Genomic DNA, 72089 nt, shown 5'->3' on the forward strand with positions numbered 1-72089 from the left:
TGACTTCATCACTACTTGTTTTTGTAAGAAGTGTTGACATGTTGAATGCACCAAGATGTCTGTTTAAACTACTAGCACACAGCTCGGACACCCATGCATACCCCACAAGACATGCCACCAGAGTCTCTTCACAATCCTCCAGTCAAGAACAGACTATGGGAGGCACACAGTACTACATCAAGCCATGGCTACATTGAACTCTATTTCGCATCAGGTAACTGATGCAAGCAGTAGAATCAGATTTTAAAAACAGATAAAAATACACCTTATGGAACAGCGGGGACTGTGAAGAGACACACACACAGGCACAGACACACATACACATGATAAGACACACTCTACACACACATACACATGGATGTTGTAAATATGTGATAGTGGAGTAGTGGCCTGAGGGAACACACTAAATGTATTGGGTAAAGTGTTATGAAATGTAATGTAATGTAATAATTTAAATTGTGTATATAATTGCCTTAATGTTGCTGCACCCCAGGAAGAGTATCTGCTGCCTTGACAGCAGCTAATGGGGATAGTTAATAAATAAAAAAATACAAATACAACATTTAGAGAATGTTCTCAGAATGCTATTTAATTACCTTCAAATAATCTACAGTATAAAAACAATTCTCAGAACGTTTATAAATGGTTTAGGGAACCATAGTAAAACGTTCTCAGAACCTCCCTGCAACCTAAAAATGAACGTTCCCAGAAGAGGCTACATTTTAACTTCCGTTCTCAGAACGTTTAAAAAACATTCTGTGTTATCGATCAGGAAACGTATGGCTCCGTTCCCAGAACCAATGGGAAACCAAAAACGTATGTTCCCACAACTTCCAAGGAACTAAATGTGCTAGCTGGGTTGTGTTTCAAATCAGCAGGTAATAAGAACAATAATAATAATAATAATAATAATAATAATAATAATAATAATAATAATAATATTATATATATTTATAGATTTGGAGATATTAATAATTTATAGATTTGGAGGGATACTTCAGACAAAATATGTCTTATTGAAGCTAGTACCAGTGGGCCTACATTTAATTCATAAATGTATTAGTATGAAAATGTATGCACTCGCTCTGGATAAGAGCGTCTGCTAAATGACTAAAATGTAAATGTAAATAAACTGGGTGGTTTGAGCCCTGAATGCTGATTGGCTGAAAGCCGTGGTATATCAGACCGTATACCACGTGTATGACAAAACATTTATTTTTACTGCTCTAACTACGCAGTTTATAATAGCAATAAGGCACCTCGGGGGTTTGTGGTATATCGCCAATATACTACCGCTAAGGGCTGTATCCAGGCACTCCGTGTTACAATGTGCATTAGAACAGCCCTTAGCCGTGGTCCTCTATAGCTCAATGTGGTCCTCTGTAGCTCAATTGGTAGAGCATGGCGCTTGTAACGCCAGGTTAGTGGGTTCGATTCCCTGGACCACCCATACATAAAAATGTATGCACACATGACTGTAAATCGCTTTGGATAAAAGCGTCTGCTAAATGGCATATTATATTATTATATTATATACCACACCCCCTCGGGCTTTATTGCTTAATTATAGCCTAGGCCTCTATGTTGGTTTGTTTGTTTGATATAAGCATGTGGAAAGTAATTTCCTCCATAAAACAATAATAGACTATTCTATTCTAGATGATTAAAAACGGAATATATTATAATAGAGTAGAATTGAATAGCACAACTACCTCTTTCAGATTTCTTGACCACCGATAGGAGATATTGCCAGATATCATGGATGAAGCTTGTGTCGTGGTTTTACTCGGTACTCGCTTGGCTGGGCCTGCGCTCGAGCGAGCCCAGAGAGAAGTGGGAGAGGGAGGGAGTGAACGAACAGCGGCGGCAGCAAGCCACCAGCCCCGTAATCGAGAAAGAAAAGAGAATTTACGCAATAAATAATTGCTGTAATTTTCTCACCTGCTGGACTACATTTGGTAAATTAAGTCCACCAGAGGTTCAGGTGACAGAGGAGACGGTTTGTGATGGCAACGTGAGACATTTTGGGAACTTCGTAGGAACAAAACAACATCAGCAAAAATACGGGATTTATCACAGGCAGTGACAATAAAAAACACTCCCCGACAAGTGGACTGCTGGCTGCCGAAGGAGCAGGCAGGACAAGGAAAAAAAGGAAATAAATACGTTATCTGCCTCTCCCTTAAGGTATTTAAACGTTATTTTCAAAACATAAATTCTCACTGAACTTTAAACTCATGAAACAATGAAGACTTAGCCAGAATTCATCAAGTGTCTCCGTAGTAGCTAACGTTAGTTAGCTAGCGAGTGTGCGGTGTTCGCTAGCTACTGTAGCGTTTTGCTAGCGACTAACGTTAGCTTAGCTAGCTAACTGGTTAAACGTGTTGTTTTCCAAGAAACTTTTGGTGTTGTTTTTAATAACCCGAACAGTGAGGGAGTGCTTCAAGACTAGAGGGGGAGGGCAGGTTCCCTTCTTGACATATTCCCCTCTACACAATTTCCTTAAAATGATGGCTGCGGAGGTCAGTAGTGAGGACACAGGCTCTGTCTCGACAGGGGTGGCAGGCGGCGGAGGCCTCGAGACCGCCCATTTTCCGTTTTATCCCAAGCCGACCAGAGTACGGGTCACTGATTTGGGCCAAGGAGCAGCACCAAACTTCCGCCATCAGTCGAACACCTCCCCGGACTCCATCCCTGATATGAGTATGATTTACCCCGTGGCTGGAGGAGATATTACCGGACCAGTCTTGTCCGCTACAGGGAATGGTGGTAGCGGACACTCAATTAGTCTAGGAACAAACTCAGGGACCATTGGCGGTGTGTGCTACTCTCCCACCTCAGAGGGAGCCGGCAGCCGGATGTCGCCCACCTCTGCGGGTCCGGACGGGCCCAGTGTCTTCCCCCCACTACCACCACCACCTCCACTGCCCCCAGGCTACGGGGGACTCGGCACTGTGGATGAAAGCGACATGCAGGATGGACCGGAATACGAGGAAGAGGAGGTGGTCTTCCCGCTCTCAGCGCCGCCCACTAACCAGTAAGGACTTTTTTATATTAACTCAAATTATTCTATCGTTCATTGACACGTAGCTAACTATCTAAAAGAGGGTTTTATTAAAACGTCCTGGGTATATTTCCTTCCTGCTGCCTCTATCACCAGTGCTCAAGTATCTATTCAACTTGTTGACTACTGCAGCTCAGTTGGTAGAGCATGGCGTTTGCAACGGCAGGGTTGTGGGTTCGATTCCCACGGGGGGCCAGTATGAAAATGTATGCACTCACTAAAAAACTGTAAGTCGCTCTGGATAAGAGTGTCTGCTAAATGACTAAAATGTAAAATGTATAGCATGTCCCAAATGACAGGCAGGCAGTCAAATTGAAAGGGGGGGGGGGGTGTTGTTGATCATCAATCTAGCCAAGTAATGAATAATGCATGCACCTGTTCTGAAAACAATTTCCATATCTCATAATGTAGAGATATTTGCATACCTACAGGTTAGCATATTTTCCCAACTCAGCCAATTTGTTTGTATACAATGATGAATGCAATTTAAATCTATCTAGCACCTGTCAATAAATGGATTTGCTTCAACATTCTGGCCACAAATGAGGGGTTTCTTCTTTTTAACCACATAATAATTTGGTCATATAAAACATTTCCATTGACTATGGTTTTCTAATTGGTGTACTCATGGAATAATAATAATAATAATAATTCATCTCAAGTCCCTCTCCTGAATAAGGCTAGCCAATGGCTGCTACTGCAGGCTTTTGTGTTAGTGTTGCTGCAGTAGGACTATCCATTGTGGGAGATGAAACATATTGGGTTTCCCTACACAATCATATAGGCCTATGTATCTATCTTTGTAGTGTGTGGCACTCGCGTTTGTCACAATCTCATTAGTGAAGTGCTGAGCTTTATCCTTTCTGGCCTCACGCTGTGAGATATGGAAATAACTGGGGCTGGAGTGTGTGCTACATATCTCCCTGTCAGATTGCAGATTGGGCACCAGGCATAAGCACAGATATAATGAAGGGGACTGATCCCCCCCCCCCCCACAATGGCTAAGTTTCCATCCAGTTGGTGACATAGTTTCATGTACATAATCTAAATTTGGCATTAAGAAAACATGCACTTTCCCACCAGTGGTGTGTTTCCACCAAACTGACTTGTTTGCGGATAAAAAGCAGTGCGCAATGATTTAGTGCACATAAAAGGTACTTTTTCGCTTAAGTTTTCAAGTTAACGTTTTTATCTACCGACTAAATATCTAAAGTTCAATGTTTTTCCATGACATTTTCAACCGATTTTAGTTTTGTCACAAACTGTTGCGTTAAATAGCAAATATGCCCACTCTGGTCTCGGCACATACGTTCTAGCCAACAGCTCTCAAATAGTGCCGGTAGGCTAGCCTACACCAGAGATTATTATGAATAAAATTATTTTTATTTGTCAAATGGCAGCCAAGCATCGATCATCATGTCACCAGAATAAGTTCCTCAATATTTATTGGAAAGGAGCCTCATGCTCATCACCGTGCACTTTCACCACACTGTGAAGTTCCACATAACTTATTTCATCTTTAGTGGGAGGACCTGACAACGCATCATCACGTGACTCCAAGTTCACTTCAATATGATGGTTATTATATCAATATTTGCGCATAAAGGCATTTCCGACGCCATTTCACGCCTAATTAATTAACAAAAAGATCCCACCATGTCGAACGAACACATTCTGTAGACATTTATGAAATTGTACTGACGTTTCCATCAGCCCGGTCTTTACTTTTTTTAATGCGTCATATATAGGGCTCTAAAGTGCGACCAATTTGCAACTAAATATTTTGCTGTGCGACCAGGAGTTTTATTTTGGGAGCACTGTGCGTCTAGGAAGAAAATCTCTCAGATTATAATTGTTGTAATGATAAGGCTTCGTGGTACCATTTGTTTCCGAGTGCACTAGAGAAAAAAGCGAGTGCAGATTCGATAGCGTCAAAAGATCTGACCCATATTACTGGTGCAACATTTTAATCTTCCTATAGCGGATCGCCGGGACCGCATTTTACATTCATAAACCATGTTGTGTGATGTTCTAAAACTACTCGCGCATCGTTAATTGTTTGTTTGTTTACACTTTGTTCAGTCATGTTACCTCATTGGCTAGCTAGCTAACAACCTGGTAACTTTACCATTATATGCAAACATTTGGGGGCACAGAAAGAAAGCAAAAGGGATAGCATCTTCTTCAGGAGATCAATGAATGAATGATGGCATGTCTTCATCACAAACCTGACGTTTTTAAAGAGACTGTGTACAATTTTCAATGTAATGCATCGGAATAGGAAAATAGTGCTTTTATATATAATGTAGAAACCTAATATTCCACAAATGACTTAGTAATTTCCATGACAGGTATTCATATTGACATTTTACCTTTTTATAATAAACTAATGTATTTACAGTTACATATTAGTTTCTAGGGCACAACATGCTTCAAAAGTAACTATAATTCATATAGGCCCAATAAAGGCTTTATCTCAATCAATTAACCTCTACGGGATCAGTGTCCCATATACGGGACGGTTGAGCTAACGAGCGCTAATGTGATTAGCATGACTGTTGTAAGTAACAGCAAACTTTCCAGGACATAGACATCTTATATGGGCTGAAAGCTTAAATTCTTGTTAATATAACTGCACTGTTCAATTTACAGTAGCAATTACAGTGAAAACATACCATGCTATTGTTTGAGGAGAGTGCACAACAACAAAAAACTGATCACGGCAACTGGTTTGATACATTCACCTCTGAAGATAAATAATGTACTTACATTCAGTAATCTTGCTCTGATTTGTCATCCTAAGGGTCCCAGAGATAAAATGTAATAATATAATATGCCATTTAGCAGACGCTTTTATCCAAAGCGACTTACAGTCATGTGTGCATACATTTTTACGTATGGGTGGTCCCGGGGATCGAACTCACTACCCTGGCGTTACAAGCTCTACCAATTGAGCTACAGAGGACCACATGAATGTAGCATAGTTTTGTTTGATAAAATCCATTTTTATATTCGAATGTAGGAACTGGGTTCTACAGTTTGAACTACTGCTGTTTCTGGCTCCACACCCACCCCGCCCGGCCATCTAGATGTGTGAAAGTTAGTGTATAAGCTAATGATCCATCATGTATGACATTCCTGGGAGTGTGTAAACCTACATTTTGTATTACCATATCATTTTTGTATGTTCTCTATAGTTATGTACTTGAAAATGTATCAATTGACCAATTCGGCACATTTGGGCAGACTTGATACAAAATAGTCCAGTATTGCAATGCTTCACTGGATCAATCTGAAACTTTGCACACACACTGCTATCTAAATTGCGCCTAAACTGCAATATTATATTGTGGCCTTTCTCTATAACATGTTTTTTTGTTTTAAATTTTTTACCAGATCTAATGTGTTATTCTCCTACATTAATTTCACCTTTCCACAAACTTCAAAGTGTTTCCTTTCAAATGGTATCAATAATATGCATATCCTTGCTTCAGGTCCTGAGCTACAGGCAGTTAGATTTGTGTATGTAATTTTAGGTGAAAATTGAAAAAAAGGGTTAGATCCTTAACAGGTTAAAAAAAATATTATTTTCTGGTGCTCCTAAATTTCATGTGGTGCTCCTAACTTTTTGAAGTTGGGAGCACCAGTGCTACCAATTAAAAAACAACATTTCTTTGGATCCCTGGTCAGGTTGGATGGAAACCTGGTTAGTGAGAGATTTTTACCAGCCACTCATCGGACCACTAAACTCACTCAATGTGAGACATTTCACACGACTGGAGTCTGCTGCAACAGAAGTTCCTCTTCTTTTCTGGTGTCATGTATTTTTATATGGTGTGTGGGTTGAGTTGCAGTGACCTGGCCACTGCAAACTAGAATGTGAGGTGCTGTGCCAGTGGTTACAAATTACCCTACCTCTTCTTGTCACGTATAACAAAGTGTGTTGCAATTCAATATCAAATCCCAGAGCAAAACAGTTTCGTATCAAGTCCTTTTGCTTCTTGAGTGATTTTATATTTATTATTTCCAATGTAGCCTAACACTACAGATCCACTACAGCGCGACAGATGGCAATGTTTCATCATCACTTATCATTGACACGTTACAGTTGAGGCCCCAATACATTTTAGCTAATGCTTTAATTCGCTAATTGAAATGCACACACCATCTACACACGAAGTCCATAGGTGACTCCTTACAATGTCACTCTCAGAGCTGCACTCCCTGGTAGCCTAATGGACCCCTCTTGAGGACAATGTAGTTGAGAGGACCCCGCCCTTGCCATAAAATGATGACCCAATTTAAGATGCGGGTCTCCTCCGCTTGTGGCACTGATCCACTGTCGACTGGAGCTTTGGCAGGGTGACTGTCTGAAGCAGTGGTGCCGTCCCACGGATGATACATAGTATGATATAAAGGCAGTCAAGTACACGGTGCGTAGCCTGCCCTGTGCAAGGTAGCCCAATAATCAGTAAGTATATGGTGCATAGCAATCAATCAATCAATCAATTTTATTTTATATAGCCCTTCTTACATCAGCTAATATCTCGAAGTGCTGTACAGAAACCCAGCCTAAAACCCCAAACAGCTAGTAATGCAGGTGTAGAAGCACGGTGGCTAGGAAAAACTCCCTAGAAAGGCGAAAACCTAGGAAGAAACCTAGAGAGGAACCAGGCTATGAGGGGTGGCCAGTCCTCTTCTGGCTGTGCCGGGTGGAGATTATAACAGAACCATGCCAAGATGTTCAAAAATGTTCATAAGTGACAAGCATGGTCAAATAATAATCAGGAATAAATCTCAGTTGGCTTTTCATAGCCGATCATTAAAGAGTTGAAAACAGCAGGTCTGGGACAGGTAGGGGTTTCGTAGCCGCAGGCAGAACAGTTGAAACTGGAATAGCAGCAAGGCCAGGCGGACTGGGGACAGCAAGGTGTCATCATGCCCGGTAGTCCTGACGTATGGTCCTAGGGCTCAGGTTCTCAGAGAGAACGAGAGAATTAGAGAGAGCATACTTAAATTCACACAGGACACTGGATAAGACAGGAGAAGTACTCCAGGTATAACCAACTAACCCCAGCCCCCCGACACATAAACTACTGCAGCATAAATACTGGAGGCTGAGACAGGAGCGGTCCGGAGACACTGTGGCCCCATCCGAAGAAACCCCCGGACAGGGCCAAACAGGAAGGATATAACCCCACCCACTCCGCCAAAGCACAGCCCCCGCACCACTAGAGGGATATCCCCAACCACCAACTTACAATCCTGAGACAAGGCCGAGTATAGCCCACAGAGGTCTCCACCACAGCACAAACCAAGGGGGGGGCGCCAACCCAGACAGGAAGATCACGTCAGTAACTCAACCCACTCAAGTGACGCACCCCTCCCAGGGACGGCATGAAAGAGCACCAGCAAGCCAGTGACTCAGCCCCTGCAACAGGGTTAGAGGCAGAGAACCCCAGTGGAGAGGGGAACCGGCCCGGCAGAGATAGCCCAATAATCAGTAAGTATATGGTGCATAACCTGCCCTGTGCAAGATAGCCCAATAATCAGTAAGTATATGGTGCATAGCCTGCCCTGTGCAAGATAGCCCAAGAGTCAGTTAACTAAACACTGTTTTGGTGAGGTTAAGTCAACCCGTTGTGTGATGTGTCTTAATAACCACATTTGCAAACTCATGTAGGCTAGGCCTAATAGCCTAAATTTTTTTACCAGTATTGGTAGTGATAGGTAGATATAAGGCCTGGCGTACTTCATTGGAGAATGTCTTGCTACAAGGTTATCATAGAAGGCCACTTATGAGGTGACCTGGTATTTGCAGCATAGGTTAATCATCCCTCGAGACTGTCAGAAGCTATAGAGTCTCTAATTCTCTCATGTTCATTTAGAGGAGGAAATAATTGGCCTCTGTCACATTCTGGACGTGTAGGCTATTCCTCTGTGTCGTGTTAGCAGTCACCAACGTGCAGGCCGGGAGTGCGGTGGAAAACATTCTCAGAGTTGGACATGGTCCCGTACTCTTTCTTCCGGAGTGTGAGTACGGGCTAAACTTAGCACTTTGTAGAATGCCATGGAGAGGGAGAGCGACGCAGCCAGCAGCAGACTCATTCACGCCTCTGTACAACAGAGGCTCATTCATAAACAATGGCGGCAGCGGTGGGATCAGTGTTTCACACTAATGACTGCTTAACGAAGACTGCAGGGAAGACATCAGGAGGCCTAATGGAGAACGCCAGCCCAGTGCCTGAGCTAAAACAAACAGGGTACTGGGAAACAAGCCATTGATTTTGAGTTTCCACAAAGATTAGAGAGGATTTTGAGTCATTAACCCCCCCCCCCCCCCCAGTGGCTGTGTGAATAAGTTTGCTGGATAAGCAGTTGGTCATGAAACTGTCTCTTGCTGAAGTGCTAATTGAGCGCCCACGCTCCCTAATTGCCTTTTTGAAACTTGGCACTGGTGGAATTCCTAATGGCACGAGGATCAAGTCACACCTGTCCCCTTGCTGAGATGCAGCCGCTTATCTCTAGAGCCAAATACTACAGTCCTTTTAGAACAATACACTTTTTTTATTAAAGTCTCAGTAATTACACAGATTTGCTGACTGGTGAACCCAACAATTAGAATTAGCTTGGGCCTCGGAGAACCTTATTAATGTAGCCTAATTTCCTTGGCCTAAGCTTGTGAAATTGCTGCAATGCGCAAAGCTGAAAAGCCACAAGACGCCACTCTGAAACCAAATGCCGCCATGATGGTTAACAGTCCTCTCGGTTGTGGCTACATTCTTATGTTTTTGTCATCTTACAAACTAAACGCATACATCAGTGCAGTAATGGTCATGTTCATATTTGGTCAAATGCTCTGTACTGTGCATTGATAAGGCATATGGTTTCCATGCATTTTCTGCATGTTATGCAATGTCCTGTCATGCCCCTCCATACCATACCCTTTTTTCTCCTGCATCCTGTTTTCAAGACTCCTGAGCCGCTCATTGTGGCCTCCACAGGATCTTCAGAGGCGTTCTACAATAGTTTGGGATTTTATTTATTTTTGATCACACACTTTCAGAACTTCTACTCTACATTGTCACAGAACAAACACATTTAGCTACTGAATAGTTGACCTAACTATGACTAACCAAAAGTAAGACTACACTGAAACACTTCCTCTGTTTGAGAGAGAGAACAACCCTCAGGGTGTTCTTCCCTCATTATCCCATTATCAATTAAATCAGATGGGACATGATTGTTAGTCATTTTGGAGGAGGAGCAAAGCTGTCAGAACTCTAATGGCCCACTGATTTTAAATGGGTCAAAAGCTCTGGGTAGCTTTGTAGGTTTGAGTTATTCCAGGGAACCTGATTGGCAACCATAAGGTTGTATATTTGTTCCCTGTGTGGGCACTGTGATGGAGCTGGGGCAACATTCAGACTGGGATCTAAAGACTTGGATGAACCCCTTCGCCCTGAATCTTTGTCAATTAATAACAATTATGCCAATGTATGTTGTGTGGATTAATGAGAGAGTAAAAAATAAATGTCCCTTGCTGGAAATTAAAAGTTGATAGTTGACTATGAGCGGTATGTTCGAGAACGGACTATACTGCTTGATATGTTCCGGACGACTGTGTGATCACGCTCTCCGTAGCCAATGTGAGCAAGACCTTTACACAGGTCAACATACACAAGGCCGCGGGGCCAGACGGATTACCAGGACGTGTACTCGGTGCATGCGCGGACCAACTGGCAAGTGTCTTCACTGACGTTTTCAACCTCTCCCTGACTGAGTCTGTAATACCTACATGTTTCAAGCAGACCACCATTGTCCCTGTGCCCAAGAAAGGTAAATTGCCTAAATGACTACCAACCCGTAGCACTCACATCAGTAGCCGTGAAGTGCTTTGAAAGGCTGGTCATGACTCACCTCAACACTATCATCCTGGAAACCCTAGACCCAATCCAATCTGCGTACCACCCCAACAGATCCACAGGTGACAAAATCGCAATCGCACTCCACACTGCCCGTTCCCACCTGGACAAAAGGAACACCTATGTGAGAATGCTGTTCATTGACTACAGCTCAGCGTTCAACACCATAGTGCCCTCAAAGCTCATCACTAAGCTAAGGACCCTGGGACTAAACACCTCCCTCTGCAACTGGATCCTGGACTTCCTGACGGGCCGCCCCCAGGTGGTAAGGGTAGGCAACAACACATCTGCCACACTGATCCTCAACACTAGGGCCCCTCAGCGGTGCGTGCATAGTCCCCTCCTGTACTCCCTGTTCACCAACGACTGCATGGCCAAGCACGACTCCAACACCATCATTACGTTTGCTGACGACACAACAGTGGTAGGCCTGATCACCGACAACGATGAGGCAGCCTATATAGAGGAGGTCAGAGACCTGGCAGTGTGGTGCCTGGACAACAACCTCTCCCTCAATGTGATTAAGACAAAGGTGCTGATCGTGGACTACAGGAAAATGAGGTCCAAACAGGCCCCCATTTAACATTGATGGGGCTGTAGTGGAGCGGGTCGAGAGTTTCAAGTTCCTTGGTGTCTACATGGTCTTCTGTAGCTCAATTGGTAGAGCATGGCGCTTGTAACGCTAGGGTAGTGGGTTCGAACCACGGGACCACCCATACGTAAAAATGTATGCACACATGACTGTAAGTCTCTTTGGATAAAAGCGTCTGCTAAATGGCTTATTATTATATTATTTACATCACCAACAAACTATCATGATCCAAACACACTGACAGTCGTGAAAAGGGCACGACAACACCTTTTCCCCCTCAGGAGACTGAAAAGATTTGGCATGGGTCCCCAGATCCTCAAAGTTATACAGCTGCACCATCGAGAGCATTCTGACCGGTTGCATCACCGCCTGGTGTGGGAACTGCTCGGCATCCGACCGGAAGACTCAACAGAGGGTAGTGCGTACGGCCCAGTACATCACTGGGGCCAAGCTTACTTTTAGTTTATTTAGTAAATATTTAAAACTCTATTTCTTAAACTGCATTGTTGGTTAAGGGCTTGTAAGTAAGCATTTCACGGTAAGGTCTACACCTGTTGTATTCGGCGCATGTGGCAAATACAATTTGATTTGGATTTGATTTCATAGGGAGATGCATTGATATGAAACAGAATTTGTTTTTATGGGCCGATGAGGGATATTTACTGATAGCAGTCTTGCCGGACTATACTGATAGTAGTGGTTGATGTCAGTTAATTGACTGTGAAAGTTTGGAATTTCAGTTGATTACTATAGCACCCCCCTTGGGCCAATCAGTGTACTTGTGTTAATGCCGGATCTCTATGGCAAGACTCATCATTCAACCAAGTTTCGTCAAAATTGGGCCAGTGCTGTTGGAGATATTGCGTGTGACGAACAAACGTATCGACGTATTAACGGACGTCAGACAGATCCTTAGTCCGCTCCCCGATTTTCATCGTGGGGGATGATTATCTATATGACATTGCTACGTAGCCTACAAGGATAGACCATTACATTTGAAACATTTTTCTATAAGTTTTATGACAGTTTTTATGAGTGTGGACTAGGCTCGGGCGGTATTTGGAAAAAGCCACGGGAATGGTTTTTCAATACCGTCAACTATTTCTTTGAAGTTTTTCAATAAATGTGAATATTTGTAGCTACTTTTTAAGTTAATACTTGCAGTCAACTAGTGCAATACGTTAGATGAAGCAGATTCACCTGTCACATTATTTTACATTATTAAGCGCAACATAGTTCTCCAGAACAGTTGAGCCAGTCACGCGTTTGTTTGTGAATAGCACAGTGGGAGAAAGCAGTAGCTGGTGAGTCCATAGTGTTCTATAGCTATCGGCAAGTCTCTGTTGTGCGGCGCACTTGAGGTGACAACGTTACACTTGTATGCAATTCACTACTAAATGTTTGCCATAAGATATCTTATAATGGCTTTCTGCCAGAAGTCAAAGAGCTCTGAGTGAGTTATCTGTACAGTTGCCATTTTTTTCCTGTGCTTCCTACTAGCGTTTTTTTCCCTCCTCCGTGTACACATGCTGCTCTTCCTTTAGAAATCTTGCATCACAACTTTGGTCATTTGCATTATTGCTCTCATTCGCTTGTAAATGTCCACACACACCGAAAATGACATTTGTTAGCAACTAGCTATGCTTGTATAACTTTATGAGCAGGATTTACCTGTCTTTGCAATTACACTGAACAAAAATATAAATGCATTATGCAACAATTTGAAAGACTTTACTGATTTACAGTTCATATAAGGAAATCACTCAATTGAAATAAATTCATTAGGCCCTAATCTATGGATTTCACATGACTGGGAATACAGATATGCATCTGTTGGTCACAGATAATTTGATAATGTAGTGTATATGGACACCTGCTCGTCGAACATCTCATTCCAAAATCATGGGCATTAATATAAACCCAGATTTGTCCGTTGGACTGCCAGATGGTGAAGCATGATTCATCACTCCAGAGAACATGTTTCCACTTCTCCAGAGTCCAATTGCAGCGAGCTTTACACCACTCCAGCCGACGCTTGGCATTGCGCATGGTGATTTTAGACTTGTGTGCTCCGTCATGGAAACACATTTCATGAAGCTCCCAATGAACAGTTCTTGTGCTGACACTACTCGGTAGTGAGTGTTGCAACCGAGGACAGACCATTTTTACGCGCTTCAGCACTCTGCTGTCCCGTTCTGTGAGCTTGTGTGGCCTACCACTTCGCGGTTGAGCCGTTGTTGCTCCTAGACGTTTCCACATCAAAATAACAGCACTTAGTTGCCCGGGGCAGCTCTAGTGGGGCAGAAATTTGACGAACTGACTTGTTGGACAGGTGGCATCCTATGATGGTGCCACATTGAAAGTCACTGAGCTCTTCAGTGCGGGCCATTCTACTGCCAATGTTTGTCTATGGAGATTGCATGGCTGTGTGCTCGATTTTATACACCTTTCAGCAACGGGTGTGGCTGAAATAACCGAATTCACCCCATTGAATGGGGTGTCCACCTTCTTTTGGTGATGTAGTGTACCTTAAAAAAAGGTAGGGGTGTGGATCAGAACCATTCAGTATCTGGTGTGATCACCATTTGCCTCATGCAGCACAACACATATCCTTCGCATAGAGTTGATCAGGCTGTTGATTGTGGCATGTGAAATGTTGTCCCACTCCTTTTCAATGGCTGTGCGAAGTTGCTGGATATTGGCGGAACTGGAACACGCTATCGTACACGTTGATCCAGAGCATCCCAAACATGCTCAATTGGTGACATGTCTGAGTATTGCCATCGATAAAATGCAATTATGTTTGTTGTACGAAGCTTATGCCTGCCCATACCATAAACCCACCGCCATCATGGGGCACTCTGTTCACAACCTTGACATCAGCAAACCGCTCGCCCACATGACACCATACACACTGTCTGCCATCTGCCCGGTACAGTTGAAACTGGGATTCATCCGTGAAGAGCACACTTCTTCAGCGTGCCAGTGGCTATCGAAGGTGAGCATTTGCCCACTGAAGTCCGTTACGATGCCAAACTGCAGTCAGGTCAAGACCCTGGTGAGGACGACGAGCACGCAATTGAGCTTCCCTGAGACGCTTTCTGACAGTTTATGCAGAAATTATTCGGTTGTGCAAACCCACAGTTTCATCAGCTGTCCGGGTGGCTGGCCTCAGACGATCCAGCAGGTGAAGAAGCCGGATGTGGAGGTCCTGGGCTGGCGTGGTTACATGTGGTCTGCGGTTGTGAGGCCGGTTGGACTTGCTGCCAAATTCTCTAAAACAATATTGAAGGTGGCTTATGGTAGAGAAATTAACATTAAATTCTCTGGCAACAGCTCTGATGGACATTCCAGCAGTCAGCATGTTAACTCCTCACTCCCTCAACTTGAGACATCTGTGGCATTGTGTTGTCACAAAACTGCACATTTTAGTGGCCTTTTATTGTCCCCAGGACAGGGTGCACCGGTATAATGATCATGCTGTTTAATCAGCTTCTTGATATGCCTCACCTGTCTTTTATCAATTATCTTGGCAAAAGGTAAATGCTCACTAACAGGGATGTAAACACATTTGTGCACCAAATTTGAGAGAAATAAGCTTTTTGTGCATATGGAAAATTGCCTGTATCTTTTATTTCAGTAAGCTATAAAAACAAAGAGTTGCTCACTCCATATGTATAACCTCCCAGTAATTTATTGGGTAAAACATCTAAATGTATTTTAACCCAATAAATGACTGGGAGGTTAAACATACGACTCTCTTTTATTTTTTATAACTTCCAGTTTATTCACAGTTAGTCAGCACCTCTACACTAAATCTTCTCTGGGTGTGTGCGCCAGCTCATGCTTTTTATTAGACTACCTTTATTTCAGCTCATGAAACATGGGAGCAACACTTTACATGTTGCGTTTATATTTTTGTTAATTGTAGTTCGTTTTCGCTCGTTAGCATTTAGCTAACTACGTCTGTGATTTCGCTATTAGTTTGTGCCAATTTTGTTACCATTCTGGTAATAGAGGCCCAATGGGCTTTTCTTGCGTTTTTAGCGCCCCGTGTGTGCTATGCCGGTAATACCGTAAATCCCGGGATGAGAGGACGGTATGACGTTATGAAAATCTGGATACCGCCCAAGCCTAGTGTGCCCCATTAAAAAATTTAAAATAAAAAAAGACCCATTGGTAGCCTACATACGTTTCACACGTGAGGCTTTGTTATTGTCGGTCAATCAAAGCAGTGCTATAGTCAGAACCTCCATGTGTAGCAAGTGAAGTTGGAGATTTCGAATAAATGCAAAATATAATTAAAATTATGGAATTAAGTTGGCTAAATGAGGAGTAGGCTACAATGATCAACCAACAGGTAGGCTGTTTCATATGAATGGAGTTGTTGTAGACATTGGATGGGGAGTGCAGCAAAATAGCCTTGCTACTTTAGCTAGCTAGCTGGCTAACTTACCTGGCTACTGTAGCTAACTAGCTTCTTTACAATGATTTGATGCAGTCAAGACCGGCACTACCAGATGGTATGATAACCTATGGCAGCAACAAGTTTGTCTAACTAGTGCTAGTCGGTTTGGCTACTTTCTCGCTCTATCGCACTCTAGAGAGAGAGAGCTTTCTACCTGAGTGTTTTGAACCATGCACACAGCTAGCTTCAGGTGTGGTTGTATGTAAGCCGTTCACATAAGCCCCCAGAGGTCATGGCATTATGTGTGTTGCCATGCAAGCTCACTCGTGTGACACCACTCCTTACCCCAACTGTCCCACCTCTCCTAAAGCCTATAGGCTGCGTACTCACGATGTGTGGCTTTATTTTAGGCTCCAGAGAAAGAGGGAAATAGAGAGGGACTCATCGTTTCTGCTTGGCTTGAAGATGCAGATGGACTCAGCCTCCTCATCCTGTAAGAAATACCTCTTCCCTCAAAGTGTCTGGACGATAATAAAACTGGACAACTGATCAGAATATATATTTTTTTAATCACTTAGCAAAGCTTCCAACATATTATTTTAGGTCCAGTCCAGTAGCCCTCTTCCTCCTTTGGTTGCTGCTCACTGACCCTAGAGTGCGGAGATTACTTTATCAGGGCAGCAGATTCATAGCATGGCACAAATGGATTTAGAGTTGTGTTTGCATTGCTTTCCGCACCGGAGCACTCAGACCCTAGTCACTCCAACTCAACGTTCTCCTCGGCAGCAGAACAAGCAGCATCAGTGGAGCGGGAACACCTTGTGAGAGAGCGGGACAGACCAGGAGATGCAGCAGAGAGCGAACTCCGCGTAAGTGTGGCACCTAGCCAGCCAACCCTCCTTACTCTCTTAACAGGCTGGTAGGACAGGAGACAGAGGAGGTGGATGATGCCCAATCTATTTTTCTCTCTCTTTGTTATTCATCTCTACCAGACAAGAGTAGGGTTCTTGGAATTACCCATACCCCTAAATACATTTTTGTAAGGCTTTGTTTTTATTTGGAGCTGTGTTTGGGTGAGTTAATGCAGTGATTCTATATTTCATTGATCAATTGTTGTTGATGGAGTCCACATTAATTGTATCCATTGATATAGATAAAAAAATAACACTCTATATAATGATGTAGAAAATGTTCCCTAGGTTTTCCTCCTGCAGTTACAGCTTGATGCTCCTTTGAGGAGTTTTTATAGTATTCATTAATATTATGGCAAGCTACATTATCCCCATCTTATTGGAATATGGCTCCAAATATCACATCTTTTTAGGAAATTGCACATGGAAACTTATTTTACTTAGGAATAAAGCAAACTCCTAACTCTCAAATTGATGACCACTAAGGAAAACCGTTGATTGATGAAGTTGAATATAAGGTGAAATATGCTAAATTAGAGATGGGACGATAAACCAAAGATTATTGACACTGACCATACTGATCACTTATCACAGGCATTTTGCTGATATGGTTCATTACGATAAGTAGCCTATACTAGAGAAATGTGAAGTCTGAAATTAAATAAGTTTGCTTATATGGGGGATTGTTAATGAGAGAATTAATGGCTACAACCGTTAAACTAGTAGTAGTAGTTTGTAAAGGATAAAAAACAACAACCTGTGGTGCAGATTAATGTGTTAAACTTATCGTTCTATTTACCGTTATCACATCAATTCAGGCAATTTATTGCGATGTTTGTTTATGTCCATATCGCCCAGCTCTAGGCTATATGTTTGCTAGACTTTGTTGGCACCAGTGAAGGAGGACAATCCCGCCATGCGGGGAAAGGGTGATGGGCTCCGTTTCCCCTCATGACCGCTGGCAGCTCATCTAAGGCGCATCGCTAATGTAAAGTGGTGCAGTTTCATTACTTGTTGACGCTGATGAGGAGTGACTTGACGTCTTCTGAGATGTTTTAGCATGGCGGCATCCATCGTGAGAGGAAGGAAGGAGAGGGAGGGTAAAAACAGGAGAGGGAAATGCACAAGAGAAAACTAGAGAGCAAGAGAGAGGAAAAATAGTCATTCCTCAATCGAGCGTCAACAAGCTGAGTCTGCCCTCTCAGCCCTAGAGACGTAGCCCTTGGAAATCGAGAGGTCTCGTCCCTGTCGCTCTCCCTCCTGCCATCCATGCCAGCCGTCCAGGGCTAACCAGAGTTCACGTCCTGAATGTTCAAACACAGATGCATTTCTGATTCATCTCGGGAGGAGCCCGGCGAAAGGGAGAAAACAGTACATGGTATATAGCTAGGCTATTGGCTTGTTTCCCTTGATACAATTTCAGTGTTCAAGCTGCGAAATCCTTTCCCCAAAATAATTTAGAAACCTGTTCCTTCATAGTGGCTATTTTGAACTACAAATGATAACATTGTGTAAGTCCATCTGTAGAGAAATCACACATTGGTCTTGCCAAATAATGTTTTCAGTGAGTAGTCTAGCCTAATGAAATCCGGTAGCTTAAATGCTACAGTGTTTTTACATGGCCACATTTGATGTGAAAATATAGGCTAGGTTGATTTACACCTAAAACATTTAACCAGAGGTGAAAATTGATTTTCCTCACTGAAGCTGCATGCGACTAGACACCATCTCAGCTCCTGATGGAGGTAGTTTTATGAGCTTGCCATCTTTTTATTTCTAAGAAAATGACAATGTTCTCACCCTGTAGTCTCCTGTGGCAGAAACCCTTCCACAGGTTGTCAGTCCAAATGAAGCATTCAATGGTTTGAAAATTGCTATTGTAACTGTGAACGTCAGCACCCTGGGAATCCAATGCAATAGTCTGCATTTGTTCTATATAGTCTTCAGAAATACTTTTGAGAAAATTGCAGGGTTTCAGCTTGTTCATATTGCCCTGAATACTCTTGCACATTGGTTTCATAGGTGAAAACTGTTATATTGTCATATTATTCAAGCACTGCCACCTATCTTTCCCACCACTTACCCACTTAGCTAATTGAGAATTGGTTAATCCTCTCAGGATTCAATGTAGCGTACCGGCTATGTGCAAAACACCTGATACACACTGATGACTCAAACAGAGGTTTTAAATAATATGATAGTTATGCTTCCTTCCGAAACTGTCATGACACATCATTACAGCAGCCACCACCTCTGTCTGCCCACACTATGCTCTGTGTGAAAGTCTGTCAGCATGGAGCCATCTAGTCCTCAACACTACATCTACCAGACTCTTTTTCTCATGAGTGGTGTGAATTTCCGACTTTGCATTAAATTAGTCTTGCTTTTTCACTTCGTGCCAGCGGCATGTGTCACATGCTGGAAATGGAGGCCCTCTTCTATCATGTTGTTGAAGTGAAGGACCCTCTATTGCCTGCTGTCATGTGGTGATGTAACTCACTGTACCTGGGCTTCCTGTGAGAGAGGGGTACCAAGACTCTGAGAGGAGAGTGCCTGCTTCCACTGTGTGGGTGGAAGGGTGCAGGCTGTGTGGGTGGAAGGGTGCAGGCTGTGTGGGTGGAAGGGTGCAGGCTGTGTGGGTGGAAGGGTGCAGGCTGTGTGGGTGGAAGGGTGCAGGCTGTGTGGGTGGAAGGGTGCAGGCTGTGTGGGTGGAAGGGTGCAGGCTGTGTGGGTGGAAGGGTGCAGGCTGTGTGGGTGAAAGGGTGCAGGCTTTGCAGACAGTGCTCTCTCCTACTATGTCAGGGGACAGATCTGCATGTTTTCGCAGAAGTTTGTTTTGCTTTTTACCTAGCCTATTGGGTGAAGGACATTCATGTTTGCATGACCAGTCAGTTTTATTGTTGACAAGTTCAGGTTGTTCTTTTAGTGCACACTGCACAGGATGCAGGAGACAGAGCAGCCTTATTTTAGGCTTTTTTAAGGGTATTGCTGTGGTTTCCAGTAGAAACAGCCAGAGCAGAGAGTCACTGTGCTGCTCTTGATTCATGCACCAACACGACGAGGCATTCCTCAGGCTGATAAAACCAGCGCGTCCTATCGCTGCTGTCGTGGGTTATGTTCATACCCCATTTATTGCAACACCCTGGCTAACCCCGGCCTCTGCCCATCCCCCAAAACGTGCTAACGTACACCTATAAAAAATAAGCTTGTACTATAGTGAGGACCGCATTGTTCATAGCCTGTAACAACTTCTTAATGGTGATAAAACATATTGCTTAGTTTCCATGCTTTTGTTGCTTTGAAAGTTACTGTGTGCAGTAGCTTGAGTAACTTGTGGCTGGTTATTGCACAGGTCGGTGGAATATTTATAGACGTTTGAATTTTAAGTATTGGAAATGGAAAGTTTTTCTACACACTCACCTCTCTGCAATTAATTAACTTGCACACACAAAAGCGTTTTCAGACGTGGCGGGGGTGGAACACTTATGACGGGTGGTGCAATTAAAAATATGACAAGCATCGAAGTCTAACACTAAAAAGGAACACTCAAATTATTCAATAACAATCAAACATCTGCAAGAGTTAAACTTTTAGAATGTATGCAAGAAATTGACCACAGAAAACGTTCACACCTTGGACCCTAGGCTAATCATCAGCCATCTCTTTCTAGACATCCACCATCAGACACCATAATGACTAACCGCTAGACAGACAGACAGTTCTGATCTAAGACAATTCAATTCTCTCCAGTGCAGCTACAGTGTAGTTTAGCAAACCTGGACATCTGTCCAAGCCACGGCTGGCCAGTACAGCTCAGCTCAGGAAGGCAGACAGACACAGCCTGGGGGAGTTTCACTGTAGGAACCGACCTGCCTTAGCATTTCCACTCTACTCACTGTGAATCTGCACAGCAGCACTGAGTTTACTGTGGACCTTTTATAGTGCAGTCCTTTGACCCTAGCCTCACTGGAAGGTTTCATAAGGAAGCCCATCAATGCACAGCTCTCCCTCTGCTTCCTCAGGATGGAACCCCCACTGTCTTCTGGCCTGTAAAGTATGATGATGAGAGGATGCTCTGTGCACACATCTCATGATGCAGGTAATGCGTGTGTTGGCAAGCCGTGTGTTATGTTCCCTGTACAGGCTGAGGGGATAATAGTTGCAGGATAAATAAATAATGAAAGAAACAGCCGTGAGCTAAAATAGTGGAGATGTAGAGAAAAAAAAACAGCAAAAATGAATCCTCTTAACCTGGAGCTGCTGCATCTTTAGTGGAATCACAGCCCCGGTATCTGTGTAGGTTTGTGCTTTAGTGTTTGCAGGAGGGGCCGGTTGTGCTGATGTTCTTTGACCCAAGCTATAAAGCAGACAGTGTGCGTAGGCAAACACCAAATGACTCAGACTCCTTCCTCTGCTGTTATTGTGTTGTCGTTTCAGATGATTGAGACGGGCAGGATAATTGCTCTATGCAAAAGTTGGGTGAATAATATGGTTCCCTATACTCTAGGAAAGATGCATTTGAAATGAGAATGATCATGAATCAATTTCAGCAGTTCTTTCAGAGTTTGAAATTACAGTAGGCTTAGGCCTGCTTAGACACTTGACAAACCCGACTTTTCAATATATAGTGTAAGTTCCAAAACAAACCGAAATATACCTTTTTAGTTTGGGCAGAAGTGTTGGAAAGATGCTAAGTCAGCAAACCTCTGACTGACAGCAGAGTGAGTTCTCTCTCCCTCCGACGGCTGCCTCGTTCTCTCAGCTGTTTGGAGCGTCTTATTAATGAGCCTGAGCTCTAGGAAGACCTGAACGTCCAATTCAACAGCAACACTGTTGGTTCAGGCCAACATTTAGCTTCCGCCGCACCATTTGTATGCGAGACACTCCTCTCTGCTGTACTATAGTCATGTCTCCATGCCCCTATATACATGACGGGGTACCAGTACGAGGTAATTGAGGTAGATACGCAGATATAGGTAGGGGTAAAGTGACTAGGCAACAGGATAGATAATAAACAGTAGCAGCAGCGAATGTGATGAGTCAAAGGAGTTAGTGCAAAAAGGGTCAATGCAGATAGTCTGGGCAGCTATTAGGTTAACTATTTAGCAGTCTCTCAATCACACACTCACTTCTCACGTCTGTCTTCCTCAATAATCTCTCCATCACACAAAACCTTCAGCCTGCCAGTCTCCTAACCCCCTCCCAGGAGCTCCACTGGCCCCTTTCCCCCTCCACAGCACGCCTACCTCCACACCACAGACTTCATCACTCTCATTCTTTTTTTACAGGAGCATACCCCTGCTCCTCTAAGCCAGATGGGAGCCCTTAAAGTTCTGTGTGAAAATAACTACTGTAGCAACTCATTCATCTCACCTCCCCAGGTCCCGTGTTCTGAGGCGCTAGCCCAAAATCTGGGCCAGCGTGTAAATGGCCCAGATACATGACGGGGTACCAGTACGAGGTAATTGAGGTAGATACGCAGATATAGGTAGGGGTAAAGTGACTAGGCAACAGGATAGATAATAAACAGTAGCAGCAGCGAATGTGATGAGTCAAAGGAGTTAGTGCAAAAAGGGTCAATGCAGATAGTCTGGGCAGCTATTAGGTTAACTATTTAGCAGTCTCTCAATCACACACTCACTTCTCACGTCTGTCTTCCTCAATAATCTCTCCATCACACAAAACCTTCAGCCTGCCAGTCTCCTAACCCCCTCCCAGGAGCTCCACTGGCCCCTTTCCCCCTCCACAGCACGCCTACCTCCACACCACAGACTTCATCACTCTCATTCTTTTTTTACAGGAGCATACCCCTGCTCCTCTAAGCCAGATGGGAGCCCTTAAAGTTCTGTGTGAAAATAACTACTGTAGCAACTCATTCATCTCACCTCCCCAGGTCCCGTGTTCTGAGGCGCTAGCCCAAAATCTGGGCCAGCGTGTAAATGTTTCCCCCATCTGGCGGGAGCGTTAAGTCGGTGACCTGCTGAAACTTTTACCAGTGTTATAAAAGCTTCTGTTTAATTCAAAAAGCAGTCTGCTTTTAATGGTGCGGCGGAAGCTTAAAAAGCTTTTATCGTTTACGCTCCGTTCCACTGCTCTCGCCTGTTTTAGTGGCTCCTCTATAGGTAGACTAGAGACTAAAATCTTAGAGTGCAGTTTCTTTCTAGCTTAATATTTCAGAAGATGTCAATGTAATGTTATGCTCACACTCGCTGTTGACTTGAGAATTGACCCTAGAGTCCTAGACACGCTTTCTCAAACTCAGTGTCTTTTTTTAAACACGGAACCTGATTATTGGTGATCCCTACTTGTTTTGGCTAGCATAGTTTGCTGGCATTTTAGTCTGTTATCTAGTTTTGTGTAGACTAGACAAGGGCATTCTATCAAGTCCAACAGCAAGGCCGTAGACTATCTCTGAGGGACCAAGAACCCCAAAACAAAGCCTAGTCCCAAGTCAAGACTAGAACATAACAGACCCAGCCTAATGCAGGGTTCTTTTGAGCAGCAGGCTAGGCCTATTTGTTTGCCATGAATCAGTCACAAAGAATCCCTGTGTTGTTGTTCTTCTTCTTATGATTATGAATGAGTGTTAGTAAAGAAGAAATGGTCTAATATCAAACTCTTGATTCAGACCTTTAGGAGACATGGTGGACAAAATTAATGAGTGTTAACCACTGAATGATAACTAATGAATGGACCAACAAGTTAAATGTTCATTGAATATGTGACTCCATTGAGTCTATGCGTGTGGGAGTGGATGACTGTAACAAACTGAGAATGGTTTGAGATGTAGTGAAAAGTCAGCTACCGAAAGAGTTAATGTGACTGAATGGAATAGCCTAGCCTAAGCTAATGATAGATGGGGTGAACAAGGGAGTGGGTGTTTGGGTGTATGTGGTAAGAAGGCAATTTCTGAATGACACTGCAGCACATTTGATCATAAATTCAGTGATTTTTAATTATTCATATTGTTTACAACGTGAACCCAATTTGAACTTGCGTGGCTATTAGGCTGATTATTTTTGCAGCACAGATAGTGTTGTTCTCGAAATTCCACTTTGAAGTGTGTTTGAATAACATTCTGGCTAATGTCACGCCGTGCAACAAGCCTACATAAAGACTGTTTGTGTGTTACTGTGCGTATGTCCCTCCCCCCTCGAGTTCTCTGAGGTGTTATGCTTCATAGAACACAGCCTTAGTGTTGACAATGTCTCCCAGAGAGAGAAAAAAATGATAAAATTGCAAGCTGAATAGAGAGGCCAAAATAGTGTAAATGCAGGCCTAGGCATCCAAGGTTGACTATGTCCCTCCCTCCCTCCCTCCTTGTGTTTGTGTGTGTTTTAGGTGGTACCATGGGAAGCTGGACCGGACCATTGCTGAGGAGCGGTTGCGGCAGGCCAGGACCCCTGGCAGCTACCTCATCAGGGAGAGTGACCGCCGGCCCGGCTCCTTTGTCCTGTCCTTCCTCAGCATGACCAGCGTGGTCAACCACTTCAGGTCAGTCAAAGCATGCACTCGCGCACACACACACTGAGCACACACACACTGAGCACACACACACTGAGCACACACACACTGAGTTAATTCATTCACAATGCAATAGTCATGATGCAGGCTACTGCAGGTCGATCGCACAGACACAAAAGTAGGTCTTCATGACCTGCATAACGTCGGCTACAATCCTTTTTGTAGACCGATGGTTCTGCTACTTTTTCAGCTCGAAACCCAAATAAGAAATGAGCCGTTATCCCATGACCTAAATCGTCCCCCGTCGGTTACAGATACAGAAGCTATGAATACTGCATAGTCTATAGCCTTAGCCACCATGTCTCCAACAGCCTGCATCACAGAGTAGAACAGAAAGTGAGCTAATGCAGATGTTAAAGACATAACATTCAGGATCCTATTGCTGGCTTTTTTGGGGCATGTGCGTGGTTGGAGGCAAGAGACTTGTCTTTGACAGAGGGGTGCGTGGGTGGACGGCCCGGCAACCATGTCTCAGTTTCCGATTACCAGCAGACAGGACATTACCTCCACCCCCTCACCTTTTGTATTGGATCTCCATCAGACATTAGCCCCTAACGACACTCTACCCACTCCCATCTACTGAAATGTGGAGAAGTAATGACCTTCTTTTCACCGCACTCCTGGTGTGTGAAAAGTTTTCCTGGTTTCTTAAGTGCTTTGGGTGGCTTTCTGAGGCTGTGAGAGTGGATGTTAGTCAGAACCTGCATGCATACATCCATCCACAAATAGCAGTTCTGCCTGCCCTACCTAGGCTCTATGTCCACAAGACTGTGGTCCTTTGTAGCTCAGTTGGTAGAGCATGGCGCTTGCAACGCCAGGGTAGTGGGTTAAATTCCCGGGACCACCCATACGTAAAATGTATGTATGCATGTAAGTCGCTTTGATAAAATGGCATATATTATTTATTAATACCTTTGTGCATTGTGTATTCAACTGTATTCATTCCAATGAGTTCGATAGACCTGTCGATAAGGCCTGCATTCATGACATCAGCCCCTCCTAGACCAGATCAACACTAAGCATTTCAATAGATGATTGATTAACGTACAGGGAAAAGATGACATCATCTCATTCACAGCATTGCTTTACAGAGACATGATAGCATTGATGCTGGAAACCCTTGTGGAATGGTATTAGGAAGGAAAGGTTAAACAATAGTCTAACCATGGGAAGATGTCCTTGAATGCTGTCTAATCTACAGTACAATACAGTCAAGACAGAGATTTGCTCAACAGATGAGCTGAGACTGAAGGATTATTCTGGGCTCCCCACTGTTAGCTGGCTCGCCAAGACTTTAATCATGTCATTGTCATCATTACTGGAGTAATTTCACACCAGACTATAATCAGTTGAGTCATGATAGTGTAATGCATGTCTTCTCCTTTTGTTTCATAGATCCCAGGGCAACTGGGCCTAATTTTAGCACTGTGCTGTTCTGCTCTTGTACTTTTTGATGGTTTGAGTAGTTATGTGGAAAGTGTAGCCTAGTTATGTCTGCTGATTTTGAATTGTTCAATTTAGTTTAGGCCTATTTGTATTTTCATACTTCATATTTTCTGCACGCTGCATGTTTTGCTTAACAAATCATTTTGACAGTGTGCTCTGTGTATCTGTGCATGTTTACAGGATAATCGCCATGTGTGGAGACTATTACATTGGCGGGCGTCGGTTCTCGTCCCTGTCGGACCTGATTGGTTATTACAGCTACGTGTCTTGCCTGCTGAAAGGTGAAAAGCTGCTATCGCCCGTGGCGCCCCCAGAGGTAAGATTCCATTACACTCTAGTAGAAACGGAGGTTAGACTTTTTTCCCCCCACATATTCGATGTACAGTGTATTCACACCCCTTGACCTTTTTCACATTTAGTTGTGTTACAGGCTGGATTTAAAATGGATTACATTGAGATTGTTGGTCACTGGCCTACACATAATACACCATAATGTCAAAGTAGAATTATGTTTTTAGAAATGTTTACCTATTAATAACAAATGAAAAGCTGAAGTGTCTTGAGGCAATAAGTATTCAACCTCTTTGTTATGGCAAGCCTAAATAAGTTCAGGAGTAAAAATCTGCTTAACAACTTACATAAGTTGCATTGACTCACTCTGTGGGCAGTAGTGTTTAACATGATTTTTGAATGACTACCTCATCTCTGTACCCCACACATACAATTATCTGTAAGGTCCCTCAGTCAAGCAGTGAATTTCAAACAGATTCAACCACAAAGACCAGAGAGGTTTTCCAATGCCTCGCAAAGAAGGGCACCTATTGGTAAATGGGTAAACATTTAAAAAGCAGACATTGAATATCCCTTTTGAGCATGGTGAAGTTATTAATTACACTTTGGATGGTGTATCAATACACCCAGTCACTACAAAGATACAGGTGTCCTTCCTAACTCAGTTGCCGGAGAGGAAGGAAACCGCTCAGAGATTTCACCATGAGGCCAATGTTGACTTTAAAATGGGTAGAGTTTAATGGCTGTGATAGGAGAAAACTGAGGATGGACCAACAACATTGTAGTTACTCATTTACATTACATTTACGTCATTTAGCAGACGCTCTTATCCAGAGCCACTTACAGTGCATACATTTTTTATTTATTTTTTTATACTGGCCCCCCGTGGGAATTGAACCCACAACCCTGGCGTTGCAAACGCCATGCTCTAACAACTGAGCTACCTCCCTGCCGGCCATTCCCTCCCCTACCCTAGACGACGCTGGGCCAATTGTGCGCCGCCCCATTGGTCTCCCGGTTGCGGCCGGCTACAACAGAGCCTGGATTCGAACCAGTGGCACAGCTAGCACTGCGCCACTCGGGAGTATTAGTATTTACTCCACAATACTAACCTAATTGACGGAGTGAAAAGAAGGAAGCCTGTCCAAAAAATATTCCAAAACATGCATCCTGTTTGCAACAAGGCACTAAAGTAATACTGAAAAAAAATAAAAAATAAATTTCACTCTGGTAGGCTATATTTATATGTGAAACCGATTTAATACGAAATACCTTTCCATACAAACATTTTCCTACCGAACTGGGCATGAACTACAAACAGTAGCTTACTGCTAACAAAGGAGCTAAATAATAATATAGTAGTGCAGTATAATGCAGCTAGAGAGAAAAGGCTAAATGCATAAGAGAAATAGAACGTGCTATTTTAAAATACAGCCTAATGGCCAGATTAGACAATGTGCATGTTTGTGGCAAGTGGGCAAAAATCCACATCGTCACAGTGAGAATAAAAATAATATTTAATCAATTTTGAATTCGGGCTATAACACAACAAAATGTTGGAAGGAAAGTATGAATACTTTCTGAAGGCACTGTGTCTGGGGAGATATCTGTCCAACTTCCCGTACGCCCCAGGCCATATTTCATAACCACTTTCAGGAGAGAAGCCAGGCAAAATACTAATGAGGGGATGTCCTGGAGGGTGTCTAGTCAAATACTTTAATTTGGAACGCTGAGGGGGGGTTGAAGATATGAAGATTTTAGTGGAAGCATTGGTTAATATTGCAGTTCAGTGTTTAATAGTGTGCTTGTGTCTGTCTGTGCCCGTGTGTGTAGCCTGTAGAGGACAGGAGGAGAGTGAGAGCCATTCTTCCATACACCAAAGTGCCAGAGACCGATGAGATCAGGTAAGCCCTACAAGAAACGTACAAAGACACATTTGTGGAATCTGAGTGCATGTTTGCCCTGTTGAAGGAGAGCACTGGAGAGCACATAATCTGAATAATACAAAAACAGACCTCTCCCTGTGATTTAGTAAGACCCAGCACACTAACAGTTGAGTGTGGCTATTCTTCGTCAGATTTGAGAAACATCTGTCTGAATCCAAGCCTTAACACAGAGACACTGCTAGTTCAGACTTAGCTGGCTGGATAGAACCATGCAATCTTTCTTTACAATGGTGTTGTGTAGTTTACAGGATACACCTTGTGGATCATTGGTGGTACTACACCCAAACATTGCTGCGGGGACTTGCTTCCATTCAGCCACAAGAGCATTAGTGAGGTTGGGCGCTGATGTTGGGTGATTAGGCCTGGCTCGCAGTCTGTGTTCCAATTCATCCCTAAGGCGTTCAATGGGGTTGAGGTCAGGGCTCTGTGCAGGCCAGTCAAGTTCTTCCTCACCGATCTTGACAAACCATTTCTGTATGGACCTCGCTTTGTGCACATTGTCATGCTGAAACAGGAAAGGGCTTTCCCCAAACTGTTGCCACAAAGTTGGAAGCACAGAATCATCTAGAATGCCATTGTATGCTGTAGCGTTAAGATTTCCCTTCACTGGAACTGAGGGGCCTAGCCCGAACCATGAAAAACAGTTTCAGACCATTATTCCTCCACCAAACTCTATAGTTGGCACTATGCAGTCAGGCAAGTAGCGTTGTCCTGGCATCCGCCAAACCCAGATTCCTCTGTCGGACTGCGAGATGGTGGAGCGTGAGTCATCACTCCAGAGAACACGTTTCCACTGCTCCAGAGTCCAATTGCGGCGAGCTGTACACCACTCCAGCCGACGCTTGGCATTACGCATAGTGATCTTAGCCTTGTGTGCAGCTGCTCGGCCATGGAAACCCATTTCATGAAGCTCCCGACAAACAGTTATTGTGCTGACGTTACTTCCAGAGGCAGAGGCTTCAGCACTCGGCGGTCCAGCTCTGTGCGCTTGTGTGGCCTACCATTTCGCGGCTGAGCCGTTGTTGCTCCTAGATGTTTCCACTTCACAATAACAGTACTTACAGTTTACCGGGGCAGCTCTAGCAGGGCAGAAATTTGATGAGCTGACTTGTTGGAAAGGTGGGATCTTATGACGGTGCCACGTTAAAGGTCACTGAGTTCTTCAGTAAGGGTCATTCTACAGCCAGTGTTTGTCAATGGAGATTGCGTGGCTGTGTGCTCAATTTTATACACCTGTCAGCAACGGGTGTGGCTGAAATCGCCAAATACACTAATTTGAAGGGCTGTCCACATACTTTTGGCCATGTAGTGTAGTTCAGTCGCCGATTAGCTGTCAAGCCTCAAGGAACCTCACAGCCGTTAGATCTCTTAACTACATAGACAATCATTATTGAAAAGAACAGTGTTGTTTTTTGTGCACAGTTTTTTTTGTGTAACAGGAGATGCAAGTGTAAGTACATGTGTAGCAAAACATTGAGCTGTTGTTCGTCCTCTCTGTCAGCTTCCTGAAAGGGGACATGTTTATCGTTCACAATGAACTGGATGACGGCTGGATGTGGGTGACCAATGTGAGGACGGAGGAGCAGGGCCTCATCGTAGAGGACCTAGTGAAGGAGGTGGTGAGTCGAAGGACAGCACTCTGCCTGCTCTGCACAGGTTTAGGATCAGCCCTAACCTGACATCATTCACTTGGGTTGTGCCCCAAACGGTACACTATGTAGTGAACTACTATAGGGAATAGGGTACCATTTGGGACACAACTGTGGTTTGCCATTTGAAAACGTCTTCTCTCAACTTTTTATTAAATTTTTTACCCAAGTGGCAATGGTAGCCATTTATAAGTATTTTTAGACTTTGTCTTTTTACATTTGTCATTACTTCTCCACTGATTTGTTGAACTGAACATTGTTCTTGTTTTCAGGGACGGGAGGAGGACCCACATGAGGGCAAAGTGTAAGTTCGGATTCCGTTTTTTCTCCTAGGTGGCCATACTATCCAAACCCCCCGCAGAACATCAACCAATAGGAGAGCTTCATTTGTGAAAATGGCTGTTTAGCTCATATTTTTAGACAGCCTACCATTGGGTTCATTATATCCCTGCCTTCTGGCTGCCTCTATGCACGCAACCAATGGTTACCATATCTTCTATCCAAAGGATGTTTTCCTGTTGTGCAGGAATGGGAAGGGTAGTGTGGTGTATACGGTATACATCCTTAGTGACGTTAACATAATCCATGTTTGCATCCATGCGGCTCAGCGAATCTCTAACAATGACCTAGTTAGGGACTCCGACACAAACACAATCAATCAGGCTGTATATCTAGGTGTGTTTTTTTGTTTGCCAGCCTCCCAAAGACGGACTGTAAAATGTGAAAAATAGATTTCACAAATCAAACATCCATTAAAAAAAAAAAAAAGTTTTTTTCTGTTAATTAATTCACAGACTAAGGTTGCTTTGTGATGTTACCCAGTAATTTAGGATTTGGGATGAGATGTCCATAGAATAACTAACATTGGCCCATGTCTGAGCAGTGACTTGCTGTTCACCTGATGGGAGTTCACAATTGCCAAGTCTAACAGGATCTATCAAGTTGTGATTCATCATTACAGACTGACCTGACCATTCTAAAACCCCTCACTGCCCCTTTAAACCCAGCACATATTGATCTGTCGGTTTTCTTTCCCTCTCTCTTTATATCCAATGGTCCATCCTCATCCTGTCTGTAGCTGGTATCACGGCAAGATCAGCAAACAGGAGGCCTATAACCTTCTGATGACAGGTACCACTATACTCTACATTATCCTCACTATAACCTTCTGATGACAGGTACCACTATACTCTACATATTACATTACCCTCACTATAACCTTCCAACCTGGATCGATATTTGTTTTTAATGCAGACGAAAGCACTGAATCAGCGTACCATGAGTTTTAATGCTCGGATGGAGACGGCACAGTATTCCCTTTTGAGTCAGTAACTCCTCCATAGTGACCCATGAATGCGTTGTCTGCAGCATTCGGTCACGACACAGCTCGATCAGCTGTTTTGATTTCACTTACCGGCATGTTAACTGAGCCAAGATCACAATCAAACGGATTTCGCTGATTCAGTCACTCATCTGTAGAATTGCTTTTTATTTCCCCTGCATGTTTGCGTTCAGTATCCCAAATACAGTGCTATGAAAAAGTAATTGCCCCCTTTCTAATTTTCTCTATTTATGCATATTTTTTATACTGAATGTTATCAGATCTTCAACCAAAACCTAATATTAGATAAAGGGAACCTGAGAACAAATAACACAACAATTACACACTTATTTCATTTATTTTATAAGTAAAGTTATGCAACACCCAATCCCCCTGTGAGAAAAAGTAAATGCCCCCTTACACTCAATAACTGGTTGTGCCACCTTTAGCGGCAATGACTCCAACCAAACGCTTCCTGTAGTTTTGGCCCACTCTTGCATGCAGAACTGCTTTAACTCAGCGACATTTGTGGGTTTTTAACCATGAACTGCTCGTTTCAAGTCCTGCCACAACATCTCAATTGGGATTAGGTCTGGACTTTGACTAGGCCATTCCAAAACTTCAAATGTGTTGCTTTTTAGCCATTTTCATGTACATTTAAATTTTAGGCATTTAGCAGACGCTCTTATCCAGAGCGACTTACAGTTAGTGAGTACATAAATTTTTCATACATTGTCTTGCTGCATGACCCATCTGCGCTCACAGACAGATGGCCTGACATTCTCCTGTAGAACTCTGATACAGAGCAGAATTCATGGTTCCTTCTATTAAGGCAAGTCATCCAGGTCCTGAGACATGGGTCCCATTGTGCCTGGCGAAAACCAAACACTGCATTCCACAGTAAGAACCTCATAGCAACGGTCAAACATGGTGATGGTGGTAGCGTGATGGTTTGGGGATGCTTTGCTGCCTCAGGACCTGGATAACTTGCCTTAATAGAAGGAACCATGAATTCTGCTCTGTATCAGCGAGTTCTACAGGAGAATGTCAGGCCATCCATCTGTGAGCTAAAGCTGAAGCACAGCTGGGTCATGCAGCAAGACAATGATCCAAAACACACAATCAAATCTACATGAAAATGGCTAACAAGCAACACATTTGACATTTTGGAATGGCCAAGTGAAAGTCCAGACCTAATCCCAATTGAGATGTTGTGGCAGGACTTGAAACGAGCAGTTCATGCTGGAAAACCCACAAATGTCGCTGAGTTACAGCAGTTCTGCATGGAAGAGTGGTTCAAAATTCCTCCACAGCGACGTGAGAGACTGATCATCAACTACAGGAAGTGTTTGGTTGGAGTCATTGCCGCTAAAGGTGGCACAACCAGTTATTGAGTGTAAGGGGGCATTTACTTTTTCTCACAGGGGGATTGGGTGTTGCATAACTTTACTTATAAAATAAATGAAATAAGTGTAATTGTTGTGTTATTTGTTCTCAGGTTCCCTTTATCTAATAGTAGGTTTTGGTTGAAGATCTGATAACACTCAGTATCAAAAATATGCAAAATGAGAAAGGGGGCGAATACATTTCTACGGCACTGTATGTCTGTTACACAGGCAAGGAGACAAATGTTATTTTCATTACACAGAAAGTCAACAAAGTCCGTTTTTTACATCCATTACGAATGACAACAGTTCCTCTCTCAATTCAAAACATCTTTCCAACACTCCCACCAAGCCTCGGTGTGAAATAGAACATTGTCATGCTCTGATAGTTTTGCGAACAGGCGTGCGCGATGTAGTTTACATTAGAAGTTACCTGCTGTATATCTGAGTTTTTTTGCCGCCAGTTGCGCTCTGTGTATCCATTATAGCTCAGTGGGTGTATCATACAATGCTTCCATATGGCAGAGGGAGACACATTCATATCTAGAGTGCAGAGACCTGCCTGTCGTCCCGTGATAGATGGAGCCCCATCTTTGAAAAAACCCATGATTCGATCCCATGGAATCTGTTTTTCATCAATATAGGCACATAGCACACTGAACATCCCCTGTGCAGTTTCATGCTCGGGAATCGTGAAACGAAACAATATGTCCTCACATGTAGCTAATAAAAGTAAATGCATGGGTATCTCGGCACTCACAGCTAAAGATCATTTGGAGAGCATAAGGTGGGGAGTTTGTCGTTCAATCAGCGTTTCCTCTTTATTGCTAGCTATAGCATCAATTATTAGTTTCAGTGTTATCTGACAAAGGTATTGATGTGAGTTTCTGTGCCTCTGCCTCCCCACACATTGTTTTCACCATATCAATTGCTGCCGGTTATATCAACGTCTCTGCAATAGTGTGTGGTTTCATAGCATAGTGGGCCTAGCCATTCACCGTGGGAATGATTCAAGTGCAACGGTCAAGTGTGGCCTTTTCCCACGACCTAAGGGTGTTCTCTAGTTGAATTGTAACTTTTAGATTTGAATACTTTTAATTTAGATTAAGGTTAACCACATCACAATGATTTTGAGAGACAAAGACGATATTACATGTTTTTAAAATGTATTTTTACCAGGATTTTGGAAATTCTCCCCGCGACCCCATTTTCATATCAGGCTACCCCACGTGGGGTTGTGACCCCTAGTTTGGGAACTGCTGCACTATACTTTACATATGACATTATCCTCACTATAACCTTCTGATGACGGGTACCACTATACTCTACATATTACATTATCCTCACTATAACCTTCTGATGACGGGTACCTCTATACTCTACATATTACATTGTCCTCATTATAACCTTCTGATGACAGGTACCACTATACTCTACATATTACATTATCCTCATTATAACCTTCTGATGACGGGTACCTCTATACTCTACATATTACATTGTCCTCATTATAACCTTCTGATGAGGGGTACCACTATACTCTACATATTACATTATCCTCATTATAACCTTCTGATGACGGGTACCACTATACTCTACATATTACATTATCCTCACTATAACCTTCTGATGAGGGGTACCACTATACTCTACATATTACATGATCCTCATTATAACCTTCTGATGAGGGGTACCACTATACTCTACATATTACATTATCCTCATTATAACCTTCTGATGACGGGTACCACTACACTCTCGCTGTCTCTACATATTACATTCTACTCACTGAGGAACATAACACAGTGGGATTATGTTCCCATTTCTATGTGATCTTGATAACAACAAATATTTTCTGTTGCTGAAATATATGTTCCAATAATGTATTGGTAGTAAAACGTCAATACTAAACATGTTAATGCCAACAATAACAGTGTTGAATTTCTCTCTCTCAATCAGTTGGTCAAGTGTGCAGCTTCCTGGTGCGGCCGTCAGACAACACACCCGGGGACTACTCCCTGTTTTTTCGCACCAATGAGAACATCCAAAGGTTTAAGATATGCCCCACCCCCAACAATCAGTACATGATGGGGGGGAGGTACTACAACAGGTACGTGTGACGGGGCCTCATAATGTCTCCCAGTGCAATAATCATGAACCATGAGGGAGGCGTTCAATAGAATCAGAAAATAACTTTTCTGGTCAGGGAAACCCTGTGGCCTTACCTGTAATCTTATAAAGATTTTGTGATATCCAGGTTTACAGTCCCACATAGAAATATAGCTTATACAGAAAGTACTAAATACTATAAGTCTGAAGCGTTATGACAGAGTATGATGGTCATTGCTGGTCAGTAGAAATAACTGCTATGCTCTGTCTCTTCTCTCTCTGACAGTGTTGATGACATTATTGACCATTATAAGAAAGAGCAGATCGTGGAGGGCTACAACCTGAAAGATGCTGTGTCAGTGCAGGTAAGCCTGAGTCCAGACACCTCCATAGTGGTGCGACTCCTGTCATATCAGTTTGAGAAGGCTATAGATTTACAGGTATTTCATTAATTGTGTTGTTTTATTGACATTCATGTTCATATATTTCAGCACCAGGAACAAGTGCTCTCAGACTTGGTGGACGGCAAGGAGATATATAACACCATCAGACGGAAAACGAAAGACGCGTTCTACAAAAACATTGTCAAGAAAGGCTACCTCCAATTCAACAAAGGTAAGTAAGCAGCCCGGAACGGCTCATACAGTAGGACAGGAGCCTATATCCTCTTTCTATAGCGTGAGGCAGATTGATATACAAGTACACCCCCTGGACAGGACACTAGTCTATGGCAGGGCCTTACCCCCAGTCTATCTCCTTAATGCTGAGTGCCAAGGAGAGACTCTTCAGGTCCCATTTATTTTTACAGTCTTTGGTGTGACTCGGCTCACAACCTTCCAATCTCAGGGCAGACACTCTAACCACAAGGCCACTGAGTTACCCATATGTTTTTTACGCTTAGATGATTTCTCCGCGGGGAATGTAATCTCAAATGTCTGTAAATGTAATCTAGACCTTAGCCCATTTCATCACTCCTACTTCTCCCTGAAGTGGTCACTGATATACTACCCCTCTAGGATTTAAAAGGAAAGGACTGGTGTATTAAATATGGTGGAAACTCTCCCCTAAACTTGAGAGGGAGTGAACAAGTGCAGGCAGATGAGAGAGAATTGGGGAATTGGCCTGATGTCTTCTCCCCTCTCCTCTCCCCTCCTCCAGGCAAAGGCAAGCGGTGGAAGAACCTCTACTTCATCCTGGAGGGGAACGACGCCCAGCTCATCTACTTTGAGAGTGAGAAGAGAGCCACCAAACCCAAAGGCCTGATTGACCTGAGTGTGTGCTCTGTGTACGGTGTGCACGACAGTCTGTTTGGCAGGTGAGACACTCCACCTACATCTGTGTGGACATGGACTGTGATAAGAACGAATCATTGCAAAATAACATAATAATAACTACTTTATTGAGGGAAAATGTACTTACTACGACTGTGATATGTGGTTGTCTCAGCTAGCTATCTTAAGATGAATGCATTAATTGTAATTCACTCTGGATAAGAGCATCTGTAAAATGACTAAAATGTCAAAACAATTGTAGCCATGTTGGGCAGAGTTTTGTCCTTAGTTCTCCCCAGTCTGAATTTGATACATTCTGAGTTTGATCAGTTGGAGACATTCGATTGGGTACGTACTTGTTCGGTAATACCTGGCTGCTCCTGTTCTTGTTTGCAGGCCAAACTGTTTCCAAGTTGTGGTCCAGCACTTTAGTGAGGAACAGTACATATTCTACTTCGCTGGCGAGACTCCTGAACAGGCACAGGTTTGTACTGATCGCTCTGTCTATCTGTCTGTCTCCCTCGCTCTATGACTGATTGTGGATGTTCTGTCACAGTCACACCATTCTTAAGTCTTAACAGTGTTCTTTCCTCTCTGTAGGACTGGATGAAATGTCTGCAGACGTTCTGCAGTAACCTTAGGAAACCCACCCAGCCCACTCCCAACAAGAGGCTCCGACAGGTACAAACACTGGCAATTCCAGTCAAATGCTGTTTTGTATTGTGCATTTCAGAAAATGCATTTGCCACAAATGTATGTTTAATAAATCAAATTCCTAACAAATGTGTTTTGATATGGCAATACAGTATTGAATCTTGAAATGCAAGTTGGGCCTCAACTCCCCAAAGAATAACACCCAATGCATCACTCATCTCATCTCTTTTAAAAGAAAGATTGTTTACCGATATGGTCATTTGATATTATTCAAACCCACTACTATGGTGTTCCATGCACTTTACTCCAGCCAACTGAGGCATCAGATGCCCTGAGTAATTGTCTGTTGTCCTGATGTGTTTGTGTCCCGTCAGGTGAGCAGCCTGGTCCTGTACGTGGAGGAGGCCCACAAGCTGCCTGTGAAGCACTTCACCAACCCCTACTGCAACATCTACCTGAACAATGTGCAGGTGGCCAAGACCCACCCCAGAGAGGGTCAGAACCCCGTCTTCACAGAGGAGTTCATCTTTGAGTCAGTTCCTTTTACAACTCCATTCATTGGCAATTTAGGGTGAAATTGACATTTGTATTTGGCTTCCGTATACTATAACTTATACCATAACTCCTCACTGCACTTAGTAATAATATGGCCATACTATTGCATTGATACAATGATTAGCTGTCGAATCATGTTTGGGTTCCTTACATTGACAGACAATAATTTTTTTTTCCCCTCAGTGACTTGTCGAGTGAAATCAACAGGTTTGAAATCAGCCTGAGCAACAAGACAAAGAAGAGCAAAGAAAGCGACATCTGTGAGTCTCCGTTCTACTTGGACTAGATCGCAATCTATCTCAAACACTCTCTCCTTTTATAATCCCATTCCATATCGATATGAGAGAAATTATTTGCTGCATTGTGTTAGTGCCTCTGTGTTCCACTCAATCTCCATCTCTGTCTCCCTGTGCATCAGTGTTCATGCGTTGCCAGCTGAGCCGCCTGCAGAAGGGCCAGATGATAGACGAGTGGTTCCCTCTGAGCTCCCACGTGCCTCTGAAGGGCATCGAGCCGGGCTCCCTGAGGGTGCGAGCCCGCTACTCCATGGAGAAGATCATGCCTGAGGAGGAGTACAGCGAGTTCAAAGAGGTCAGACACACCCTATTAATGAAGATGATGAATTAATTCATTAATGAACTATTAACATTAGTCAAATCAAAGTTTATTGGTCGCGCACACAGATTTGCAGATGTTATCGCAGGTGCAGCGAAATGACCAGCACATACTCAGTGAGACACCAAAACAAGGAATAATACACAATATATTGTGACGTGCAGAGTACGTGTCCTGGAAAAAGAGAAGTGTAAATGATCGGCCACTTGTTTTTACAATACATCACTGACATTGACCCCGTCTGTCCTTCCGTCCATCTGTCCGTGTCCCACAGCTGATCCTGCTGAAGGAGTTCCATGTGATCTATGCTCTGGCCCATGTGTGTGGGCAGGACCGCACCCTGCTGGCCAGCATCCTGCTGCGTATCTTCAGACACGAGAAGACAGAGGCCCCGCTACTCAGGACACTCAACGACCGAGAGATCAACATGGAGGGTAAGACAAACATATTGAGATGAATATTTACAGATAATCTATTGTTGTAGTGGCATCATGTTATTTTAGTGACATAGAGCATTTCCCTTTGGGTGGCTCTTTGTCATCCTGAAGTATCTCTATTTGTAGATGCTTGGAGGCAGATTGTGTATAATGTGATTTCAACGTGAAAGCTATGATCGAGACACACACACCGTTGGCTGATGAGAAGTCCCCTCTCTCTCTGTTTCCCAGACGAGGCAACGACCCTGTTCCGAGCGACCACACTGGCCAGCACACTGATGGAGCAGTACATGAAGGCCACGGCCACACCCTTCGTCCACCACGCCCTCAAAGACACCATCCTCAAGATCATGGAGAGCAAGCAGTCCTGCGAGGTAAACGCACACACACACTTGCTATATATGCAGAAAGGCTTTTCATACTTGGAGGTAGCCTTATTTAGTTTTTGTTTAGCCCATCTCTACCTACTGTATCTGTTTTGGCTTGTAAAATAGTTTCAGCAATATCTGTAAAGTTACCTTAGTCACAACTCTTTCAGCAGAGAAGTGTGTCGGCTACAATCCAGCTATTTCTTCACGTTATCTCCTGAGTAGAATGGAGCACTTGGCGTTTGTAACATCATATCAGTACTTTGGCTACCCAGAAGATAAAACAGTAACTCATGACACAGATTCAACTTCGGTGCCTGCTTGGCATTCCCCAGTCTCTGTTGTGATCTCACAGGACTTCTAGTGGGACAGAGGGCATTATACACACTGTGGCATTGAACATTGATCTTGTACAGTTGCTTTCAACATCAAATCCTACTCTAGTGATAGAAGACACGTCTCATGTAGCCAATCATGTTGTTCACTAGCACAAGTACACTGAGTGTACAAAATATTAGGAACACCTTCCTAATATTGAGTTGCACCCCCTTTTGTCCTCAGAACAGCCTCAAACCGTCTGAATGGCACACATACAATCTATGTCTCAATTGTCTCAAATCATTTTTTAACCTCTGTCCTCCCCTTCATCTACACTGATTGAAGTGGATTTAACAAGTGACGTCAGTAAGGGATCATAGCTTTCACCTGGATTCACCTGGTCAGTCTGTCATAGAAAGAGCAGGTGTTCATAATGTTTTGTACACTCAGTGTATGTCTATGATGAAACATCTCTTTCCCCCCCTCCCTCTAGCTGAACCCCTCCAAACTGGAGAAGAACGAGGATGTGCATCTGAACCTGGCCCACCTCCTCCTCATCCTGTCTGAGCTGGTGGAGAAGATCTTCATGGCTGCTGAGATCCTGCCCCCGTAAGAACACACAGCACATCCACACACACCACTCCACGGTGCATATACCAACAAACTAACACGGGAACCATCCACATGTGATATTAGGGTTGGGTGATGTATAAACTTTTGTCATATCGTCGATCGGGACTCGTTGATTTGGACTAACAAAAAGACTACTCAATCCCAGTTGATAATTTGACTATACTGTCTGTACTGTTCTGCTTTGTCAAGTGTAAATAGGCTTTCGTCTGTCATCGACGATGACGTCCTCATCGACGATGGCTGTCAATCATTGTCGACACCCGATGACATCGTTCATCGGCCCAACCCTAATAAGTAAGGAAGTGTATATTCGACCGGCAGAACGCAAACTTAAGTTTAGGCATAGGGGTCGAAATCACTTAAGGTTAGGTTTAGGAACGAGGGTCAGGTTAAGGTTTTGCTATAGTTTGGGAAAAGTAACATTGGGTTAGAGTACCGCCTCCCACCGACATTAATTTTCTGCCGGTAAAATATACACTGCCAATAAGAAACCATCTCCATAGTTTGAACCTCATATCATGACGTTCTTCTGTTGTACAATCAATCTATTATGTCATCATACAAACCAACAAATGAACTGAACACATGAAAGTAGATCCATAGGATAGTTTGACATGTATACAGTATATTTAAGCCATATTCCAGTACATGCACTCACTCACTCGCGCTCTCTCTCTCTCTCTCTCTCTCTCTCTCTCATTGACCCTTCCAGAACTCTAAGATATATCTATGGGTGTCTACAGAAGTCAGTGCAGCAGAAATGGCCCAACACCACCATGAGAACCCGGGTGGTCAGGTAACTAACTATACACACCATAGATCTACTTTATCTGCAAGCCTCATGTATGGGCAAACCGTAGAATTAGAATGGTGCAGCCCTTGGTCAACATTTACATTACATTTTAGTCATTTAGCAGACGCTCTTATCCAGAGCGACTTACACAAGGGGGAGCTATATTGGAAACGTTTGGGAATGTTTAACTGTAAGGTCTACATCTGTTGTATTCGGCACATGTGATGAATACAATTTGATTTGAAGTACTGATTTAACCGATTTCTTGTTTGACTCTTCCAGTGGCTTTGTGTTCCTGAGACTGATCTGTCCTGCCATCCTCAACCCAAGAATGTTCAACATCATCGCTGGTGAGCTTTAACCCTTCTACAGTGAGGGAAAAAGTATTTGATCCCCTGCTGATTTTGTACGTTTGCCCTCTGACAAAGACATGATCAGTCTATAATTTTAATGGTAGGTTTATTTGAACAGTGAGAGACAGAATAACAACAAAAAAATCCAGAAAACGCATGTCAAAAATGTTATAAATTGATTTGCATTTTAATGAGGGAAATAAGTATTTGACCCCTCTGCAAAACATGACTTAGTACTTGGTGGCAAAACCCTTGTTGGCAATCACAGAGGTCAGACGTTTCTTGTAGTTGGCCACCAGGTTTGCACACATCTCAGGAGGGATTTTGTCCCACTCCTCTTTGCAGATCTTCTCCAAGTCATTAAGGTTTCGAGCCTGACGTTTGGCAACTCGAACCTTCAGCTCCCTCCACAGATTTTCTATAGGATTAAGGTCTGGAGACTGGCTAGGCCACTCCAGGACCTTAATGGGCTTCTTCTTGAGCCACTCCTTTGTTGCCTTGGCTGTGTGTTTTGGGTCATTGTCATGCTGGAATACCCATCCACAACCCATTTTCAATGCCTTGGCTGAGGGAAGGAGGTTCTCACCTAAGATTTGACGGTACATGGCCCCGTCCATCGTCCCTTTGATGCGGTGAAGATGTCCTGTCCCCTTAGCAGAAAAACACCCCCAAAGCATAATGTTTCCACCTCCATGTTTGACGGTGGGGATGGTGTTCTTGGGGTCATAGGCAGCATTCCTCCTCCTCCAAACACGGCGAGTTGAGTTGATGCCAAAGAGCTCGATTTTGGTCTTATCTGACCACAACACGTTCACCCAGTTCTCCTCTGAATCATTCAGATGTTCATTGGCAAACTTCAGACGGGCCTGTATATGTGCTTTCTTGAGCAGGGGGATCTTGCGGGTGCTGCAGGATTTCAGTCCTTCACGGCGTAGTGTGTTACCAATTGTTTTCTTGGTGACTATGGTCCCAGCTGCCTTGAGATCATTGACAAGATCCTCCCGTGTAGTTCTGGGCTGATTCCTCACCGTTCTCATGATCATTGCAACTCCACGAGGTGAGATCTTGCATGGAGCCCCAGGCTGAGGGAGATTGACAGGTCTTTTGTGTTTCTTCCATTTGCGAATAATCGTACCAACTGTTGTCACCTTCTCACCAAGCTGCTTGGCGATGGTCTTGTAGCCCATTCCAGCCGTGTGTAGGTCTACAATCTTGTCCCTGACATCCTTGGAGAGCTCTTTGGTCTTGGCCATGGTGGAGAGTTTGGAATCTGATTGATTGATTGCTTCTGTGGACAGGTGTCTTTTATACAGGTAACAAGCTGAGATTAGGAGCACTCCCTTTAAGAGTGTCCTCCTAATCTCAGCTCGTTACCTGTATAAAAGACACCTGGGAGACAGAAATCTTTCTGATTGAGAGGGGGTCAAATACTTATTTCCCTCATTAAAATGCAAATCAATTTATAACATTTTTGACATGCGTTTTTTCTGGATTTTTTTGATGTTATTCTGTCTCTCACTGTTCAGATAAACCTACCATTAAAATTATAGACTGATCATTTCTTTGTCAGTGGGCAAACGTACAAAATCAGCAGGGGATCAAATACTTTTTTCCCTCACGGTATGTACAGTTGAAGTCAGAAGTTTACATACACTTAGGTTGGAGTCATTAAAACTTGTTTTTCAACCACTCCACACATTTCTTGTTAACAAACTAGTTTTGGCAAGTCAGTTAGGACATCTACTTTGTGCATGACACAAGTCATTTTTCCAACAATTGTTTATAGACAGATTATTTCACTTATAATTCACTGTATCACAATTCCAGTGGGTCAGAAGTTTATATACACTAAGTTGACTGTGCCTTTAAACAGCTTGGAAAATTCCCGAAAATGATGTAATGGCTTTTGAAGCTTCTGATAGACTAATTGACATAATTTGAGTCAATTGGAGGTGTACCTGTGGATGTATTTCAAGGCCTACTTTCAAACTCAGTGCCTCTTTGCTTGAAATCAAAATAAATAAGCCAAGACCTCAGAAAAAAAATGGTAGACCTCCACAAGTTCATCCTTGGGAGCAATTTCCAAATGCCTGAAGGTACTATGTTCATCTGTACAAACAATAGTACGCAAGTATAAACACCATGGGACCACGCAGCCGTCATACCGCTCAGGAAGGAGACGCATTCTGTCTCCTAGAGATGAACGTACTTTGGTGCGAAAAGTGCAGATCAATCCCAGAACAACAGCAAAGGACCTTGTGAAGATGCTGGAGGATACAGGTACAAAAGTATCTATATCCAAAGTAGAACGAGTCCTATATCGACATAACCTGAAAGGCCGCTCAACAAGGAAGAAGCCACTGCTCCAAACCGCCATAAAAAAGCCAGACTATGGTTTGCAACTGCACATGGGGACAAAGATCGTACTTTTTTGAGAAACGTCCTCTGGTCTGATGAAACAAAAATAGAACTGTTTGGCCATAATGACCATCATTATGTTTGGAGGAAAAAGGGGGTTGCTTGCAAGCCGAAGAACACCATCCCAACCGTGAAGCACGGAGGTGGCAGCGTCATGCTGTGGGGGTGCATTGCTGCAGGAGGGACTGGTGCACTTCACAAAATAGATGGCATCATGAGGAAGGAAAATTATGTGGATATATTGAAGCAACATCTCAAGACATCAGTCAGGAAGTTAAAGCTTGGTCGCAAATGGGTCTTCCAAGTGGACAATGACCCCAAGCATACTTCCAAAGTTGTGGCAAAATGGCTTAAGGACAACAAAGTCAAGGTATTGGAGTGGCCATCACAAAGCCTTGACCTCAATCCTATAGAAAATGTGTGGGCAGAACTGAAAAAGCGTGTGCGAGCAAGGAGGCCTACAAACCTGACTCAGTTACACCAGCTCTGTCAGGAGGAATGGGCCAAAATTCACCCAACTTATTGTGGGAAGCTTGTGGAAGGCTACCCAAAACGTTTAACCCAAGTTAAACAATTTAAAGGCAATGCTACCAAATACTCATTGAGTGTATGTAAACTTCTGACCCACTGGGAATGTGATGAAAGAACTAAAAGCTGAAATATATAATTATCTCTGCTATTATTCTGTCATTTCACATTCTTAAAATAAAGTGGTGATCCTAACTGACCTAACACAGGGAATTTTTACTAGGATTTAATGTCAGGAACTGTGAAAAACAACTGAGTTTAAATGTATTTGGCTAAGGTGTATGTAAACTTCCGACTTCAACTGTATTTGGTATTGCAGAAATTGATTATTGCTTAGCTTGGAATGAACAGTATGATCAAGTCAATACATTTCTTAATTTCCGTGTGTGTTCGTCTTTTTTGTGTAGACCCTCCCTCTGCAACAGCGGGACGTACCCTCACTCTGGTTGCCAAGTCTGTCCAGAACCTGGCTAACCTGGTGGAGTTTGGTGCTAAGGTAAGACCACCTTAAAGCTCCCTACACAGTTCAGTGTGGGGACGTTTGTATCCCTGTGTCATCTAAGCGCAGGCAAACCAAAGTGTAATCCTCCACAGCTTTGAGTTGTACCTGGTTCAGGGAACAGTAGTTATTATATTGGGTGAGTTCGTTTTGCATGGCCCGGTACCCCTGGTGGGCAGAGTTTGTACATTGTAGACCATTCCATTGATCGTTAAGTGAAATCTCCACCTACTCGGGGCACGGGGCCATGCAAAACAAAATCACCCATTCATAACTTTACCGTCTATATGTCAGAAAGTAATGGAGTGTTCCTCTTTTCAATCCAGGAGCCCTACATGGAGGGAGTGAACCCCTTCATCAAAAACAACAAACATAGAATGATCATGTTTCTGGATGAGTTGGGTGTAGGTTACCTGTTGTCATTTCCTTTAGACATCATTGGAACTCTTATTAGGTACATGTAGACGTCATAGAAACTCTGTCCCAATGTCTAGGGAAGACATTAATGTGTATGTGCGTTTGGGTCCTTTCTAGAATGTCCCTGACCTCCCTGAAGCTACAGAGCACTTTAGGACAGACCTGTCCCGCGACCTCGCTGCCCTGCATGAGATCTGTGTCTCACACTCAGACGACCTCCGCACCCTGAGCAACGAGAGGGGAGCACAGCAGGTGTGTGTTAAAAGTTAATGTCAAGTACAGTGAAATGCTTTTCTTGCAAGCTCCAAACCCAACAATGCAGTAATCAATATCAATGTAGTAGTAAACATAACAGGGTAGAATAAAAACATGTGAAATAGAAATAAGAACATGAGAAAGTAAGAAGCTATTCACAGGGTCAGTTCCAATACTAGATTTACAATGTGCAGGGATACTGGAGTGATAGAGGTAGATATGTACACTATATATACAAAAGTATGTGGACCCCTTCAAATTAGTGGATTTGGCCATTTCAGCACACACCCGTTGCTGACAGGTGTATAAAATCGAGCACACAGCCATGCAATCTCCATAGACAAACATTGACAGTGACAGGCCTTACTCACGAGCTCAGTGATTTTCAATGTGGCACCACCATAGGATGCCACCTTTCCAACAAGTCAGTTAGTCCAGTTTCTGCCCTGCTAGAGCTTCCCCAGTCAACTGTAAGTGCTGTTATTGTCAAGTGGAGACGTCTAGGAGCAACAACTGCTTAGCCACGAAGTGGTAGGCCACACAAGCTCACAGAACGGGACCGCCGAGTGCTGAAGCGCATAAAGATTGTCTCTCCTCGTTTGCAACAGTCACCACTCAAACTGCCTCTGGAAGCAACGTCAGCACAAAAACTGTTAGTCATGAGCGTCATGAAATGGGTTTCCTTGGCTGAGCTGCTGCATACAAGCCTAAGATCACCATGCGCAATGCCAAGCGTCGGCTGGAGTGGTGTAAAGTTTGCCACCATTAGACTCTGGAGCAGTGGAAACACATTCTCTGGAGTGATGAATAACGCTTCACCATCTGGCAGTCCAATGGACGAATCTGGGTTTGAAGGATGCCAGGAGAACGCTACCTGCCCTAATGCATAGTGCCAACTGTAAAGTTCGGTGGAGGAGAAATAATGGTCTGGGGCTGTTTTTCATGGTTCAGGCTAGGCCCCTTAGTTCCAGTGAAGGGAAATCTTAACACTACAGCATACAATGACATTCTAGACGATTCTGTGCATTCACATTTGTGGCAACAGTTTGGGGAAGGCCCTTTCCTGTTTCAGCATGACAATGCCCCCGTGTACAAAAGCGACAGAAATGGTTTGTCGAGATGGGTGTGGAAGAACTTGACTGGCCTGCACAGAGCCCTGACCTCAACCCCATCGAACACCTTTGGGATGAAATGGAACGCCGACTGCGAGCCAGGCCTAATCTCCCAACATCAGTGGCCAACCTCACTAATGTTCTTGTGGCTGAATGGAAGCAAGTCCCCGCAGGAATGTTCCAACATCAAGTGGAGGCTGTTATAGCAGCAAAGGGGGGACCAACTCCATATTAATGCCCATGATTTTGGAATGAGATGTTCGATGAGCAGGTGTCCACATACTTTTGGTCATGTAGTGTGTGTGGCAAGTGCATTCAAGCAGTGATTGAAAGGCTAGAAAGGCTTTTTGATTCTGATAAAAGGGCAGTCTGCTGTTGCTTCATCCAGTTTTGGATTTCTGAATTAATTAAATTGATTCTTGAAGAATATAACTTATAAATTCCTCATGAGCTTAGTTCAACTGTCGTACCCCATCAGAACCCAAAACATTTAAGCTTGTTTCACTCCAATCTGTGTGAACAAAGTAATTGTAAACAAACACTTAATAGCCTCAAAACATGGTTAAAACTATAATGTTGATATCATGGATGGTCAGTCCTTGCATCCATAGCTCTGTCTATTAATTTTAGTGGTTATATTTCTCCAGGCAATCCCTCTTCTTTTTACCAATACAGGGGCAGGGTGCACACTTTATTGTTAGAACTGCGGATTTCCCCTTTAATATGACAATCGGTACCAGAAACATGCCATGTCATCATGATTGTAAACCATGGCTCTGTCTCGCTTGTCTCTCTCTTTGTAGCACGTTCTGAAAAAGCTGCTGGCCATCACTGAGCTCCTTCAGCAGAAACAGGTTCACTATGCCATGTCCAACAGCAACAGGTAGTACAGCACTCCTCCTCTCTCGCTCTCTCCCTCAGTCTCCTTGCACAGAGATGCACACAGGACCTGACCCAGCATGCTCCAATTATCACCATGGCATCCCCACCCCCACCCCCACCCATCTCCTCCTCCGACAGTCCCGCCCACCACATTGCCCATGCCAGGAGAGCTATGCAACGAAAGCAACAGCAAGCTGAACAACCAACGCAAAAAAAAAAAACTAAACTTGCACCAGTGACTGACTGCTGTATGCGCAGGAAATGTTTTTTTCTTATTCTGAAAAGTGTTCATGATTCTGTGACTTGGGTACATGTATGGGTATCATTCCCCTTCATCAAGAGGGTCAAAGATTTTATTTCAAAGTATGCCCAAGACATGTTCGTCCACACAGCACAGGTTGCCAAAGTATATCTCCCTGCTCAATATGAGGAAAGTCAACTGACATGAAGAAGCTACAGTCAACCCTGTTTTTCTTAACTGGATTATGAGCGGTAATGCTTTTTATACTGTATTTTATGGTTGTGACAATGTCCACAAAGTGCTGAAACTAGCTTTTCTATTTGTCTCCAGTATTTTGGGGTTCATTCTCTGTATTTTAGTTTGGAGATTCTTGCAGAAAGTGTTTTTTATCCACAAACAAAAAAAATATTGCTGGAATCATGAGTATATAGTTCAGACAAACTTTTTTTATTTTCTTCCAATTGTATGACATTGATTGTTTGTTTGGTTCATTCTTCCTTAACTTCTCAATGCCAGACAAGATAGAAGTTTTTAACTAGTTAATGAAAATGTTTACAGCAGTAAATCTTTAAATAGTACAGATTGTATCAGACATGCATGCACTTATTAAACAGTTGTTTTGTAAAGTAGATAATGGAGTCTTTCTTCCCCAGGTCATTTGTGATTAAGTGCCTTCGGGACTGTCTTTGCTCTGTGTTATGGCCTAGAAACCCAGGTTTGAGATTTAAGAGCAGCCTTGTATCATAACTGTTCAAAAATGTATTGAATGTTAGTCCCTTAATGCTCTAGGCAAGTGCACTGTGCTCACAGAGCCTATTGATGTTATGCCCATGGAATATACACATTTTTACTACATCATAAGAGATGAAGTCATTCAAACAAATTTTGTATTTCAAACCTGACACAATAAAACATGTAGATTTTTTTTTGTTTTTTTCAGAAAACATGACAAGACCTTTGAAAAAGCATAATGTACGGCCTCAAAAATATCAAAGATAATACAATATCTAAATCCTCTCTAATGGTGGAGTCTTGCACACATTGGGTAGACCTTCTGTGAGGCCATAGGCCATGAGAGGGCCAGTATTGCTGACAGTCCTTCAGTGACAAAAGGGGTTGGGTGAAAAAAACTAAATGTTTGCGTCATCATTCATAGGTCATCCAGATCTTCATCAGTCCACTCCTCCTAGAAAGCACAGCAAGCTATTTAATGACCTGAAAATCAGAGGCACTGGTAGCAACAATGTGTTGAAGTGGTTTTGACTCACCTCTTCTGTCATCCGAGGCTCTTTCGCTACATGCTCATCATCCTCAGATCCTCTTTTTCTTTTCCTGTAAAAGAGATTGAATATATATTTGTACTTTTTCTGATGTTAAGAGTACACAATCGGGTGGTATATGTAGTATTGGTGACCTGTGTAACCTGTAGGCTTTAACTGATTGGACTGAAGCAAGGTAAATCATCACTGAGATCGTTCTGCTGGAAGATGTTTTAGCAGACCAAAAACCTCAATGTTTTCCTCGTGTTTGCCCCTCATGATCATCCCTTCATGTCATGCACATCTCCAGTCCCCTCCCCCGTTGTCTAGTGTACAATCTGTGTCATGACACCAACAGTAAACACCATGTGAAGTTACCATCCGGAGTTCATCAGTATGTATGGATGTGGAAGGGGTTATGGTGGCATGGTCAATAAATGGCATTAAGATGTAACTGATGTACAGTCAATGTAAGGCCTTCTCAACAGTGTACACTTTGTCTTGCAGGACTGAGTGCACCATCATGGCATTGGCTGCCACCATCCAGGTAATGTGAATTTTACCAATGGGACGAGGTCAGTCAGTCAAACAAACAAGCAGCCCGCCCATGTACTGGCATTGAGCGCTGGACCGGAAAGCTAGGTGGATTTGTATTGAGCGTGTAGCTTTCTGGACATTGATACATTATGGCAGACTGAGCCCCGCAATGGGAAAGTGACGGACTGGATCTGGGAAAGGGACTGACTGGACCAGTCCCAAAGCCCTTGAACAGACACTGGTGAAATAATGAGTAACTCCTTACCCAACGCTAACCTGAACTATTTTCAAGCTTGAGGGCCAAATCAGACAGACATGAAGAGGACACTTTGAAGACTGTTTGCCTACATGGCAGAGTTATATAGCTTACAGACAGCCACAGAGAACTATAAACTGGCCCATCTCCTGTATGTTGATTGGCTTGGCCTTGGTCCTGAATTTGGGCTGACTTGAACCTTTGAGGTCCCTACACATTTAGCCTCCTTGTCAACAGTGAAACCTTCCCAGAGGGCCTTGGTTCAGAGGCGAGCCAAAACACCGTAGCGATAACAATGACCTTCAGGGAAATCTAATGTAGCACCTCTCCAAGAAAGACAAGCCTTAACTCACATTCTACACACCACTACTTTACTTGATTTTACAACCCAACCTCTTCCTATCACCAAAATGGCATTTCACACTGGCTTTATATATATATATATATATATATATATATATATATATATATATATATATATATATATATATATATATATATATATATACACACACACACACACACACACAGTGGGGGGAAAAGTATTTAGTCAGCCACCAATTGTGCAAGTTCTCCCACTTAAAAAGATGAGAGGCCTGTAATTTTCATCATAGGTACACGTCAACTATGACAGACAAAATGACAAAAAAGAATCCAGAAAATCACATTTAATGAATTTATTTGCAAATTATGGTGGAAAATAAGTATTTGGTCACCTACAAACAAGCAAGATTTCCGTCTTCCCAGCCTGGTGCAGGTCTACAATTTTGTTTCTGGTGTCCTTTGACAGCTCTTTGGTCTTGGCCATAGTGGAGTTTGGAGTGTGACTGTTTGAGGTTGTGGACAGGTGTCTTTTATACTGATAACAAGTTCAAACAGGTGCCATTAATACAGGTAACGAGTGGAGGACAGAGGAGCCTCTTAAAGAAGAAGTTACAGGTCTGTGAGAGCCAGAAATCTTGCTTGTTTGTTGGTGACCAAATACTTATTTTCCACCATAATTTGCAAATAAATTCATTAAAAATCCTACAATGTGATTTTCTGGATTTTTTTTCCTCATTTTGTCTGTCATAGTTGACGTGTACCTATGATGAAAATTACAGGCCTCTCATTTTTTTAAGTGGGAGAACTTGCACAATTGGTGGCTGACTAAATACTTTTTTCCCCCCAATGTATGTATGTGTGTATATATATATATATATATATAATATTATGTATATACACATATACATACATACTATATATATTATTTATATATATATATATATATATACACACACACACACACAGTCAAAAGTTTGGACACCTACTCATTCAACGGTTTTTATTTTTACATTGTAGAATAATAGTGAAGACATCAAAACTATGAAATAACATATGGAATCATGTAACCAAAAAAGTGTTAAACAAATCAAAATATGTTATATTTGAGATTCTTCAAATAGCCACCCTTTGCCTTGATGACAGCTTTGCACACTCTTGGCATTCTCTCAACCATCTTCATCAGGTAGTCACCTGGAATGCATTTCAATTAACAGGTGTGCCTTGTTAAAAGTTCATTTGTGGGATTTTTTTCCTTCTTAATGCGTTTGAGCCAATCAGTTGTGACAAGGTAGGGGGGGTATACAGAAGATAGCCCTATTTGGTAAAAGACCAAGTCCATATTATGGCAAGAACAGCTCAAATAAGCAAAGAGAAACAACAGTTCATCATTACATGAAGGTCAGTCAGTACAGAACATTAAGAACTTTGAACGTTTCTTCAAGTGCAGTCGCAAAAAACATCAAGCGCTATGATGAAACTGGCTCTCATGAGGACCACCACAGAATTGGAAGATCCAGAGTTACCTCTGCTGCAGAGGATAAGTTCATTAGAGTTACCAGCCTCAGAAATTGCAGCCCAAATAAATGCTTTACAGAGTTCAAGTAACAGATGCATCTCAACATCAACTGTTCAGAGGGGACTGTGTGAACCAGGCCTTCATGATCGATTGCTGCAAAGAAACCACTACTAAAGGACACCAATTATAAGAAGAGACTTGCTTGGGCCAAGAAACACGAGCAATGGACATTAGACCGTGGAAATTTGGTCTGGAGTCCAAATTGGAGATTTTTGGTTCCAACCGTTGTGTCTTTGTGAGACGCAGTGTGGGTGAACGGATGATCTCTGCATGTGTATTCCCCACCGTAAAGCATGGAGGAGTTGGTGTTATGGTGTGGGTGTGCTTTGTTGGTGACACTGTGATTTATTTAGAATTCAAGGCACACTTAACCAGGATGGCTACCACAGCATTCTGCAGTGATACGCCATCCCATCTGGTTTGGGCTTAGTATCATTTGTTTTTCAACAGGACAATGACCCAACACACCTCCAGGCTGTGTAAGGGCTATTTTCCCAAGAAGGAGAGTGATGGAGTTCTGCATCAGATGACCTGGCCTCCACAATCCCCCGACCTACACCCAATTGAGATGGTTTGGGATGAGTTGGACCGCAGAGTGAAGGAAAAGCAGCCAACAAGTGCTCAGCATATGTGGGAACTCCTTCAAGACTGTTGAAAAAGCATTCCAGGTGAAGCTGGTTGAGAGAATGCCAAGAGTGTGCAAAGCTGTCATCAAGGCAAAGGGTGGTTATTTGAAGAATCAAATATATATTTTGATTTAACACTTTTTGCTTACTAATTCATTCCATATGTGTTATTTCATAGTTTTGATGTCTTCACTATTATTCTACAAAGTCCAAACTTTTGTCTGGTACTAATTATATATATATATATATATACATACATATACATATATACACACACATACATACACATACACACACAGTGGGGAGAACAAGTATTTGATACACTGCCGATTTTGCAGGTTTTCCTACTTACAAAGCATGTAGAGGTCTGTAATTTTTATCATAGGTACACTTCAACTGTGAGAGACGGAATCTAAAACAAAAGTCCAGAAAATCACATTGTATGATTTTTAAGTAATTAATTTGCATTTTATTGCATGACATAAGTATTTGATACATCAGAAAAGCAGAACTTAATATTTGGTACAGAAACCTTTGTTTGCAATTACAGAGATCATACGTTTCCTGTAGGTCTTGACCAGGTTTGCACACACTGCAGCAGGGATTTTGGCCCACTCCTCCATACGGACCTTCTCCAGATCCTTCAGGTTTCGGGGCTGTCGCTGGGTAATACGGACTTTCAGCTCCCTCCAAAGATTTTCTATTGGGTTCAGGTCTGGAGACTGACTAGGCCACTCCAGGACCTTGAGCTGCTTCTTACGGAGCCACTCCTTAGTTGCCCTGGCTGTGTGTTTCGGGTCGTTGTCATGCTGGAAGACCCAGCCACGACCCATCTTCAATGCTCTTACTGAGGGAAGGAGGTTGTTGGCCAAGATCTCGCGATACATGGCCCCATCCATCCTCCCCTCAATACGGTGCAGTCGTCCTGTCCCCTTTGCAGGAAGCATCCCCAAAGAATGATGTTTCCACCTCCATGCTTCACGGTTGGGATGGTGTTCTTGGGGTTGTACTCATCCTTCTTCTTCCTCCAAACACGGCGAGTGGAGTTTAGACCAAAAAGCTCTATTTTTGTCTCATCAGACCACATTACCTTCTCCCATTCCTCCTCTGGATCATCCAGATGGTCATTGGCAAACTTCAGACGGGTCTGGACATGTGCTGGCTTGAACAGGGGGACCTTGCGTGCGCTGCAGGATTTTAATCCAAGACGGCGTAGTGTGTTACTAATGGTTTTCTTTGAGACTGTGGTCCCAGCTCTCTTCAGGTCATTGACCAGGTCCTGCCGTGTAGTTCTGGGCTGATCCCTCACCTTCCTCATGATCATTGATGCCCCACGAGGTGAGATCTTGCATGGAGCCCCAGACCGAGGGTGATTGACCGTCATCTTGAACTTCTTCCATTTTCTAATAATTGCGCCAACAGTTGTTGCCTTCTCACCAAGCTGCTTGCCTATTGTCCTGTAGCCCATCCCAGCCTTGTGCAGGTCTACAATTTTATCCCTGATGTCCTTACACAGCTCTCTGGTCTTGGCCATTGTGGAGAGGTTGGAGTCTGTTTGATTGAGTGTGTGGACAGGTGTCTTTTATACAGGTAACGAGTTCAGGTGCAGTTAATACAGGTCATGAGTGGAAAACAGGAGGGCTTCTTAAAAGAAAAACTAACAGGTCTGTGAGAGCCGGAATTCTTACTGGTTGGTAGGTGATCAAATACTTACGTCATGCAATAAAATGCAAATGAATTACTTAAAAATCATACAATGTGATTTTCTGGATTTTTGTTTTAGATTCTGTCTCTCACAGTTGAAATGTACCTATGAAAAAAATTACAGACCTCTACATGCTTTGTAAGTAGGAAAACCTGCAAAATCGGCAGTGTATCAAATACTTGTTCTCCCCACTGTATATATACACACACACTGATGCTACTAGCTATATATTTTATATGCTGCTTTACCTGTTGATAGGATACACTTAGGCTTGAATGACAAAACCAGTGTTTTTGTATGACGGCTAAATGGAGTTGTATGATAGGTTAACATTTGTATCATAGCTTAACATAGTTTGTAGGACCCATTTGTAACCTGTGAATGTGTAACCCTATGGAAACTAACCTGATGTCTGGACCTGAGAAACTAAAGGAACTGAGAAATCCTCCCTTTAAGCCTGGGCTCATCAACAGAAGCTTTCATAGATTTGCAACTTCAATGTAACCCTCACTAGCCCACCTTCCTTGGCAATACAAGCCAACACCACACTAACCAAGATCATTCAAATTTCTTCTGTGCAGGCCAAGCACAGATTCACCAACCTCTGTCATTTGGATGAGAACTGGTTGATTTTGTACAACCACCGTCTGCTCATCCAAACAGCTCAAAGTCAGAGACTAGGAACCGATAGCCAATAACCTGTAGTTTCTCAGTTTAGATGCACTGAAGATTACAGACCTCACCCAAGTCTTCATAGACTATTGAGATATGGGTGAGACAACTCCTTTCTTCAAAATGTACAAATGTAACTGTTGTGCTTCCTCCATTTCATATAGCGGATGTGTTTATTTTAGAATTTTCTACCTGATAGACAGATCCGTGAATCTTTTGCATCTTAGATACACTTGATTGACCTGGCAAAATAAAACTGTTAGTATGTATGGCGAAAGGTATTGCTTCATTTGTGCAATACTATTTACTCTGAAGTGGTCTTAAACAGAATATCCTCTCCTTACCTGACAGCCATTCCTATCACACAAAATTAATTAATTACTCAAGTCAGCTGATAATTTCTACCTTAACTCCCTCCCCAGTTGTGTGGTAGTGCACCAATGGAACTACAAACTCTCTTTTTGCGCAATGTAATAATTGCATGTGTTTGTAACCGACAGATTAATTCAAGGAAGCTACACTGAGTATACCAAACATTAGGAACACATTCCTAATACTGAGTTCCCCCCCCCCCCCCACCCACCCACCCTCAGAACAGCCTCAATCGTCAGGGCATGGACTCTACAAGGTGTCGAAAGCGTTCCACAGGGATGCTGGCCCATGTTGGCTCCAATGCTTCCCACAGTTGGCTGGATGTCCTTTGGTTGGTGGACCATTCTTGATACACACAGGAAACTGTTGAGTGTGAAAAACCCAGCAGCGTTGCCGTTCTTGACACAAAACGGCACGCCTGGCACCTACTACCATACCCCCGTTCAAAGGCACTTAAATCTTTTGTCTTGCCAATTCACCCTCAATGGCACACATACACAATCCATGTGTAGGTGTAGGCTGTCATTGTAAATAAGAATTTGTTCTTAACTGGCTTGCCTAGTTAAAGGTAAAATAAAAAATTAATGTCTCAAGGCTTAAAAATCCTTCTTTAACCTGTCTCTTCCCCTTCATCTACACTGATTGAAGTGGATTTAACAAGTGACATCAATAAGGGATCATAGCTTTCACTTGGATTCACCTGGTCAGTCTGTCATGGAAAGAGCATGTTTTGTATACGTACGTACATGTTGGAGTTTGTGCCAAAGTCAGCATGGACCCTCTCCAGCTTCATTTTGTAAGCGTTAACCTCATCTTGTTTCGGAAGTTCATACTTTTTCATGAGAGTTTTTATCCCTGTGTGAAAAAGAAAATGATTGTCCATGAAACAACACCATGAACAGCATTCGTAGAATTTTGATGTGCAGTCACAACTTTGATCAAGCTTGCCACCTTGTGGTTGGAATTGGTAAATGCAACGATGCAGGCAAAAATACTCACGTCTCATCGCGTCGTACATCTTTGAGAGGGTCTCTTTGTCCTCCTTCAGTCCCAAACATTCTGTCAGATAGCTATAAGAAAGGGGAAAACAAACTTAATTGATTACTGCATTTAATGAAAACATGAGAATACTACCCTGCTCTACAATACACTATGAAAGTATGTTAGTTGTCACTTCTCTAGGCCATGTTGGTTAGGGCCTCGTTCCATTTCAGCCCATATCCCCTGAAACGGGGCCTTGCTCTTGTCTAGAACACAAGAGCCCTGGTGCTGGCCTACCTCTCCATGCTGAGGCCGGCCCGCGACGCACTGTTCAGGATGGCCGTCATGGCGATCTGAGACGGGGGAAACTGCAGGCCAGTGTCTGTCAGGGTGGCCCGAGTCAGGAAGTCATCAGCACTCTTCCTCAGAGACTCTGGGTTGTCCAGAAGAGGATACCTTGTCTGAGGTAAAGGTCACCAATAGACAGGGCTGTTATCTGAAGCCTAACCTGCTTGGTTTTCTATTCTTACAGAATTAACAGCTACAAGTCTTCAAAATGGCTCTTTAAATCTCAGCAGCACACTCCATTGGGTTATGTTCATCTGCTGTAGCTCTACTGAGCGTCATTGACCTGGTAAGTATCTCCATCCACCCACCTTGAGGTCTATAAGCAGGCCCTCCATCGGTCTGTAAGGGGTGTGTACCACCAGGTGGAAGTTGAGCTGCTGAATGAGAAGGAGCTCATACTCCAAGATCTGCTCCAGAGCCCTCTCCTGTCCAGCCGCACTCTCTTGCACAAGATTCCCCACAAACTGGGTGCTGGACACGTTAAACTCATCCACCTTACAGGACAGGTATGCACAGGTCAGCCTGAAAGCGAGGGGAAAAAAGAGGTAAGCCAGGGAAGAGGTGGGAAGGAAAGAGCAGAGGAAGGAAAAGATGTGAGGAGAGGAGGAGAAACATGGAGGTTATGTACAGTGAGTTCAGAAATCAAGTGTAGCTACCTGAAAAGGAGTACTCAGAGGAGCCTATATACTGTATTTCTCAATATAAGAGACTGGGAGGACTAGTCAAAAACAAGCCCTTGACTACTCACATGATTGTTCTGGGGTGGTATTCCATTAGTGAGTTGTTCAGGTAAAATCTCCGGAAATACATGATGGCTGTACCCTGTTGAGATAATTGCACTGTTAAGCACTTACATAAAACCGGTTAGGTCTGATTTACGGCGTACCCTAATCTCCGTTAAACCAGAACTAAAGTCTCACATAATTGGTCAGCTGCTCGATTAAGTTCTGGTCCATACATGTTAAGAGAAGAGATGGAGCTCCACCCTCTCTCTTTGCAAGTTATGGGCAGAATGTCCCCTCCCCTTCTGAAATTCTTAAGATGCCAACACCTGCGAAATCGTGATTTGTCCAAATAACCAGTCCAAACAACCAGTGACGAAAAACCCAAACACCATAACAACTGCTGCCTTATCCTACGCAACCCATTCAGTCCTGCCAGATTCTCTCGGTTTACACCCAGAATATTTCCATGAGAGATTAGGTGTACCCTTACAAAATACATACCACAACAGACTTGGGCATCACAGGCTTGAAAGCATTACAGAAGTCAAGCAGTCTCTTCTCATAGTGCCTGAAGAGGACATCCTCCTCGTGAGCCTCCAGGAACAAGGAGTCACTAACCCCAGGCTTTTTTTAAGGAAGGGATAAAATAAAGGATGGGAGACGACAACAACGTTGGAAGCAGGTAGCAACTATAATCACAAAGTTGTAGTGGAAAAGACGAAACACTGGCTCATTATCACATGTAATGTAACATGCTACAAATCATTTTACCTTCCCACTGGTAAGCATTTTGTTGCAATATTTCTGGTTGGCTTCATATCTCAGTTGTTTCAGACTTTCTTCATTGTCGAATGTCCAGAACTTTTTCTGTGAGCTATTGTGAAACATGGTAAAGCTCTGCACATAACAGAACACGTAGGTTGTCAGAATTGTCATTGAATCTCAGATAGTGACACTTGAACAACAGCTAAACATGACATGTGCAAGGTAAATTACCTAGCAAGCTAGCAATCTCTTTAGCTACCTACAATAGCATTGGACAGTGCGTTGCCTGTTAAATGGAAAACGGAGTCACTCACCACCTTCCGGAGACATTTGAAACCCCACCTCTTTAAGGAATACCTGTGATAGGATAAAGTAATCCTTCTACCCCCCTTACCCCAACCCCCCAAAAAAAAAAAAAAAGTGTAAAGTGGTGATCCCACTGGATCTAAGGTGAATGCACCTATTTGTAAATCGCTCTGAATAAGAGCGTCTGCTAAATTTTTATTTTTTATTTTTTTTACAGTGGTAAATGAAGTAAATGTTAATGTTATTAGCTAGTTCAAGGAAGCAAACTGGGCTGGGTTTCCCAAAAGCATCGTAGCACTAAAATATTCCTAATTCCATTGAAACGAAATGGACAAAACATGATCTTAGTGCTACGATAACATTGTAAATTGAAGAAATATGCTCCAACCTTAACTTACATTTTAACTTAGTAAATGTGGCTAGCTAGTAGATGGTAGCTAGCAAAGGCAACAGGCTAGCACGAGCAGTCGTTAGCGGGTCGACTTGCTAACAAAGCTCCTGCTAGCTATCTAATCAAACTCCAGATGATCCGTATACACGTTATGATAGAACTAACTTGCTAGCTAACTCGATAGCTAAACTATACATTTGTGCAGGATGTCTTCCTTACGTAGTCCCGTGTAGCTCAGTTGGTAGAGCATGGCGTTTGCAACGCCAGGGTTGTGGATTCGATTCCCACCGGGGGCCAGTATGAAAAAAATACAAATACAAAATGTACACACTCACTAACTGTATGTCGCTCTGGATAAGAGCGTCTGCTAAAGGACTAAAATGTAAATGTATCTATAACTATCATAGCAAGTAGCTTTCTCATTCTTTGTCAACATGTCCATTAATGATGACGTTTTATACCGTAATATATGGTAAAGTGCGCAAAAAGAAATTTATGCGTGATCTGTACCATCCAGGACAAATGGGATTAATTGGTTTAAATCAAGATCACCTCGGTCCTAGGGGAAACAAAGGTTGCGTGTTCGAATTTTATCACGGATTATTTGTTTTGCCAATTAGCAAGTTATCAACTACTTAGCATGTTAGCTAACCCTGACCCTTAACCCTAAAACCTAGCCTAGCTAACGTTAGCTGCCTATATAACGTTAGCCACCTAGCTAACGCTAGTGTTAGCCACGTTTTTTAAATTCGTAACATATTGTACGAATTTCAATTCGTAACATATCATACAAAATGGATGATGGACGTCCACAAATTAATGCATACCATACCAAACGTAACATACAGTATCATACGATTTGGTGTACACCTGATTTACTATGGTATGTCTACTCCTGAGTCCAGGTTGATCAAAGGCAAACAGTCCTCTTAACCCTTACCCTGTCTCCTCTCTCTCTCACACACACGCCTTACGAAAAAATATTGCAGTCAGAGTGCAGTAAAATTGCTGTACACTGTAGTGTAACTGCCGTTACAGTGCAGTATAACTAAAGTTCAACTTGAGTACACTGCAGTTATTCTGCAATAACTGCGTCCAAAATACCACAGTCGACTGCACTTTTACTGCAGTTTCAAGACGGCAATCTTTTTTTGTAAAGGACACAGAGAGAGAGAGAGAAGCCAAGAAGAATGGTAAAAATGGAAAGATCGGTAGGTGTGGATACATACAAAAACTGGCCTCTTGGCTAAAGGAGAACATAACATACCCAGTGGTAGGCTATTCAATTGGGCAAAAACTGAGCATCAGCTGAGAGGATTGGTTAGTTGTTGCTAGGCACTGTCTGTCAGCACATAGTGATTCGTTTTTATTATTCCAATAAATGTTCCATTTGACTTCAATTTTCTCTTGAGGATGCTGAGTCTTGGCCTCTTGGAGAACAATTGTATTAGCCTATTTCTCAGATCCATCCCATCTGAAATGATAGGCTATAGACTAAACATAAAAGGGATATTAATTAGCCTATATCCAATCAAGGCAATATATACAAAATTGGTTCATTTGACTATCTGAGAAAGAAGGTTAGCCTACTCATGCTGGTATGCATTGAAATAGGAAAATCAGCAATTTAATCAAATGTTTACTGTAATAGAAAGACAGATTTACCCAACCCCCACTCTACCCAGTCATTCCGTATACCCTCATTTGCATAAACATGAGTAATTATGAATAATAAATATCCTGGCGTTCAGCGGGAGCCATTCATTTGCATATCACCATGGCACTACAGTTGTATTTCCTGTGTGCCGTGTTATCATGAAGCCCTTAAAGCCTGCATAAACCAAAATCAAAGGAAATGCTATAACAGGTAGGCCTATGTGAGGCTCACTTTTCTATCTTTATCTCTCTTGCATGCGCTCTCAATCGGCGGTAAATATTCAAACTTTAACGTTTGAGCGTTTTATTTACAGATATGGTTTTAATATGGCGTGATATGTAGGGAGCTTGTATCTACAATACCCACCGCTCGTTTTTTCCCCCTGTGTATTGCATAAACATGAAGTGCCAATGCATTATTAATTAGCCCGTAGCAACGTTTTATAGTATATTGTGTGTGTGTGCGCGTATGTCCGTGCATGTGTGTGCGCGTGTCCGTGTTCACTTCTAGGTGGTTATTCTGCCTTTGATAACATGCAGCTATGTGCTTAGGTTGCATGAATCATATTCAAGCACGATTCAGCAGTGAGGAATGAGAGGACAATTGTGATTTAATTCTGAGAGACATTTTAGTAGCCTAAACAGCAATGATGAGCTTACTCTTTTTTTTGTGTAAAGTCATATAGCATAAATCTATACAGTTTCATATTGCCAACATCATGATGTAGCCTAGTTTCCCTATTTGTATTATACATGTGTGTAATATATTTTTGTGTGAAATTTATGATAAAAAGCAACAAAATCATTAATACATACATTGACTGACAGGAGGGTGTGTGTGTGCTGTCAGAGTGATTGATTGACATATTTTTACTAGCGTTATTCCATAATACTGTGTGTGTGTGTGAGGGAGTGAGCGAGAGTCTTGATACATATTACTGTCTGTGTGACTAAAGGCAGTGTCTATGCGTTCTGACAGACTGTGCGGTGGGAAATCACGCAGGGTTGCTTTGGGCTCACCACATCAACCAAATGATCTGAGCAATACCCTGATTGAGTTACTCTCATTTAGTCTGAAATGAACTGCGTTTGCTCTAGCCTGTGCTGCATGATGTAAAAATATTGCTTCATATAAAAAGCTTCAGGCAGTGACAGTGCTAGTTCCAGAGTCTTAAATAGAGAATAGAGCACAAATTTGAATATTAACTGATGACATAGCAATGATGTTGGAGAATGGGTAATGCCTTGTTGGCTGTACTTTAGTGGGATTCTGCTTTTTGTGATGTTGTCATCATGATTTGATTGTAGTGTATATTGCTATCCGAGTGATTGATTGACACATATTTTACTAGCATTATATATACCACAATACTGAATACCAGAGCCTAAATTATATCTATTTAAATGGAATATATGTTTTATTTTTTTATTTATTTATTTTATTTCACCTTTATTTAACCAGGTAAGCCAGTTGAGAACAGGTTCTCATTTACAACTGCGACCTGGCCAAGATAAAGCAAAGTAGTGCAATAAAAACAACACAGAGTTACATATGGGGTAAAAAACATAAAGTCAGAAATACAACAGAAAATATATATACAGTGTGTGCAAATGTAGCAAGTTATGGAGGTAAGGCAATAAATAGGCTATAGTGCAGAATAATTACAATAGTATTAACACTGGAATGCTAGATGTGCAAGAGATTATGTGCAAATAGAGATACTGGGGTGCAAAAGAGCAAAATAAATAACAATATAGGGATGAGGTAGTTGGGTGGGCTAATTTCAGATGGGCTGTGTACAGGTGCAGTGATCGGTAAGGTGCTCTGACAACTGATGCTTAAAGTTATTGAGGGAGATAAGAGTCTCCAGCTTCAGAGATTTTTGCAATTCGTTCCAGTCATTGGCAGCAGAGAACTGGAAGGAATGGCGGCCAAAGGAGGTGTTGGCTTTGGGAATGACCAGTGAGATATACCTGCTGGAGCGCAGACTACGGGTGGGTGCTGCTATGGTGACCAATGAGCTAAGATAAGGCGGGGATTTGCCTAGCAGTGATTTATAGATGGCCTGGAGCCAGTGGGTTTGACGACGAACATGTAGTGAGGACCAGCCAACAAGAGCGTACAGGTCACAGTGGTGGGTAGTGTATGGGGCTTTGGAGACAAAACGGATGGCACTGTGATAGACTACATCCAATTTGCTGAGTAGAGTTTTATATGATTTAAATGAGCACGTCAACTACTAGCCTACTGTTTATGCTCTTTACACATCGAGAAGCTCTAAGTGTTCTCTAAACAAGCTACATGTCCTCTGTAAGGTGGTTACCATGATCAAAGGGTTGACTAGCTACCTATACTTGACCAATCAGCCTCATGTTGTGGACCCAGTCAGTTTGATTAGGGTTATGATGAGGATTAAAGATTACAGCAATGATGGTTGTGGTGATGATTGTAGTAGTGATGGTGATGGTGATGGTGGTGGTGATGATGGTGGTGATGATGGTGGTGATGATGGTGGTGAAGGTGGTGGTGATGATGGTGGTGAAGGTGGTCTCTTGAGTGGCGCAGTGGTCTAAGGCACTGCATCGCAGTGCTAACTGTGCCACTAGAGATCCTGGTTCGAATCCAGGCTCTGTCGCAGCTGGCCGCGACCGGGAGACTCATGGGCGGCGCACAAGTCGTCCAGGGTAGGGGAGGTAATGGCCGGCAGGGATGTAGCTCAGTTGATAGAGCATGGCGTTTGCAATGCCAGGGTTGTGGGTTCGTTTCCCACGGGGGCCAGTAATAAAAAATATTTATATATATATGTATTCACTAACTGTAAGACGCTCTGGATAAGAGTGTCTGCTAAATGACTAAAATGTAAAGGTGGTGATGGTGGTAGTGATGAAGACTGCACTGATGATGACCAGGATTTGACCAGGTTGATGATGATAATGATGATGTCAGTGCAGCTGGAAAGGATGAGTTCTTATCTTCGGGTTTGTTTTTGTAGTTTACATGGTTGTCCTTCATTTTCCTCAGAACTATTGGATGCCATTCATGTATCGGCAGTGGTCATTGAGGCAGAATATGATATACCATTTTGTTTGAGATTGGTATGAAATTATGCTTTTTGTATAGTGTGTATCAATTCCTAATCCTTAGACACACTCAGTGAATTCCTTATTTTCCTTATTTAAATTCCCTTAATGCAAATATTAATTATTGCTCCCCATGATACCCACCCCTTTTTAATTTCCATACCCACCCTTGATGCAGTAGTTGCCATGGTGACCATGAGTGGCTGTGGTGATGTCAGAAACAGGCGTTGTGTCAGGCGACTATTGGCATACAGCAACCCAAGAGCACAACTGACCACCACTAGAGTGTGTGTATGGAATTACACTGCTACAGTGTAAGCGCCTGTGCTTGATCAATCATGAAACCCATTTGCAGTAGTTTGTGTGTGAGTGAAATGTTTAATTTACCCCTGTTTTGGTAAACATGGATTTATCTCACATACATTATGTCTCCAATCTCATTGGTCTGAGAATGTACACACTATGTTGAATATCAGATTAACTTTGAGTTATTGTCAACATAGTGAGTATGCCTGTGTGTGTGTATCTCCATGTGTGTGTCTGTGTGTCTGTGTGTTTGTGCGCAATGCATATGTGCATATGTGTATCTCTGTGTCTGAGTGTGTATGTGGTTTCTCCAGCCGCCAGGTTGGCATTAAACCCCCTCTCTACCCTCCCCCTCTCCCTCAGACAGCCACCGCTCCCCCTCCACCCCTCTCCCTAATTGAGCTTTGTGTCTACCTCCTCTCCATTCAAATCCAGAGGCATTTGCATACGCTGTGCGGCAGCTCCCCAGCTGTACAGTAGCACACTAAATGAGGAACACAGACCCACTTTATGTGAGGTGCATAGTAAACAGGCAAGGAGACCAGCCCTACTCCTCTCCCCTGGAAACACATCCATCCATCCATCCATCTATCTATCCATCCATCTATCCATCTATCCATCCATCTATCCATCCATCCATCTATCCATCCATCCATCTATCCATCCATCCATCTATCCATCCACACGGCTAGGAGAGAAAAAAAAGAGCAGGAAAATGGCAGAAATAAATTGCTGTTTATTTCTTTAAATGTATTGCGATATAGAACACGCTGCACACACACACACACACACACACAGAGAGAGAGAGTGAAGTCAGAGTCAGGAATTCTGGCTGCAGTAAGTGTTTCTACTAGTACATTATTACTTTATTACAGAACTGGTCCTGAATGAAATTACAACCTCAATGCACTCTCTAACTATACATTACATATGCATGCACATCCTTAAAGGGAGTGTTAAGAACCCCAAGGCCAGTCTTTTATTTTCACATCCTAAAGGGAATGTTAAGAACCCCAAGGCCAGTCTTTTCTTGTCCACCTATTGGCAGGATATTTCTCACATTTCAACTCATTTCAGGATTCAATCAAAAGACGGACTTGAGGGTTTGCTGAAATCGCATTGTCCACAGTCTAATAGAAGTCTAATAGAGCCGTCCTTGGTTGACAATGGTTTGGTCTGTCCTCGAGAATCCCCTCTCAGATATACAAATGGAGAATTTATTGGATGGAATTTGTCAACACATTCACCCAGAAGACTAATCCGCTATGGCAATGTTTCTGCTTTTGTTCTTGAATGGCGCTCTGAGGATGGCGCCGGAGAAGATGGCTGCCGTTTTACAGCCCTCTAACCAATTGTACTATTATGTGTGTTTTTTCACGTTATTTGTAATTGATTCTGTACATAATGTTTCTGCCTCCGTCTCTTATGACCAAAAAGAGCTTCTGGATATCAGGACAGCGATTACTCACCTCGTATTGGACAAAGATTTTTTCTTCAACGAGTCGGACGCGAAGGATATTCTACAAACACCCGACAAGGCTCAAATCCATGTCATTCGCATTCGAAAGAGACAGAGATATCGTGGACGTAGGTCGGGGTGCCTTGTAAGGATCCGACGGCGAGCTAGTAAACTGCTTCTTCCATCAAGCCTATTAGCCAATGTTCAATCATTTGAAAATAAATTGGACGACCTAAGATTAAGGTTATCCCACCAACGGGACATTAAAAACTGTAATATCTTATGTTTCACCGAGTCGTGGTTGAATGACGACATGGATAACATACAGCTAGCGGGCTATACGCTACATCGGCAGGATAGAACGGCTGACTCCGGTAAGAGAAGGGGTGGCGGTCTGTGTATATTTGTAAACAACAGCTGGTGCATAAAATCTAATACTAAGGAAGTCTCGAGGTTTTGCTCGCCTGGGGTAGAGTATCTCATGATAAACTGTAGACCACACTATTTACCAAGAGAGTTTTCATCTATATTTTTCGTAGCTGTCTATTTACCACCACAAACCAATGCTGGCACTAAAATTGCACTCAATGAGCTGTATAAGGCCATAAGTAAACAGGAAAACGCTCATGCAGAAGCAGCGCTCCTAGTGGCCGGGGACTTTAATGCAGGGAAACTTAAATCCGTTCTACCTACAGTGAGGGAAAAAAGTATTTGAACCCCTGCTGATTTTGGACGTTTGCCCACTGACAAAGACATGATCAGTCTATAATTTTAATGGTATGTTTATTTGAACAGTGAGAGACAGAATAACAACAAAAAAATACAGAAAAACGCATGTCAAAAATGTTATAAATTGTTTGCATTTTAATGAGGGAAATAAGTATTTGACCCCCTCTCAATCAGAAAGATTTCTGGCTCCCAGGTGTCTTTTATACAGGTAATGAGCTGAGATCAGGAGCACACTCTTAATCAGATTCCAAACTCTCCACCATGGCCAAGACAAAAGAGCTTTCCAAGGATGTCAGGGACAAGATTGTAGACCTACACAAGGCTGGAATGGGCTACAAGACCATCGCCAAGCAGCTTGGTGAGAAGGTGACAACAGTTGGTGCGATTATTCGCAAATGGAAGAAACACAAAATAACTGTCAATCTCCCTCGGCCTGGGGCTCCATGCAAGATCTCACCTCGTGGAGTTGCAATGATCATGAGAACGGTGAGGAATCAGCCCAGAACTACACGGGAGGATCTTGTCAATGATCTCAAGGCAGCTGGGACCATAGTCACCAAGAAAACAATTGGTAACACACTACGCCGTGAAGGACTGAAATCCTGCAGCGCCCGCAAGGTCCCCCTGCTCAAGTAAGCACATATACAGGCCTGTCTGAAGTTTGCCAATGAACATCTGAATGATTCAGAGGGGATCAAATACTTTTTTCCCTCACTGTAATTTCTACCAGCATGTTAAATGTGCAACCAGAGGAGAAAAAAAAAACTCTAGACCACCTTTACTCCACACACAGAGACGCGAACAAAGCTCTCCCTCGCCCTCCATCTGACCATAACTCTATCCTCCTGATTCCTGCTTATAAGCAAAAACTAAAGCAGGAAGCACCAGTGACTCGGTTAATAAGGAAGTGGTCAGATGACGCAGATGCTAAGTTACAGGACTGTTTTGCTAGCACAGACTGGAATATGTTCCGGGAATTCTTCCGATAGCAGTGAGGAGTACACCACATCAGTCACTGGCTTCATCAATAAGTGCATCGATGACGTCATCCCCACAGTGACTGTACGTACATACCCCAACCAGAAGCATCATCCGCACTGAGCTAAGGGGTAGAGCTGCCGCTTTCAAGGAGCGGGACTCTAACCCGGACGCTTATAAGAAATCCCGCTATGCCCTCCGACGAACTATCAAACACCCAAATAGTCAATACAGGACTAAGATTGAATCGTACTACACCGGCTCTGACGCTCGTCGGATGTGGCAGGGCTTGAAAACTATTACAGACTACAAAGGGAAGCACAGCCGCGAGCTGCCCAGTGACACAAGCCTACCAGACGAGCTAAATCACTTCTATGCTCGCGTCGAGGCAAACAACACTGAAGCATGCATGAGAGCATCAGCTGTTCCAGATGACTATGTGATCACACTCTCTGTAGCCGATGTGAGTAAGACCTTTAAGCAGGTCAACATTCAAAAGGCCGCAGGGCCAGACAGATTACCAGGACGTGTACTCTGAGCATGGGCTGACCAACTGGCAAGTGTCTTCACTGACATTTTCAATATGTCCCTGACTGAGTCTTTAATACCAACATGTTTCAAGTAGACCACCATAGTCCCTGTGCCCAAGAACACTAAGATAACCTGCCTAAATGACTACCGACCCGTAGCACTCACGTCTGTAGCCTGAAGTGCTTTGAAAGGCTGGTCATGGCTCACATCAACACCATTATCCCAGAAACCCTAGACCCACTCCAATTTGCACACCGCCCAACAGATCCACATATGATGCAATCTCTATTGCACTCCACACTGCCCTTTCCCACCTGGACAAGAGGAACACCTACGTGAGAATGCTATTCATTGACTACAGCTCAGCGTTCAACACCATAGTGCCCTCAAAGCTCATCACTAAGCTAAGGACCCTGGGACTAAACACCTCCCTCTGCAACTGGATCCTGGACTTCCTGACGGGCCGCCCCCAGGTGGTAAGGGTAGGTAACAACACATCTGCCACGCTGATCCTTAACACAGGGGCCCCTCAGGGGTGCGTGCTCAGTCCCCTCCTGTACTCCCTGTTCACCCATGACTGCATGGCCAGGCATGACTCCAACACCATCATTAAGTTTGCCGACAACACAACAGTGGTAGGCCTGATCACCGACAACGGTAAGACAGACTATAGGGAGGAGGTCAGAGACCTGGCCATGTGCGCCAGGATAACAACCTCTCCCTCAAAGTGATCAAGACAACGGAGATGATTGTGGACTACAGGAAAAAAAAAAGAGGACTGAGCACGCCCCCATTCTCATCGACGGGGCTGTAGTGGAACAGGTTGAGAGCTTCAAATTCCTTGGTGTCCACATCACCAACAAACTATCATGGTCCAAACACACCAAGACAGGCGTGAAGAGGGCATGACAAAGCCTATTCCCCCTCAGGAGACTGAAAAGATTTGGCATGGGTCCTCAGATCCTCAAAAAGTTCTACAGCTGCACCATCGAGAGCATCTTGACTGGTTGCATCAACGCCTGATATGGCAACTCCTCGGCCTCCGACTGCAAGGCACTACAGAGGGTAGTGCGTATGGCCCAGTACATCACTGGGGCCAAGCTTCCTGCCATCCAGGACCTCTATACCAGGCGGTGTCAGAGGAAGGCCCTAAAAATTATCAAAGGCTCCAGCCACCCTAGTCATAGACTGTTCTCTCTGCTACCGCACCGCAAGCGGTACCGGAGCGCCAAGTCTAGGTCCAAAAGGCTTCTGAACAGCCTCTACCCCCAAGCCATAAGAGTCCTGAACAGCTAATAATCGTTACCTGGACTATTTGCATTGCCCCCCCCCACCCCAACCCCCTCTTTTACGCTGCTGCTACTTTGTTTATTAGTTATGCATAGTCACTTTAACTCTACCCACATGTACATATTACCTCAATTACCTCGACTAACCGGTGCCCCCGCACATTGACTCTGTACCGGTACCCCCTGTATATAGCCTCCCTACTGTTATTTTATTTTACTGCTGCTCTTTAATTATTTGCTATTATTTACTTAACACGTTTTTTTTTTTTTTTTACTGCATTGTTGGTTAAGGGCTTGTAAGTAAGCATTTCACTATAAGGTGTCACGGATTCCGCCGAGGCTGCTCCTCCTCCTTGTTCGGGCAGGCTTCGGCGTTCGTCGTCCCCGGAGTACTAGCTGCTACCGTTTGATGTTATCTATGTTTGTTTGGTTTTGTCTGATTAGTGCACCTGTTCTATATCACGTATTGATTATGTCACCTATAAGTTTCCTTTGGTTTTGTTTGTAGTTGTGTGTTGTTGTCCGCCTGTCCGTTGGTGCTGTGTATTTGCTCTCGTAATTTTTAGAGTATTGACACACTATTTGCGCAATCTCTTGTATTTTGTGTATTTACGCACAGTATGCGTAATCGCTCGCCTCCGTTGTTGTTGAGGCCCGTTATTTTGTATTGTCGTGTTTCTGACAAGTAAAGTCTGTTGGACTAAGCTTCTGTGTCCTGCGCCTGACTCCAACACCACATCCACATCAGCCCTTGTATTCGGCGCATGTGGCAAATAAAATTTGATTTGATTTGAATGGAGCCATAAGCGTGTGAATGTTAGCTGTAGACCTACTAGAAAAGTTTGCGTAAGAGGCCGTCGTTCAAGGTTGTACATCTTTGTAAACGTTTGTGTGTGTGTGTGTGTACACAGGCTGAAGACCAATATTGTGCTCTGTCACTCAGACTGTCTCCATCCCGAGTGAAAAGCGGAGAAAGATGTGTAAGTGCAATCCAATCCTTCACAGTACACAGCCCCTGCAGTCTCCCAAATTACCCTTCATATCAATGTGCCATGTCCGCACCTTTCCAAATGGCCAGCCCATTTCACAACATGGATGCATGTAGGCTGCTGCTTGATAGGGTTGGGCGGTATCCGCAAGTTAGCAAACCAAATGCATAGCTGGAGCTCTGAGCTGGAGCAAATGTATTTGGCACATCTTAGATGGTTACAGTGAGGGAAAAAAGTATTTGATCCCCTGCTGATTTTGTACGTTTGCCCACTGACAAAGAAATGATCAGTCTATAATTTTAATGGTAGGTTTATTTGAATAGTGAGAGACAGAATAACAACAACATTTTTTGTTATAAATTGATTTGCATTTTAATGAGGGAAATAAGTATTTGACCCCCTCTCAATCAGAAAGAGTTCTGGCTCCCAGGTGTCTTTTATACAGGTAAAGAGCTGAGATTAGGAGCACACTCTTAAAGGGAGTGCTCCTAATCTAAGCTTGTTACCTGTATAAAAGACACCTGTCCACAGAAGCAATCAATCAATCAGATTCCAAACTCTCCACCATGGACAAGACCAAAGAGCTCTCCAAGGATGTCAGGGACAAGATTGTAGACCTACACAAGGCTGGAATGGGCTACAAGACCATCGCCAAGCAGCTTGGTGAGAAGGTGACAACAGTTGGTGCGATTATTCGCAAATGGAAGAAACACAAAATAACTGTCAATCTCCCTCGGCCTGGGGCTCCATGCAAGATCTCAACTCATGGAGTTGCAATGATCATGAGAACGGTGAGGAATCAGCCCAGAACTACACGGGAGGATCTTGTCAATGATCTCAAGGCAGCTGGGACCATAGTCACCAAGAAAACAATTGGTACCACACTACGCCGTGAAGGACTGAAATCCTACAGCGCCCGCAAGGTCCCCCTGCTCAAGAAAGCACATATACAGGCCCGTCTGAAGTTTGCCAATGAACATCTGAATGATTCAGAGGAGAACTGGCTAAAAGTGTTGTGGTCAGATGAGACCAAAATCGAGCTCTTTGGCATCAACTCAACTCGCCGTGTTTGGAGGAGGAGGAATGCTGCCTATGACCCCAAGAACACCATCCCCACCGTCAAACATGGAGGTGGAAACATTATGCTTTGGGGGTGTTTTTCTGCTAAGGGGACAGGACATCTTCACCGCATCACAGGGACGATGGACGGGGCCATGTACTGTCAAATCTTGGGTGAGAACCTCCTTCCCTCAGCCAGGGCATTGAAAATGGGTCGTGGATGGGTATTCCAGCATGACAATGACCCAAAACACACGGCCAAGGCAACAAAGGAGTGGCTCAAGAAGAAGCACATTAAGGTCCTGGAGTGGCCTAGCCAGTCTCCAGACCTTAATCCCATAGAAAATCTGTGGAGGGAGCTGAAGTTTCGAGTTGCCAAACGTCAGGCTCGAAACCTTAATGACTTGGAGAAGATCTGCAAAGAGGAGTGGGACAAAATTCCTCCTGAGATGTGTGCAAACCTGGTGGCCAACTAAAAGAAACGTCTGACCTCTGTGATTGCCAACAAGGGTTTTGCAACCAAGTACTGTCATGTTTTGCAGTGGGGTCAAATACTTATTTCTCTAATTAAAATGCAAATCAATTTATAACATTTTTGACATGCGTTTTTCTGGATTTCTTTGTTGTTATTCTGTGTCTCACTGTTCAAATAAACCTACCATTAAAAGTATAGAATGATCATGTCTTTGTCAGTGGGCAAATGTACAAAATCAGCAGGGGATCAAATACTTTTTTCCCTCACTGTAACTTATAGTTATAAGATATTTTGCTGGCAAACATTAGTTGTGAATTTCAAGCGTAACTTCAAATCAAATCACATTTTATTTGCCCCATGCGCCGAATACAACAGGTGTAGACATTACAGTGAAATGCTTACTTACAAGCCCTTAACCAAGGGGCCCTTAACCAACAATGCAAAGTAAAACAAATAAAAAAAGTGTCAAGCAAAAAAAATATAAGCAAATGACTAAAGAGCAGCAGTAAAATAAAATAACAGTAGGGAGGCTATATACAGGGGGGTACCGGTGCAGAGTCAATGTGCGGGGGCTAACTTGATCACCTCTCTTGTGCTTCTCAACAGTGGATCGCCACATCATGTTTGCGCCATGTGGTCTTTGTAAACATACTTAATAGAATTTTTGTGAAAAATAAAAAGGTTTTTGACTGTATATACGGTAGACCGCCCAAGCCTACTGCTTGAGTAATTTATGACCTGCTTGTGCAATGTTCTCTGTGTGTGTGTGTGTGTGTGTGTGTGTGTGTGTGTGTGTGTGTGTGTGTGAGAGAGAGAGATAGTGATAGAGAGACGGAGAGGATCTATTGGGAAGAGCCGCAAGGTTGACTGAATGAAGATAGGTTGCATAGCCTACCTCTACAGTATGTCCAATTCCTTGTGGTTTTGAGTGGAGGTTTTCCTACAAATTTTGATTTAAAACAAATATAGGTGTCTTGATTAGGATCCTCTTGTAGGTGAGGAGCTACTACTGGAATGGGGATGGAGACGGGATATAGGCTATAGGCTACTTGGCTTGCGCCATGAAGACAACAGGAATAGCCAAATCGTGATGGCATATCCCAGTGCAGAGAGAATGTATTCATAAATCTATTATTTGAAAACCTCACAGTATGCAAGTGTTCGAATAGAGCAATTTCTGTGTTAAGAGATTGTTTGGTTGATTAATTACAGTACCTGATCAGCCTATTAATAACGCATAGCCAGGTAGAGTAGAGTAGGCCTGCTGCTGGCCTATCCTGACATAATCCTCCCTCCAATAGACCTTATCTGCATATCTACAGCATATTGATATAAAGCAAAACCTTTTGTTAGGGCTACATTTTGTTATCCTTGTTTGAATTGTCATGAGAATAATTTGTATAGCCTTATTGCTATGACATATCAATGCTTCAAATACCGGTAATAAACAAGCCATATGTGTTCCATGTGTCTGTAGCAGTGGAGGCTGGTGAGAGGAGCTATAGGAGGACGGCCTCATTGTAATGACTGGAATGGAATTAATGTAACGGAGTCAAACATGTGGTTTCCGTATGTTTGATCTGTTTGATTCTGTTCCATTAATTCCATTCCAGCTATTACAAAGAGCCCGTCCTCCTATAGCTCCTCCCAGTAGTGTAGGCTACTTCTGTCTGATATTGTAATTGTTGTATTCCATGTGGTGAAGCTTAGATTTATTTTAGCAAAAAATAAAAAACAAGACTAGTATTAGTATTTAAATAGTTAGGCTAATCTA

General features: G+C 43.1%; 2 protein-coding genes across 9 annotated transcripts; one reads left to right on the forward strand and one right to left on the reverse strand.

Moving 5' to 3' along the window:
* The first annotated feature begins 1837 nt into the window (after positions 1-1837).
* Positions 1838-48633, forward strand: LOC311141266 (ras GTPase-activating protein 1-like). Of its 3 annotated transcripts, XM_084176530.1 has the most exons (27): positions 1844-2187; positions 2557-3037; positions 24242-24394; positions 26051-26186; positions 27995-28065; positions 29609-29726; positions 30029-30060; positions 30835-30887; positions 34422-34572; positions 34858-34936; positions 35063-35186; positions 35730-35886; positions 36239-36326; positions 36443-36523; positions 36871-37028; positions 37235-37311; positions 37470-37642; positions 37941-38100; positions 38335-38477; positions 39283-39398; positions 39612-39716; positions 40135-40218; positions 40498-40565; positions 43922-44010; positions 44340-44417; positions 44548-44682; positions 46601-48633. In XM_084176530.1, exons 2-27 carry the CDS (start codon positions 2700-2702, stop codon positions 46682-46684), a joined length of 3051 nt encoding a protein of 1016 aa, XP_084032656.1. In that variant the 5' UTR covers positions 1844-2187; positions 2557-2699; the 3' UTR covers positions 46685-48633. The 3 variants fall into 3 exon arrangements, with proteins under 3 accessions (XP_084032654.1, XP_084032656.1, XP_084032655.1); XM_084176528.1 differs by having other exon boundaries at positions 1838-3037; XM_084176529.1 differs by lacking the exons at positions 1844-2187; positions 39612-39716 and having other exon boundaries at positions 2407-3037.
* On the reverse strand, positions 47347-58663 carry LOC311141267 (cyclin-H-like). 6 transcript variants are annotated; one of them, XM_084176532.1, is made up of 10 exons: positions 58591-58663; positions 57073-57198; positions 56803-56925; positions 56325-56398; positions 55885-56098; positions 55526-55689; positions 55247-55317; positions 54994-55102; positions 48189-48252; positions 47347-48106 (listed from the first exon to the last, which is right to left on the reverse strand). In XM_084176532.1, exons 1-10 carry the CDS (start codon positions 58615-58617, stop codon positions 48071-48073), a joined length of 1008 nt encoding a protein of 335 aa, XP_084032658.1. In that variant the 5' UTR covers positions 58618-58663; the 3' UTR covers positions 47347-48070. The 6 variants fall into 6 exon arrangements, with proteins under 6 accessions (XP_084032658.1, XP_084032660.1, XP_084032661.1 ...); XM_084176534.1 differs by lacking the exon at positions 58591-58663 and adding an exon at positions 57983-58230; XM_084176535.1 differs by lacking the exon at positions 58591-58663 and adding an exon at positions 57771-58227.
* Between the last annotated feature and the right edge of the window lie 13426 nt (positions 58664-72089).

This window comes from Coregonus lavaretus, assembly GCF_964263955.1.
Source record: "Coregonus lavaretus genome assembly, chromosome: 14".
Classification (NCBI taxonomy): domain Eukaryota; kingdom Metazoa; phylum Chordata; class Actinopteri; order Salmoniformes; family Salmonidae; genus Coregonus; species Coregonus lavaretus.

What these genes read in the sequence shown, in the direction of transcription:
- LOC311141266 (XM_084176528.1), top strand. Translation starts at nt 2,508, where the DNA reads ATGATGGCTGCGGAGGTCAGTAGTGAGGACACAGGCTCTGTCTCGACA. An exon ending in AAGATGCTGTGTCAGTGCAG is followed by an intron (nt 34,937 to 35,062) that starts GTAAGCCTGAGT and finishes CATATATTTCAG; the next exon opens with CACCAGGAACAAGTGCTCTC. An exon ending in ATGAGAACCCGGGTGGTCAG is followed by an intron (nt 40,219 to 40,497) that starts GTAACTAACTAT and finishes TGACTCTTCCAG; the next exon opens with TGGCTTTGTGTTCCTGAGAC.
- LOC311141267 (XM_084176531.1), bottom strand. Translation starts at nt 57,237, where the DNA reads ATGACAATTCTGACAACCTACGTGTTCTGTTATGTGCAGAGCTTTACC. An exon ending in AAATGCTTACCAGTGGGAAG is followed by an intron (nt 56,926 to 57,072) that starts GTAAAATGATTT and finishes CCTTAAAAAAAG; the next exon opens with CCTGGGGTTAGTGACTCCTT. An exon ending in TTTGGCACAAACTCCAACAT is followed by an intron (nt 48,253 to 54,993) that starts GTACGTACGTAT and finishes TCTCTTTTACAG; the next exon opens with GAAAAGAAAAAGAGGATCTG.